We start from the raw sequence: 72,089 nt of genomic DNA on the forward strand, positions 1-72,089 counted from the left end.
CCTGCCAGTGTAGAAAATGCGGGTTCGATCCCTGGGTTGGGACTTCGCTGGAGTAGGTAATTGTAACCTACTTCATTATTCTTACCTGAAAAAAGTCCCATGAACAGAGGAGTTTGGCTGGTTATACTCCATGGAGTTTCAAAGTGTCAGACATGACTGAATAACTGAGTACAACGAAAATAAACTCTAAAATAAATAGTGGCATGATCTGAGAAGAACAGGTAACAAGATCTGCATCCAGTTTATCTGGACGAGAATAAGAGAAAACCAGAGAATCAAGGTGTTAGGTTAGAATAAATTAAAAATGGAGTCTTTAATTAATGAACAGTGATATGGATAAAGCAACTTATGGGGTAAAATCAGATCAGTTGTGTTTGTGATGCCTCTTAAACATAAAGGACACATATCTAGTTAGAATTTGGATACTCATTTTGGAGTTCAGCAAAGAGACTAGGGTTTGAGGTTTAAAATTGGGAATGATCAACACCTACATAATATTTAAGTCACAAGACTAGAAATTGCCAAAGGGACAACTATAGATAGAAAAGAGGAGAAATGTAAGACCTAAGAGCTCCTGAATCCTTTAAGTTTGAAAGTTTGGATGCGTATCCAGAATTAGCAAAGGAGAAAGGGAAAAACCAGTGAGACAAAAAGAAGACCCACCTTTAGAAGTCTACTGGCAAAAGTCTGCTAAGGAAGAAGTATTCAACTATGTCAAGAATTGTCAATACTTCATGTGTTGAGAGAACCACTGAATATAGTGGTGTGGTAGCTATTGCCAGAAACAGCTGAACATTGATTCTAGCCAGATTATAGCATTCCTTAAAGATAATCTGGCTTTTGTTCTCAGAACTTCTATTTCCTAAGTTGAAATGTGTGACATATTCTACTGTGACAAATATACTTCATATAGTCAGAATGAAATCCTCCATTTACAAAGATTTTCTTAGATTAAATGAAATACACACAAAGAGCATGTTAAATGAGGAGGGCAGAAAGAACAAAACAGGATACTTTGAAAGGCATCTTTATACTTACTAGCACTGAACATCAGTCTTATGGGCTTCATGGATGTCTGAAAAGGAGCTCAGGTTGTGGTTGACAATCTTCAGCAACTCATTGTGCACCTGAGAAGTGACTCCCATCCTCCATGTGGACTGGTAACTATGTCCTTACAACATCGGGTCCATTGTCTCACCTAAGAAATTCCTTGACACTTAACGCCCGTGTAAATAGCCTTCTGTTTGTAAAGTGAAACTTCCACCAGTATGATTGTCTGTTGTTGGCTATGTATCTTTGAAAGCAGAGGCATTTCTGAACACTGCCTTTAGGATGGCCACACAGTGATCACAAAATATCTCATTTGAATAATGAATCACAGACTCTAATAAAATCCTTTTAAAATTTCCTTTGGGCCAATAAACAAAGAATGGACCAAACAACTAATGAACAAAAACATTAAAAAAAAAAAGAAAAAAGAATAAAAAGTCAAGGACTGTCAGTGAGTGAGAATGTGGCTTTACATACGTAACTGAAGAGTTTGCTTCAGTGGAATTTGAAAAACCAAGCATGGAGGAATTTCCACACCAGAGTCTGAGGGTATCACTCTGCCAGTTATTTGATTAAAGACTTGAAATGAAATTTAACAGCTGTGTTTATATTAATTAGTACCTTAAATTCTATCATAAATTCATTTGACACTTGTCAGAATAACTTGTATAATCATACTTCAACATATGTAATTTTATATATAATTATAATACTTTCTTTTCCATTAAAATGTCTTATAGATGAAGAACAGAAATCTAGTTCATAATGTACAAATTAATATGTTTCCTTCTCTTCCTTCACTGTATCCAACTGAAACAATTGACAGGATATAGAACTATTTACAGAGTGTCATGCAAGTTAGGAGATGTTATTATGACAAATTAATCTAAGACACAGAAATCAGATTAATATGAAAGGATAAAGATATTGGGCATCTTTCAAAGATATACAAGCAAAAGTCAGGACAACAAAAAATCAAGATTCCACAGCAGAAGTTTTGAATATCTGTACAATCAGGTGCTAATAAATCTGGAAAAAAAACAATGGAATATAGGTCTTCAGTACAGTTATTAAATTACTCTGTCACAACTACTCCAGTTCCTGGTGTTCAGTCGCTTGACTTCAGTATTTGTTCTAACACTGAAGCCCAAAGCGAGATGACTGAAAATTCTGCCACAGCAGATGAAAGAGTGCCCCTAAGTGATGTGTGATTTCCTCGACCAGCGAACTCAAACCCAGGAAACAAGCTTCCCATATATTCAACAACAAAAACAAAAAATACTTCTTGGCCTCATACTTATCTTTAAGTCCTTCTTTCCAGTAGCCACAGAACTACAATTGGTACATATGTATGTACATATCCATTCACCTCTTACTCCATGCATGCATGTGTACATAGTCGCTTCAGTCGTGTCTGACTCTGTGTGACATTATAGACTGTAGCCCACCAGGCTCCTCTGTTCATGGGATTCTCCAGGCAAGCATACTGGAGTGGATAAACAGTCCCTTCTCCAGGGGATCTTTCTGACCCAGGGCTAGAACCTGGGCCTTCTGCTTTGCAGGCAGATTTCTTAACCTTCCAAACTACTAGGGAAAGAAACCCCAATAGTAAGAAAACAGGTCTAACAATTAATTAATTCAATTTCTAACTAAAATATAAACATTCAAAAAAAGTGAATGGGTAAATTTAAGACAAGTAATCAGATGACAAACAAAAATCTGTAGATGGTAAAAGAAAGATAGTGTTTAAGCTTAATAAAATGAAAATACAATTGGGATTAATGCTTAAAGATCAGATCAGTTCAGTTCAGTTCAGTCGCTCAGTCGTGTCCGATTCTTTGCGACCCCATGAACTGCAGCACACCAGGCCTCCCTGTCCATCACCAACTCCCGGAGTTCACTCAAACACACGTCCATCAAGTCAGTGATGCCATCCAGCCATCTCATCCTCTGTCGTCCCCTTCTCCTGCTGCCCCCAATCCCTCCCAGAATCAGAGTCTTTTCCAATGAGTCAGCCCTTCGCATGAGGTGGCCAAAGTACTGGAGTTTCAGCTTCAGCATCATTCCCTCCAAAGAAATCCCAGGGCTGATCTCCTTCAGAATGACTGGTTGGATCTCCTTGCAGTCCAAGGGACTCTCAAGAGTTTCCTCCAACACCACAGTTCAAAAGCATCAGTTCTTCAGCATTCAGCTTTCTTCACAGTCCAACTCTCACATCCATACATGACCACTGGAAAAACCATAGCCTTGACTGGACAGACCTTTGTTGCCAAAGGTCAATGTCTCTGCTTTTGAATATGCTATCTAGGTTAGTCATAACTTTCCTTCCAAGGAGTAAGGGTCTTTAATTTCATGGCTGCAGTCACCATCTGCAATGACTTTGGAGCCCCCAAAAACAAAGTCTGACACTGTTTTCACTGTTTCCCCATCTATACCCAATTAAATGATGGGACCAGGTGCCATGATCTTTTTTTGAACCTTAAGCCAACTTTTTCACTCTCCTCTTTCACTTTCATCAAGAGGCCTTTTAGTTCCTCTTCAAAGATAATTGAATTTAATTATTAAGTATTAGAAATTAAAAGAGAATATGTTAACAGATTTAGAGGTGATTAAACATAAGTAGAAGGAAATGGAGAAGGAAATGGCAACCCACTCCAGGGTTCTTGCCTGGAGAATCCCAGAGATGGGGGAGCCATGTGGGCTGCCATCTATGGGGTTGCATAGAGTAGGACACGACTGAAGCGACTTAGCAGCAAACATAAGTATATTTTATACATCACATTAACACTTGTTAGTAAATTTGAAAAAAAATTTGAAGCATGTAAATTTCAAAGAAAAAGTTCTTAAGTTACAGGATTTAACTCAAATAAACTTTAAATGAAAATAAAGTTACATTAGAAAAGAAGAAAAAGTTTCTAGTTTCAAGTGTTCCAAACAGAAAAATGGAAAATGCTGTATAATAACTTCTTTAAATACAGCTTGAAGTTTATATATATCAAGCACTATTGTTCTCACAAGAAAAACAGCAGATTCATTTCATTTATGCAAATATAGTTTGCAAATCCTTAATGGAGTATTAAGTGTGCCAAATACAATGGTAGATTAAAAATTAGTATAATATAAGTTGTTTCTTTAAAGGAACACAAAAGTGTTTCAGTTTAAGTAAATCAATACCATTCAATAACAACTAAAAGAAAGAACATTTGAATATTTCAATAGATACTAAATGTATTTGATCAGCTTTAATAAGTGATTATGATTCAATTATTGATAAGGAAAAAGTAGCATGTTTTCTTGATAAAGTTCATCTCTCAATATCAATTCCTAACATTATTATGAAGTGATAAAATTACTATTATTGTCAGGAAAAATATAGTAAAGTCTCTCATCATTGCTAATTTTTTGTATTTTTCTGCAGTTATTAAGCAACATATAAGACATTGAAAATCAGTATAGATGTTGAAAAGGCATAATCAATATTCACAGGTGAAGATTCAAGAGAATCTCTTTGATAAACAATTACTGAAATGAATACAAAAAGCCAGTACCTCTTCTGCGTTGTTTTTTCTCACTTATTAACCACTAGGTAAAGTGACTATGTATCTTCAGTATTCTACTGCTATATAACCAATTACTATAAATGTAGTGCGTGAAACACCATCCGTTTATGCTTTTAAAATTCTGTGGGTTAGAAGTCTCGGATGCCTGGTGGGTTTCTCTGTTCAGCGTATCATAAGATTGAAATTGAGGTTTAAGCTGAAGCTATAGTGCCCATCTGAAGCTTGTGGTTCTTTTAACTTAACTGGTTATTGGCCAAACTCAGTATTTTGTAACTACACGTAGAATGTCCCCTTTTCCTTGTTAACTATCAGTCAGGCCACTCTCTGCCCCTAAAGTATGTCCACATTCCTTCTCACTTGGCCTCTCCTATCATCAAACCTATATCAGTATTTGAGCCCTTCTCAACCTCCAAATCTATTTGATGTTTTCTCCTACTGCTAGTAAGAACTGTTAAAAAGATTTCTTCCATTAGATTTGGTCCACCAGGATAATATCTCTATTTTAAGATCAGCTGTGTCTGCCTACAATGTGGGAAACCCGGGTTTGATCCCTGGGTTGGGAAGATCCCCTGGAGAAGGAAATGGCAACCCACTCCAATATTCTTGCCTGGAGAATCCCATGGACAGAAGAGCCTGGTAGTCTACAGTCCATGGGGTCACAAAGGGTTGGACACGACTGAGTACCTAAACTATGTACTATGTATGTGATACAAAAAATGCCTTTCCCATACATATATGCGTGTGTGTTTTATGTGTGTGTGTGTATGTGTATGTGTGTAACTTTATAGAGACATATAGTCTCGTGTGGGGAAAGAAGATACAACTGTTAGGAAAACAAGATCTGAAGAGAAACTGCATGGCTCAGTCTCAGTCTCCCCTAAGAGATAAATTATTTGATTCATGTGCCTTTATTTTCTCACCTGAGTATGAGTGTGTGTTCATGCTCAGTAATGTCCAGCTCTATAGTAGACAGTTCATTTTTAAGATGTGCAATTGTATTTTAAATCACAATGTAATCTTTGGTCAATTGGCAAATATTTATTTTTTTAATTAAATATTAGAGAAAAATCAACTTTTTGAAAAGAAAAAAATCTGTACATCTGTTAGCAAAATACATTTTAAGCACCAAATGACATAATTCTAACACAGAAAAAGACAAAATCATCCATTTACTCACTCTATAACAGGAACTTCTGTAGGCTCTACAGGCAGATAAAATAGAAACACAATAGACAAAAATCTCTGAATGGAACCTAGTCATAGAATAAATGAAAGGATATGATTTACACTGTTCTGAGAGGACTCTGAGCCTGGCAATAATAATCACTGCTCTATGTATAAAGTGGCCTGCTAGTCATGATTTATTTTAATCGGAGAGCCTGATTTGGTGATTTAATTCCTAGGTATGTCAACTGCTGATCAAAATAGAGCATAAACTCTTCAAGAATAGCTGATTTACTTCGTATCTCCTATAGCATTTAACAAAGTAGCAGACAGTGGAGACTTACTCATATTATCTGAGTGCCTGAACAAAAGAATATGTGAGATAATTACTTTCAATAAATCATTCAAAAGCTATGAAGAAAGGGATACACTTTTAAATTTATTTGCCCTTTTCTTTTTAATCAATACTCACTGAACAAAGAAAATATAGAGAAGCACTTTTCTTTAAGTCGTAACTGTAATATGCAAAACAAATCTCTCTGACTGCAAGCATGTCAGAAAAATAATAAGGTGAAATAAAGTTTACATTCAGAAGAAAACTGAATTAGAAACAATTATATATCCAAGTTCTTAAAATGAGTAGCTGTTTTAAAGCAGGCAAATTCATATTGCCAATTTTAAATTAATGTATTTAAATTAAATATTTATATATACATTTTCGGGGGTTTGCATGATTATGTTTTTATATAATAACACCAATGTCGCTTTTATGGAATAAAGATAGTGTTATCTGAAAAGGAAGTGTTGGCTCTTAGGTTGACACTATATTAGCAGCTCCATGTTCATTTTCTCCTTTTAACTTTAAAATACATATGAAGAAACAGATGAAGTAGTTCTAGTAGAGCAAGGTCAAGCAGTTAGCCCCCAAATACCCACTTATGAAGTTTCTGAGTTGGCATTGAATGCAAATTTGTATTACTATAAATCCTATGCTCCTTAACTTATATTTTTCATAATTGGAAAAAGAAGAGAGGAGAGAGAAGGAGGGAGGAAAAGAAAGTACAATTATTAAAATATTTTAATTTCATTGAAATTAAATGTTATGATTAATGATTTAAATGTATCTTTTATTTTTATATCATAAACACGTTAAAAAATTTGATTGGAGCATAATCGGTTTACAGTGTGTTAGTTTCTGCTATATAATGAAGTGACTCAGCTACATGTATCCATGTATCTCTTCCCTCTTGGACCTCCCGCCCTCCTCCCCATCCTGCTTCTCTAGGTCATCACAGAGCATTGAGCTGAGCTTACTGTATCACAGCTATCATAGCTATCTATTTTACATGTGATAGTGTATTTATATCAACGCTACTCTCTCCATTTGTCCCACCCTCCCCTTAACTCCCTGGTGTCCCTAGGCACTTTTTAAAATATATGGCAATATATTAGGGCTTCTCTGGTGGCTCAGATGGTAAAGAATCTGCCTACCAACGTGGGAGACCTGGGTTCGACCCCTGGGTTGGGAACAATGTATTACACAGTTTAAAATGCTATTTGAATAATTTTATAAGGTCTGTATTTGTAATCTGTTGAATTCTTAGGGCTATGTTTGGGAGATTCATCTTTGCTGATGTGTCTAGTTGTATTTTTTTAATTCCTCTGGAGATGAGACTGTTTCAAATTTTGATGTTAGAAAATACAACTGCACTAAATATTGATGTCATGTGCCCTCTTGGACATAGCATGAGAGAGTCTCTCCAGGGTAAATAACTAAGGTAGACTTGCTGAGGAATAGGCTCTCAGGCTTCCCTGGTAACTCAGCTGGTAAAGAATCTGCCTGTAATGCAGGAGAGTGAGTGAAGTCACTCAGTTGTGTCTGACTCTTTGTGACCCCATGGACTGTAGCCTACAAGGCTCCTCTGTCCATGAGATTTTCCAGGCAAGGGTACTGGAGTGGGCTGCCATTTCCTTCTCCAGGTGATCTTCCCAACTCAGGGATCAAACCCAGGCCTCCCGCATTATAGGCAGACGCTTTACTATCTGAACCACCAGGGAAGTAATGTAATGCAGGAGACCCTGGTTCAATTCCTAGGTTGGGAAGATCCCCTGGGGGAGGGCATGACAACCTACACCAGTATTCTTGCCTGGAGAATCCCCATAGACTGAGGAGTCTGGCAAGCTACAGTCCAGGGGGTCACAATGAGTTGAACCTGATTGACCAACTAAGCATAGCACAGCACAGACTGTCTTTAATTTTGTGAGTCTATTAAAACTATTTTGGCAGATTTGCACTCCCACTAGCATGCAGACTATTTCTTTATCCCACATTCTCAGCATAAGTTCATATTATGTAACTCATTTTTTCCAATATGAGGTCACATAGACTTTTTGACATGTATTGATTTCTGCCATTTTCCATTTCTATAGGACTTTTCACGCACACCCAAAGGAGAGCATTCTATGTGGAGCTCTCCTTTCGCTGAGAAACAAAAATGAAACTTTTTGAAGGCAGGAAAGGTTAAAGTGAACCTTTCATTAAGTGAAAGGTTAAAAAAGGTCAACATATGAACCTATAATTTTACTGGAGGCAATCCTCTAAAGGAAGCCTATTATATAAACTTACAAAGGAACTAAAGAAGACATTCAGCTGTCTCTGCATTATTGGCTGGTGTCTGGGGAAAAGCACCATCTTGCTATCCGTTAACTTATGACACAAATTCTCATTGATTGTAATCTAATCTGCTAGCATATAATTAAGAATAAACTGAGGATTTTGTTTTTATGTAACTGGAAATCTGTCTTCTTAAAATTATTCTTTATATCCTCAGAGGTTTATTCACATCCCAAGGAAAAAAAATGCATTGAATTTGAGCCATCCAATACAAAGAACAATGACATTTTATATAATTTTATGATGATTTTTATGCTTATCTCCTATAGTCCTAGGCTCTTTTCAGCTGTGTGTGTGTGTGTGTGTGTGTGTGTGTGTGTGTGTGTGTGTGTGTGTGTGTTTGGCAGTTTAGATTAGCCAAAAGTTACTTCTGCCTGGAAAAAACACAATTTTTCTCAAATTACCTCTTTTCATCCCTCCTTAACTGGACACCTCCTACTCATTCTTTAGTCTCAGATTAAATAGAATTTCATTAGGAAACTCACTCTGATTGTCTCAGTTCAGTGAAGTTCCAGCCACAGTCCACTATATCTCACAGTGTGGTTAACTTTGGCTAACTATAAGCAGTTATTAAAAAGAAAAAAAAGATAAATAAAACATAGTACCTACATAGGTATGTGGCTTAAAAGGGAGCTGTATAGGGTTTCTGGAGAGCTGGCAATTTTGTCTTTTAATTTGGTGATGTTAAATGGATTTTAACTTAGCAATAATTTATTAAACTCTACAACTGTTTTATACATCCTGAAGATTGTTGATGTCATATTTCACAATAAATAGTTTTTGAAACTTAAAAAAAAGTTAATATAAATGAGTGACGAGTGAACTACTCATGATGTCAGTAGGTTATATCATTTTATTTATGATATGCTTGTCTAAGAGATCAGTAAACCATCAAAAATACCCATCATCCAGCCATACATTTCCTAGAAATGAATATTTAATATAAACTTGATTTCCCTTTGTATATTATGAGCAATTATGGATTCAATTTTTTTATGAAAATGCCAAAATATCTTATTTTAAATATATTTTCTTAATAAAAATAAAAATATTTTTCCTTTATGGAATAATGAAATGCAAGCCTTATGTTTATCAAACAGGTAAAAACAAGGAAGTAACATGTAACCAACACTCAAGCCCATCTGTTTCATAAAAAATTCACCTGCATTCTAAAAAAATGCCCATTTTAATTCATGTAATTTTAAAAATTTAATGATAATGAGCACATATGTGAACAACTTCCCTATGAGAAAGAAGTTCTTGAAAAACTGTTTCTGTAATGCTAGCATTTTTCCTATTTTGTTTTCTACCAACAGTTTTATTGACCCTTAGCTATTGCTGCTGCTGCTGCTGCTGCTGCTAAGCCACTTCAGTCCAGTCCGACTCTATGCGACCCCATAGACCAGCCCACCAGGCTCCCCCATCCCTGGGATTCTCCAGGCAAGAATACTGGAGTGGATTGCCATTTCCTTCTCCAAGGCATGAACATGAAAAGTGAAAGTGACCCTGTAAGGTGATAAAATAATACCAGTGTCTCTACAACATAAAGCAGGTCAATCACTGGCTTGGATTTTTTAGACTACATTATTAGATATTTCTGAGTAACCGTGATATGACCTACTGCTGTAAATTAAGATATCTCAAATTTAAAATACTGAGCTTCCTTAAAATGCAATATTAGAATACAAGTTAAGGTTAGGTAAATTCAAGGTGATTTGCAATGGTAAAGAAAAGTGTATTAGGAATTTAGGAATTTCCACATTGCATTATCTATATTGCATCACAAAAGAAGCCATTTAAGGGTGAAGAGTCTCTTTTATATTTCATCATACTCAAGTAAGCCCAGATAACTGACTGTCAAACAACACAACAAAAACAGCCTTCTCAATATAAATGGTCTATTGACAGTCTTAGAGCAACTAAATATGGTGCTTGAAAGCTATCAATACTTGCCAAAATCTTTACTTTTACCATAAAGGCAATCATTGTATCACTGATGTTAGAATTATTCTGAGGGAATTGTATATGCCCCTTTCACACATGAAATGCCTCAGTGACTGAATATTACTGATATTTACTTGTCAGTGGCTGGTATTTCATATGTGACTCTGAGAAGGACCACTTTTTATCTGGAAAGCAAAATGCTATAATGCATTGTCAGTAACAAAAAATCACTTGACTCAGCTTAGTAGGATATTTGATTAAGGTAGCCATGATTCCCAGTATTTGGTGTGTACATGAACTATATTTAAATTTTAATAAAATTAAAGTAGGAGAACTTGACAATTACTATTTTTCATTCATAATATTGCTCTAGAATTGTGTAGACAAAAACCTTGCCTGCTGTTCCATTTCTACAAGGATCAAGCCATTAGCCACTGTAGTTACCCATGGACAGTGCACCCTGGGAGAAGGCAATGGCAACCCACTCCAGTACTCTTGCCTGGAGAATTCCATGGATAGAGGAGCCTGGTAGGCTGTGGTCCATGGGGTCGGTAAGAGTCTCACACGACTGAGCGACTTCACTTTCACTTTTCATTTTCATGCACTGGAGAAGGAAATGGCAGCCCACTCCACTGTTCTTGCCTGGCGAATCCCAGGGACAGGGGAGCCTGGTGGGCTGCCATCTATGTGGTCACAGAGTCGGACACGACTGAAGAGACTTAGCAGCAGCAGCAGCAGCAGCAGCAGTGCACCCTGAGGGAATTCAGAATGGAAAAAACAGGAAGCATTCTGGGCTTTGAATAAACTGACCACTGGAGAGTTGAGATGCATATCTAGTGAAAATTTTCAAACCAGACTGTTTCATGTGCCCATACATAGAAAAACTATGGAATTATTAACCTGAGATGTCTGCACATTGTTATCAACAGCAAACTTCTGATTTTTGACTACATGGTTTTCCGGCAAAAATAAATAAATAAATAAATAAGCTCACACATATCCTAGCATCACCTTTATCTCTTCAGAGCAGATTCTCAGAACTACCTGAGAGTCTGTCTCCTAGATTATAGTGTCTAGTAAGATCTCCAAATAAAACTTAACTTGCAGGTTTTTCTTTTTGTATTTTTAAGTTGACAAATGCATTTCCCATATTTTTGTTGAGATTTGTGGAGGACTCTCAATTTACTAACAAAAACTTTTTGTTTTAAAATGTAAATGTGAAATGTACATTTCTATTATTTACTTAGAAATGATTTTTTAAAGGCAAATTAAAGAGAAAATGAGAACTTGACTTTTAGTTTGTGAAAACTAAAATACCAGATTATACTTAAGTGAATGTAATTCAAACATAGGCATCGTAATAGCACACACTCACACATGCCACTATAACAACACACAAGAAAGAAGCTTGATGTGGAATAAAATTATATATATTGAAAACGTATATTGACACCCTAACAGAAGAAAAATATTTTTCCTCAGAAACAGTTTATCACTTCAAACATTGAATTAATTAGTTGATTATTTATTTTTTAAGTAGATGTCTTCCTTTCATATTAGTGAGAGCATTAGGACAGTTTAGGTCTCCCTCCTCAATTTTTTAAAAAAACTTTTATTTTCAAATAATTTTACATTAGCAAGAAGTTGCCAAATGTATTTTCCATGAGTCTTCCATCTAGCTTTCTCTGTTGATAAGTGCTGATATAAGGATTCAAATGAGAAATTTTGTTCTTTTCCTTTTACGAAATTATGCATGAATTATTGAGATGGTTACAAAATTTGTTTCCAAACAGTTCAGTTCAGTTCAGTTCAGTCGCTCAGTCGTGTCCGACTCTTTGCGACCCCATGAATCGCAGCACACCAGGCCTCCCTGTCCATCACCAACTCCTAGAGTTCACTCAGACTCAGGTCGATCAAGTCCATGATGCCATCCAGCCATCTCATCCTCGGTTGTCCCCTTCTTCTCCTGCCCCCAATCCCTCCCAGCATCAAAGACTTTTCCAATGAGTCAAATATTCGCATGAGGTGGCCAAAGTACTGGAGTTTCAGCTTTAGCATCATTCCTTCCAAAGACATCCCAGGGCTGATCTCCTTCAGAATAGACTGGTTGGATCTCCTTGCAGTCCAAGGGACTCTCAAGAGTCTTCTCCAACACCACAGTTCAAAGGCATCAATTCTTCGGCGCTCAGCCTTCTTCACAGTCCATCTCTCACATCCATACATGACTACTGGAAAAACCATAGCCTTGACTAGACGGACCCTAGTAGATTACAAGATAAATTTTCTTTATTTCTCCAAGAAGAATCATTTAGAAATTATAATTCCAGACCAAGGGCTTTTGTACAGTGTTTATCCAGTTACTTTAATTTGCTGTCATGTGAATAGTTTTGGTAGAGTTATATACTTATTGTCTCTTTTTTTATCTAAATTTTCCCCAAAGTATTTCTTTGGTGAGCTAGGTAGTAGTTTACTACCTAAAATGACTGCCTTATATTCTGTTCCCATGAAGAAGTCTAGCTAGAGACACTCTGGAACAGATAAGAAAAATCCAATATAGAAGTGTGTCAATTAACTTATATTAAATATATATTTTTAAATCACAAGTCTTACACAACTGATTTACATTAAAAAAAAAAAACAAACTTAATTTTCCTTTGTGGGACATAAGGAAATACTCTGAACACCTTAGTAAAGAATTAATTCCAAATAGCTATATGTATCACTCACTTCAATGGCATTTTTTTTTCTTATTTTAATTTCAATTAAAAAGCATTTATGGACCATTATTTGTATTGTAGATACTATGCTACATTTGGCAGTGTAAAGCTAAATGACAATAACTTTACCAATTTGGAGCTTGTAATTATAAGGAGTGAGTTGGCCTCCAAGCACATATTTTGTCACAACAGTGAACTACATTAAATGACCTATATAATTGGAAAATGGTAGACATTATACTACTTTTCTACAGTTAAGATTATAAAATCAACACATCAGTAGTAAGAAAATGAATGTTACAAAGTCACCCTACATGACTGCATTGATAAAATGCAAGAATCCAATCAAGAATTATCAAATCTGACAATATAGAAAAAAAAAAAAAAAGACAGTTTTTCACTGTGCAAACCTTCTCAGTGCCCATTCTGGGGCAACTTAGAAGTCCATGTAACACAACCTAAGAATCATCTAACCCACACAGTCAGTATCTCTATTCTAATGAAAGTGAATGCATATAACATAACTAATACATTTTAATCATCCAGTATAATCAACACTCTGACTTTAATAATTTTAATATATGTTTTGAAATAACACCAGTTTCCAAACTAACAATATAAACTTTTAGGCTTCAATAGCTAAGCTACTTTTGGAAAATAACTTTTTAAAATTAACAGATATTATTTTTAGAGCAGTTTTATATTTCCAAGGAGTTGTCATACAAGCTTCTCTTGTCACAGTTTTCCCTTTTTGAAAACATTTTTCAGTAGTGTGATACATTTGTTAGATTTAATGAACCAATATTAATGCATTACTATTAACTGAAGTCCATAGTTTACATCATGGTTCACTCTTTGTGTTTTAAATTTCAGTGGATTTTGACAAATGCATTATGTCATGAATTCACATTAAAGTATCAAGCAGAGTAGACTCACTGCTATAAAAAATGCCCTGTGCTTTACCCATTCCTCATTCCCTACCCTGATTTTACATTATCTTTATAGTTTTGCATTTCCAAAAATATCATATCATTGAAATCATATAAAATGTAGCATTTTGAGACTGGCTTCTTTTGCTTATCAATAATCATTTAATACTCCTCCTATTACTGAATTGAATTCAGGTCCAGTTACTTGGTCCACAGCAAAACCAATTTACAGGTATCAGGTTGCAGTGAAGGAGAGTGTGGCATTTATTGTAGGGCACAATGCAAGGAGAATGGACAGCTCAGAAAACACAAACTCCCCAGTGGCTTTCAAGCAAGAAGGTTTTACAGTGTGTTAGGGAAAGGGTGGTTAAAATACTCTATCAGCTGGTGGACAATTTTATGATTGATTGGTGTTGAGCTAACATGTTGATATTGTGGCAATCTAGGTCATCAGTCTCTGGCAACAAGGAGCTTAGGCTCTGTGTGTGGTCAGCAGTTTCCAATTGGTGGGGCACTTGTTCCTGTAAAAACAGCTCAAGAATCTGAGATTGTTACCTGTATCCCTCAAGGAGGAACAAAGAGTTCTGTGAGTTTGTTTTATGGCTGATATTATTTAAGCTATTAATATCCCTTTTGCTTGCCTGTTTTTTCTTTGTTTCTAGTTTTCCTCTTCTCTAACCAAACACTAAGTTTCTCTGATGACTCAGTGATAAAGAATCTGCCTACCAATACAGGAGACTTGGGTTTGATCCCTGGGTCCAGAAGATCCTCTAAAGAAGGAAATTCAACCCACTCCAGTATTCTTGCCTGGGAAATCCATAAAACAGAGGAGCCTGGTGGATTACAGTTCATGGGGTTGCAAAAGAGTTGGACACGACTTAGTGACTAAACAACTACAACAACAGTCATTACCTACTTGAATTTGTACTTTAGAATACAGGACATGAAGACCTTGGAGATTATATATATATATAGCTTGGTTCCAAGAGGACCAGAGGGTCCTGGTCAGTTTTATCCCATGTCTTTTTGTAGCTTGACAGCTTTTTTTTTTTTTATAGCTGACTAATATTTTATTGTATAGATTTACAAATTTTTTCTCATCTTTCAGTTTTTAGCAATTATGAATCACGAACTACTAACCTTTTAATGCAAGTTTCTGTGTGAATATATATTTCAACTCATTTGTATTTGCTGAGTTATATGATAAGATTACATTTAGCTTTGTTAGAAACTACTACAGCATCTTTGAAAGTGGTCATATCATTTTGCACTCCTTCCAGGAATGAGTGATAATACTGTGACTTAATACTCATCAGAATCTGGTAATCTCAGTTTGAATTTTAGTCATTCTAATAGGCGTAGAATGAAGTCTCATTTTTTTTATTTTTAATTTCTTAATGATATATTATGGAGAACATTTTTTCAAAAGCTTCTTTGCTATTTTTACATCTTCTTGGTGAATCTCCTGGTCTATTTTTTAATTGGGTTGATTCTTATTATTAAATTTTTAAAGGTATTTTGTATATTGAGAATACAATGATAACAAATCAGAATTTTTTTTTAATTCTACTTTTCCATAACTGTTTTGGTTTTAATTTGTGTTTTCATGTTTCTACTTTCTCTTCTTAATATGTCAATTATACTTTCTTAAAATTAGCTATTTTGTCTGCAATATAGATTTACAACTAATTTAAATCCACTTTTAATTAACCCTATACTGTTTTACGGGTAGTGCAGATACCATAAAACAGTGCTCCCACTTCCTTGCTCCCAAGCCTTAAAAAATTTTTGTCATTCATTTTACTTATCCATAAGCTATGAAAATGCAACATATTGTTATTATTAATTTGAATAAACTGTTCTCTGTTAGATCAAATAAGACTAAGAAAAGTAAATGTTATATTCATTCTCCAACAATATCATTTTGTTTGTGTAAATCCAAAACTCTAGTTTATTACTTTTTTTCTCTCTGATAATTTATTTTTAATACTCATTGTAAGGTAAATCTATCGGTGACAAATTCATGCAGTATTTATTTGTCTGATGAAGTCTTTTTTATATTATTCATATATATATATATTTTTTTATTTTATTTTATTTTATTTTTTAATTTTAGTTTTTTATTTTTTAAATTTTAAAATCTTTAATTCTTACATGCATTCCCAAACATGAAATTTATTTTAATTGGAGGCTAATTACTTTACAATATTGTAGTGGGTTTTGCCATACATTGACATGAATCAGCCATGGGTGCACATGTGTCCCCCTTCCTGACCCCTCCCACCTCCCTCCCCATCCCATCCCTCAGAGTTGTCCCAGTGCACCGGCTTTGAGTGCCCTGCTTCATGCATTGAACTTGGACTGGTGATCTATTTCATATATGGTAATATACATGTTTCAATGCTATTCTCTCAAATCATCCCGCTCTTCCCTTTTCCCACAGAGTCCAATAGTCTGTTCTTTATATATGTGTCTCTTTTGCTGTATCATGTCTTTATTTCTCCTTTATTTTGAAGGATAATTTTGCAAGATATGCAATATGCTATTCCAGTTTGTTATTTTTTTCTATCAGTGCTTTAAATAATCCATCCCATTGTTTTTGTTGCAAGATTTTTGAAGAGAAGTCTGATATAGTTCTCATCCTTATTTCTCTATTGATGGAGCATCTTTGCCCATCTGCATTCAGTGTTTATTTCTTGTTCATGTTTGGTTTTCTGAAGTTTGAATCAGAAATTTCTAGGTAAAGTACTCCGAAGTCTGCTAGGGTTGCTGAATATTATTTCATATAATTTCTGTGATGGCATATGATATTCTAAAAGATGATGCTGTTAAAATGTGGCATTCAATATGCCAGCAAATATGGAAAACTCACTAGGAGCCACAGGTCTGAAAAAGGTCAGTTTTCATTCCAATACCAAAGAAAGTCAATGCCAAGGAATGTTCAAACTACCACACAATCACACTCATTTCATCTGCTATCAAAGTAATGCTCAAAACTCTCGAAACCAGGCCAAGTTCTGCCTTGTTCTCCAAGCCAGTTGTGGAACTGATAACTTCCAGAAGTTCCAGTTCAAGCTGGATTTAGAAAATGCAAAAATCAAATCAACATCCTCTAGATCATAGAAAAAGCAAGAGAATTCCTGAAAAGCATCTACTTCTGCTTCACTGACTATGCTAAATCCTTTGACTATGTGCAGCACAACAAACTGTGGAAAATTCTTAAAGAGATGGGAATATCAGACCACCTTACCTGCGTCCTGGGAAATCTGTATGCAGGTCAAGAAGCAACAGTTAGAACCAGACATGGAACCCTGGACAGGTTCAAAATTGGGAAAGGAGTACGTCAAGGCTGTATATTGTCATCCCGCTTATTTAACTTAATATGCAGAGTACATCATGTGAAATGCAAGGCTGGATGAAGCACAGTTGGAATCAAGATTTCCAGGAGGAATACCAATAACCTCACATATGCAGATGATACCACCCTTATGGCCGAAAGTGAAGAGGATCTAAAGAGCTTCTTGATGAAAGTGAAAGAGAAGAGTGAAAAAGCTGGCTTTAAACTCAACATTCAAAAAACAAAGATCATGGCGCCCAGCCCCATCACTTCATGTCAAATAGATGGAGAAAAGTGGAAATAGTGACAGACTTTATTTTCTTGGGCTCAAAAATCACTCCAGATGGTGACTACAGCCATGAAATTAAAAGACACTTGCTCCTTGGAAGGCAAACCTATGACAAACCTAGACAGCATATTAAAAAAAAGCAGAAACATTACTAACAAAGGTCCACATAGTCAAAGCTATGGTTTGTCTATTAGTCATGTATGAATGTGTGGGTTGGACTGACTGCCAAAGAATTTTGCTTTTGAGTTGTGGTGTTTGATTAGTCTCTTGAGAGACCTTTGGACTTCAAGAAGATCAACCCAGTCAATCTTAAAAGTCAACCCTGAATATTCATTGGAAGGACTGATGCTGAAGCTGAAGCTCTGATGCTTTGGCCACCTGGTGTGAAGAGCTGACTCATTAGAAAAGACCTGATGCTGGGAAAGAGTGAAGGCAGGAGGAGAAAGGAATGACAGAGAATGAAATTGTTGAATGGCATCACTGACTCAATGGACATGAGTTTAAGCAAGCTCCTGGAGATGGTAAAGAACAGGGAAGCCTAGTGTGCTGCTGTCCATGGGGCCGCAAATGAGTGACTGAACAACAAATACAATATGGCCCTTGACTTCAACATAATGTGATGTAAAAGAAATTTCATGGAATTATGAATCCATGCTCTATTTACTAGCCTCAGCTATGCCATTATTAATTCTACGAACTTAGATAAACTTTTTAACATATGCCTACTTTTTATATGCCTGTATAAAATCAATAGACTGATTTTGATACATCAGATTGTTCCCAAAGTTAAAATTATATAATTTTGCACATTTCCTTCAACACTTATAATTAGAAAATCTTCAATTTACTTGTGCCAATATAACATTCTGTTCTACTGTTTTTAGCATCCGCAGACAAGTTTCAGTTATATTTTAACTACATATAGATATTTTTCAGCATATGGCTATCTGACAGCAAAATGTCATTATCAAGTAATGTTTAAATCAGAGATTAATTTAATACATGCTATGTATAAAATGTTAAAAAATTTTTTTAGTATCTTACCTTTGGTGCCAGCCCAACAACAGAAAGTGTGAGGAGTCCCTCCTGGATGAAAGCCTTTGTGTGATTTTTCATGTTATATCATAGGCAATTGCAGACTCTTTACCTGCCAGATGCCTGGGGGAGATCTGCCCCCACCCTGGACTTGGTGTGCAGCCAATATGGGAAGGCTCTGGGAGATGCCGTGGAGGACTCAGACTCCCCTAGGGTCAAAATGTTGGTATACTTGTGGTCTTAGGTTCCTCATCCGAAGCCTTTTCTGGCTCCTCCCCAAAGTCTGTTTGTAGGATGGGGATACAGTGGGAAGGGGAAGACTTGAAAACATCTTTCCTTATTCTACCTCGTTACCCAGTACTTCTCCACTCCACTCCTAGCCTTCACTCTGCTTCCTCCCCTGACTTCAGTGCTGGAGGCTTTTTTGAGGCTTCCTCAATAGTGAGAGCCCTTCAGGTCTGTGCTGATCCACTTGTCTCTGAACAGTATGCCCTTCACGGAAGAAGTGGAATGTGGGGAGCTGGCGCTTCTCCAGTTTAGAACTTGCTTTACCACCACCATAAGAGAATCCAAAGCTTATTAATTCTTTCATGTTTGACTCTTTTTTTGGCTACTCTTACACCTGATAGCTCAGTACTCTCTGTCTCTGTCTCACTGCTGTCTCCCTGACTCTCAACAGCTCAGCTGAGCTTTGATAGCCTGGTGAGATGGGGTGAGTCTGTGGGACATCCATCTTACATATCCTATTTAGGCAAGTGTGGATAGGAAGAAGTCTATGATGCTTAGAAAATTCTCTCGTTATTTGTTTGTTTTCTATCAGATTAAATACATTATTTATTCCTTACTCTCTAAGGCTCTAGGTTGGAACACCAATGAAGTGGTAGAAAGGGACAGAAATAAACTCAGGCTCATTTGTTCTAATAACATGAAATACATCTTTAAGAAGAAAGGTCTTGGGAACATAAAAAATAAATTCATAATGATTGAAAACCAATGGAGGAAACAAATATTTCGAGTAGTGGTGTGATTTCAAATATTTCCATAATATAATAATTAATTGAATTCATACAATATAACCACAAAATAAATTACACAAGATTTTCTTCCATTCTGAATAGACTTTCATTTTCTCTGCTGAAACATTTCTGATGACATAGTGTAAAATATAGATTTAGATATGGACCTATATATTTGTTTGTTATTGATGAGGCTCTATAAATGTTTTAATATACTATATACATTATATTATATATAGTTTTAAATATATATATGTGCTACTTTCAAATATCAGCTTCCTGCCTCTTGAGCCAGATTACCAAAATCTTTTTTAAAAATTTATTTCTCTAAATCTCAAGAATTTATCACATATTTATATAACCCAATCTGACAGATTACTCATTTTTGCAATACTATATAAATGTTGTAATAACACCTATAATTCTTCTGAAATTTGCATTCTTCATTCAGTGTTGTACACAGAAGACAAATTCATGGTGACACATGAAGCTCAAGTTTATTTAGCTTCAGTTTTTTGTAATATTCCATTGGATGAACAATGTCTAAATTATTTTTTCTAGTATTCTGTATAGATTTGGGAATTAATGCCATGTAACTCCAGAAGATAAGGTCCTCGAGGTGTTTATGCATGTTTACTAATTGGAATGGTCAAGACTTTCTCCAGGGTATAAACCTGCTTGTATAAATCCTGGGTCATATACATAGAATGTATGCTTACTAATTTTTAAAGGTTAAGACCAATTATCTTCCAGCAACATAAGTTTAATGTACTACAGATTTTCCAGCACTGTGAGATCCCAGTGAGCCAAGTCTTTGTTAACACTTGCTATTGAAAAACATGAAATTGCTTTTTCTTTATTTTCTTTTGGCATGAAAGATTTTATGATTATGATTGTAATTTTTGGATTAGCAGTGTCACTTAGGAATCTTTTATGATTATTAATCATTCATAGTTCCTCTAATGTTTTACTTCTTTTGCTTGAATTGTGTCTTTTTCATGGTTGTGATGTTTTACTATAATCTAAGAATTTCTTTGCCTGTTGTAGATGTAACAAGTGTATTCTTTAGCTTGAAGAATTTTTTGTGTCTTTTCTTGATGAAACATAGTTAATTTTAATATAAAACTTAATCAATGGTGGTTTTACTTCCTTTTGATAAAAACATTACTTTTAATATGGTCAGAAAGATATACTCTTCTGTTTTCTTTTGAGTATTTTGAAGTTTTGTTGTTTAAAGTTCTTAATGCACTTGGAGTTAATTTTTCTTTCTGTGGTAGTCATGCTTTTAACTTTGGTTATACAGTACCAGTTTATTACTAAGTGACCCATTCTCAGAAATGATTTCAATTCAAAACATTTGAGCATTGTTTTTGGCATACAGTCCTGCTTTATAACAAAATGGTTTTGAAATTGTCACTCAGATATGTGATAAACTTTACAATTGATTATAGTTTTTAGAGTAAATAGAGCATGACAATAATTTAACTTTGCATATATTTAGGAATAATGTCTATCATATGCATTATTAAATACTATGCAGAAAATTGAAACATGTTTAGTCAAATTTAGATTCAGCAATGAGAAAATAAGATTCACTGCTATGCGAATTTTGATGTAAATGATTTACATATTTTGCAATATGTATGTGTATATGTCAGTAACCTCTCTCTCTCTCTCTCTCACACACACACACACACACATACACACACACACAGAGACTTATGGAAAAAATCCCTCTTTCAGTAATTCAAAATTCACATTTTATTATTAACGCACTCATCATTTTTTAGGAAAGAAATGTATAATATTGTTTGACTCAGTATTCCCTAAAATTATTATATCCTGGAGCATGGCTTATGATTGTTTCTTCTTTTCTTTTGTGCTATATAAATGTTCATATTCTGTGGAATATCTCTTGTTTAAAGGAATATGAGTTTAGGGACTAGTTTTTTAAATGTACATTATTATTGCTTTTAAAAAGATAGGCAAACCTAACCAAAGCTACAACACGGAATAACTAAAAAATGTAAGCAAAAAGGAGAAGCTTTTATCAAATAATGTAAAGTTAGAATGATCGTTAACGTGAACAAACCCATTGTGGTGAAAAACAGCAGGAGGGAAATGGGCCAGTAAAGTTTCACCATGAATTGAGTAGCTTCAGTTTTGGCAGATCTAGTGATATACAAGATCCAAAACTGTCCCTCTTTCAGAAACTGGTGGTGCAGAATGAAATGTCACACATTTCTGATTTCCACACTATGCTATTTGAATCTACGCACTGCATATTATTCTATATAGCACACAGTAAAAGCTCAGGATTATAGTAAAAACTCAGGAATGCCTGGTAAAATGACTTTTAATGAATCAAAATTATTCCTTGAGAAAAATATTCTACTCCATGCTATATTGTACAGTTTGAATCTTTTCACTTAGGCAAACAATATTAGACACTACTAGGTACAAATACTATTTTTCAAACTGTATTTTAAATAAAATATTTGGTCCCAGAGACAAAAACAAAATAGATTGTGAGGCTTGATTAAATGTCATACATATTAATGTATTACTTTGAACATCTCTAAAATAAAGCATCATGCCCTTGTTGACGGTAATCTAAGAAATCCTAATTCCCATCTTAAGTGTTCACACATTATGTAATTCACAATTTGTTACTTTTATTTTATTAACTTATTGAGTGATTAAAATTTTTATTTTTCCTTAGCATTATCTTAGGTTATTTTCAGTAAGATGAACAAAGCTTTTGAAAAGTAAATTTCAACATTAAAAGAATTCTTTCAATATCAGCAGAGAAAGAACCCTCTCTTTTTTTTAACTTTTTATTTTATATTGGAATACAGTTGATTAATAATGTATTAGTTTCAGGTGTAGAGAAAAGTGATTTAATTATACATATACTTGTTTCTGTTCTTTTGAAAATTCTTTTCCCATTTAGGTTGTTACATAGTATTTTGTCTGAAGACTTTCTTATATTTTGAATTCCAATCCATCAAGATGTTGCTGTTTTTTAGTTGCTCAGTCATGTGTGATTCTTTGTGACCCCATGAACCACAGCACACCAGGTTTCCCTGTCCTTCACTATCTCCTGGAGTTTGCTCAAACTCATGTCCATTGAGTCGATGATGCCATCCAATTATCTCATCCTTTGTTACCCCCTTTTCCTCCTCCCCTCAATGTTTCCCAGCATCAAGGGCTTTTCCAGTGAGTCAACTTTTCACATCATGTGGCAAAAATATTGGAACTTCAGCTTCAGGCTTCAGATCCAGTCCTTCCAACATTCAGGGTTGATTTCCTTTAGGATTAACTGGTTGATTACCTTGCTGTCTAAGGGACTCTCAAGAGTCTCCTCTTGCACAAAGTTCGAAAGTATCAGTTCTTCAACACTCAGCCTTCTTTATGGTCCAGATCTCACATGTGTACGTGACTACAGGAAAAACCTTAGTTTTGACTATACAGACCTTTGTCAGCAAAGTGATGTTTCTGCTTTTTAATACATTGCTAGGTTTGTCATAGTTCCCACCCCCCCCGCCACAAAGAGTAGGCATCTTTTAATTTCATGGGTGCAGTCACCATCTGCAGTGATTTGGGAGCCCAAGAAACTTAAGTTGGTCACCTTTTCCCATCTATTTGCCATGAAGTGATGGGATCAGATGCCATGATATTTAGTTTTTTGAATATTGAGTTTTAAGCCAGCTTTTTCATTCTTCTCTTTCACCTTCGTCAAGAGACTCTTTAGTTCCTCTTCGCTTTCTGCCATAATAGTGGTGTCATCTGTATATCTGAGGTTGTTGATATTTCTCACAGCAATCTTGATTCCAACTTGAGCTTCATCCAGTCCAGCATTTCACATGATGTACTCTACATAGAAGTTAAATAAGCAGGGTGACAATATACAGCCTTGAGGTACTCCTTTCCCAATTTGGAACCAATCTATTGTTCCATGTCCGGTTCTAAGTGTTGCTTCTTGACCTGCATGCAGGCTTCTTAGGAGGCAGGTACCATGAAGATACCTGACTATATCAAGTGTTCCTGCTAATGTTTCTTAGCAACTATTACATAAAGCCGGTCTGTTGGCTCTAAGAACGATTTCTTTGTGTTATATAGCTCATTAAATACCATATCCAAATTCCAACACTGACCCTAGATTGCAGAGTTAAAGTATTTTTATTGAGACCCCCTTTCCCCTAGTTTCTATATTATATCTACTCCAACTTATGTTATAAAAGCTCAATAAAGTGTATTGGGATATATTAAGCATTCATATGTTAATCCATTGCTTTTTATCTTTCTCTTTGTTCAATATTTCTTCTATTTGGGGGATTTTATTTTTTTCCTCACCATTTGTAAATTTGGCTAACTGAGATGAAAAACTCAAAATAAATGACTTTTATAAGCATCTGATTCTTATTAGAAGCAGGCAGTATAAGTCTCTTATTTTAAACCAGTGTTTCAGAAATCATGGTGTAATGACCACCTGTGTCTGGATCATCAAGGCCATCTGTTATGAATGTGAACTCCTAGGCTTCACCCAGTCTTGTTTCATTACAAGATAGATGATAAAAATAAAAAAATTAACAAGCTCTCTGGATGGCTCTGGTGCACAGTTATGGAGCTATTACTTTAAATGTTCTACATGGAATTGAGCAGAGATTGGTTACAGTGTACAGCAGATTTATTTCTTAAAATTTGTTCACCCTCATCATAGAACATATAAGAAACAGATGTTTCTAGTTTTCTTTTATTTTGGGGTTAAAAATATTATCCAAGACCTAGAAATTTATTGGCTGTATTCAGAATACAAGAGGAGTGATTTATACAGAAAAATTAAAACCTAAAACAAAAATCAGGTTCATGTGAAATCTTGAAGAATTGTGTTATAATCACTCTTGTCAAACAATTAAAGGGAGATAGAAAAAAAGCAGGTTGGAAAGTTAGAAAAGAGATCTTTTAAAAAATATTAATGAGATGGTTTTCAAAAGGAAGTTTTAACTAATTTTTGAGATTAAGTTAATTAATCTCAAAGGTATTATTACCTTTTGAAAAAGAGCCAAACCTAAGAATCAGCATTTAAATCTCCATTTTGTAAGTGTAAAAGCATGATCATTAACCCCACATCTCCAACAAAGAAAACATTTCATCTTACTCCCTCAGGATTAATTAGAAAACATTTTCTAAATTAATTAACTCTTAGATCCTTCTTTTCTGAGAAATTCCTATCTGAAACTTAGCAATTTAAGTGTTTTTACACTTTGCCACCCCCGTGTGTGTGTGTGTGTGTGTGTGTGCGTGCGTGTGCATCTGTGTCTGTGTGTGTGTATGTGAATTCAGTCATGTCTGACTCTTCTGACCCCATGGACTGTAGCCCACCAGGCTCCTCTGTCCATCGGATTTCCCAGGCAAGAATACTGGAATGGGTTGACATTTCTTTCTCCAGGGGATCTTTCTGACCCAAGGATCGAACCCATGTCTCCTGCATTGTCAGGTGGATTCTTTACCACTGAGCCCCCAGGGAATCCTACATATCATACCTTTTCCTGCACAAAGTAATTTTTCAGTAGTCTTTTTCATACATGTTCATAAAAAGATGATTGTTTTCTATAATCAAAAATAGCCCATTAACTTTGCACTATTATTTAGTCATTATGCCATTATTTTACATTCACTTGATACTTGATTTATAATCTTGTCATGGATGTTCACAATTATATATTCAACACGCACACTTTTGTGTTTTTTTTTTACTTTAAAAATGTTTTGGGGCATAATTGTGTTCAGTGGAAAAAGTTTTAAAAAGTTTGCTTTCAGTATATAGAAGCAGCACCTCAGAATGTAAATGCAAATATTATTACATTACTCAAGCTGTGTTTAGTGAAGCATTTTCAGAAAACATTATATGTTTGTAAAAATATAATAATCGAACATTATATACCTGGGTTATTAATGAAACACTAGATTTAGGATGGGGCTTATATTGTAGTTCAGCTGGTAAAGAATCCACCTGCAATATGGGAGACCTGGGTTCCATCCCTGGTTTGAGAAGATCCCTTGGAGAAGGGAAAGGCTACTTACTCCAGTATTCTGGCCTGGAGAATTTCATGGACTGTATAGTCCATGGGGCTGCAAATAGTCAGACACTACTGAGCAGCTTTCACTTTCACTTTCAGATTTAGGATAGTAGGATTATTTAATGGAGAGCTTTTCCATATCTTTTGTGTGTTTATAAGCATTATGAACTCTAGGAAGAGTACAGAGTATCCAGCATTCCTCACAATTATTGTGATAAAAGAGAACTCCTCTTGCCCCATAATCTTGACCTCCTCCTTTAGCACCTTTTAGTTTTCACATAAAACAAGTTTGGAGAACCCTTGTCTATTGCCACTATTCTATTCCATATTTTGCACATATTTTCTGATATCTGGAATGTTTTTTAAAATTTCTATTTTATTGAAATATAGTTAGTTTACAATTTGGTGTTAGTTTCTGGTGTACAGCAAAGTGATTCAGTTTTACATATATAACAGTTCACATTTGCTAATCCCAAACTCCCCATCACTCCCTCAGTGCCCTCCCACTGGGCAACAAGTCTGTTCTGTATGTCTGTGAGTGTGTTTCTCTTTTGTAGGAAAGTTCATTTGTGTCATGTTTCCGATTCCACATATGAGTGGTGTCATATGGCATTTGTTTTTCTGTTTCTTATTACTTTCCTCAGTATGGAAATCTCTAGGTCTATCCATGTGACTGCTAATGGCATTATTGCATTCATTTTTGTGGCTGAGTATTATTCAGTTGTGTATATGTTTCACAAGTTCTTTATCCACTAATCAATTGATGGGCATTTAGGTTGTTACCATGTCTTGACTATCATAAATCATGCTGTTGTGAACATCGGCGTGCAAGTACCTTTACAATTTATAATTTTAACTAGGTATATGCCTGGGAGAGGGATTGCTGGATCATATGTTAACTCTAACTTCCACACTGTTTTCCATAGTGGCTATACCAAGTTACATTCTCACCATCAGTACAGGAGGGTTCAATTTCCTCCACACCCTCTCCAACACTTTTTATTTGTAGACTTTTTAATGAAGGTCATCTGAATGGTGTGATATGGTAACCTGTTGTGGTTTTGATTGCCTTCCTCAAGTAATTAACAGTATTGAACATCTTTGCATGTTCCTATTGGCCATCTGTATGGCTTCTTAGGAGAAATTTCTATTTAGATCTTTGCCCATTTATTGACTGGATTGTTTTTCTTTTTGTTGTGGAGTTGTATGAGCTATTTGCATGTTTTGGAAATTAAGCACTTGTCCACAGTATTTGAAACTATTTTCTCCCATTTCATGGCATTTCTTCCCCTTTTATTTAGGGTTTCCTTTTCAGTGCAAAAGATTATGTTTGATTAAGTTCTATTTATTTATTTTTGCTTTTATATCTATCAGCTTTAGAGACTGCCCTAAAAAATATCAGTACAATTTATGTCAGAGATTATTTTGCCTATAATCTCTTCTATGAGTTTTCTGGTGTCATGTCTTAAATTTTAGTTTGTAAGCCACTTTGAGTTTATCTTTGTGTATGGTGTGAGAGTGTGTTCTAACTTCATTAATCTACATGTTGCTGTCTGAATTTTGCAAAACCATTTACGGAAAAGACTATTTCCCATTGTATCTACTTGCCTTCTTTGTTAAAGATTAACTGACCATAGGTATGTGGGTTTATTTCTGGGCCCTCTGTTGTGTCCCATTGATCCATACATTTGTTTTGTGTCAACACTGTGCTGTTTGGTCACTCTAGCTTTATGTGTTTGAAGTCTGAAGGGTTATACCTCCTGCTTTGTTCCTTTCCCTCAGGATTGCTTTAGTATCTTAGGATCTTTCATGGTTCCAATAAATTTTAGGGTTATATTTTCTAGTTCTGTAAAAAGTGTCATGGGTAATTTAATAGAGATCAATTAAATCTGTAGAGTGCTCTGGGTGGTAGTATGGCAATCTCAACAATATTAATTCTTCCAATCCAAGAGCATAGGATATCTTTTCATTTGTTTCAGTCACCTTCAGTTTCCTTTGAAAGTGAAAATAAAAGTGTTATTTGCTCAGTCATGTCCAACTCAACAGTACCAAGCCAGGCTCTTCTGTCAATGAAATTTTTCCAGGTAAGAATACTGGAGTGGGTTGCCATTTCCTTCCCAGGGGATCTTCCTGACCCAGGGATCAAACCTGGGTCTCCCACACTGCAGGCAGATTCGTTGCTGTTTGAGTCATCAGGGAAGCCCTCAGTTTCCGTTTTTAATATTTTATAGCTCTCAGCATATATGTCTTTCACTTCTTTGGTCATACTTATTCCTAAGTATTTTTTGATACAATTTTAAAAGTTGTTCTTTTTTTTTCCTTTTCCTTTTTCCTTTTTTTTTTTTTTTACGTTCCCTTTCCAATGTTTCATTTTCAGTGTAAATAAATATAACCAATTTCTGTCTGTTATTCTTGTACACTGCTACTTTGTTGAATTAACAGTTCTACTAATTTTGTGTGAAGTCTTTGAACTCTATATGTAGTACTATGTCCCATGCATGAAATGAGAATTTATTCTTCCCTTCCAATTTGGATGCATTTTATTTCTTTTTCTTGTCTGATTGCTGTGGATATGATTTATCATGTATGTTGAACAGAAGTGGTAAGAGTAGTTATCCCTGCTTCTGTTCCAGAGTCCAGTACTCGGTTTGCCATAAATAGCTTTTTTTTTTTTTTCCTGGTCATGCTGTGTAGCATGTGGAATCTTATTCCCCTTAACAGGGAGAAGGCACAGATCTCTACCCTGCTTCCTAAGTCATGTAGCTCCAGGGATCAGCTTGGGTTTCAGGCACACCTCCACTTCCAGAAGTGGCACTCACACACTTCCAGAACATCTAGAAGAAGCACCACGGCTGTTAGACACACTGAGAAAGGGGTTGTTCTGGCAGGGCCCACCATCCTCTCATGCGCCACTTTACTTCTGTGCTGGGCCCAGGCTTCTTCTGTGTATGCCCTTTGGTTCAGCCCCTCCAGGCTGTCTCCATGTAGCCGACGCCAGTCCTCTCAAGGTTTCCTCTGAAGCCCAGGTTTTAGCACCCGGCCCCTGCACACACAGTGGATGTGGGTGTTGGAAGGGTAGAGAGGTGGTATCAGCTGTCTGTGCAGGGCTCTCTGTGTTCTGCTGGCTACAGACCATCTGCTGTGTGTTCCTCTGAGCCTTTGAAGCTCTCTTTCTGTCCTGGCTGCCCTCTTCATGAGAGAAAGGGCTTCCCAAGGTAAGGGAACCTTTCCTCTTTCACAGCTCCTTCCCAGGGATGCAGGACATGCCCTGATTTTTTTTTTTTTTCTTTTGTCTTAATTCAGTTACATGGAGACCTTTCTTGCAGTTTTGGCTGTCTGAGATCTACCAGCATTCAGTAGATATTCTGTGAGGATTTTTCCACATGTAGATGGTCTTTTTGATCTATTTATGAATGGGGAGTGCAGGTTCCACATCTGTCTATTTCACCATCTTGATTGGAATGACTCATATTTTGTATTATGGTCTGAATGACTGTGTCTTTGAAAAATTCATATGTCAGAGTCATTATGTACAGTTTGATGGTGTTAGAAGAAGTGGCCTTTAGGAGGTGCTTAGGTCATGAGGATGGAACCCTTGTGAATATTACAAGAGAGATTCCACAGAACACCCTGGATCCTTCCATCCTGTGGGAATGCCAGAAGTCTTCAGTCCTGAAGAGGGTCCTTATCCAGTGTTGTTCGTACTCTGCTCTCAGACATTCAGCATCCGAGACAGGGAGCAGTATGTACCTGTTGGATTTTTTTCCCCATCAGTTTGTGATATTTTGTTATAGCAAGATGGACAAATTAAGATATTTTGATATCTGAAGTTGTCATTTTATTCATAATTCATTGATATGTGTTATCAGTGTAAGGTAAATGGCACACTTTCTTTATACAGATATTTTCATTTACTAACAAGCTAAATTCATGCTATCACTATTAAATTCTGATTTTATGCTCTCAAATTCTGTAAGATTAATTATCTATTTTATAAACATATTAACTATAAGTGCAATAATAATTACATTTCATGGCAAGCCCCATAGATTTTTAGATGTATCACAAGATATTCTCCATGATGTTCAGTAATCTAGAAATTTCCTTATGAGCCACATTCTTGAAGAGAATAAGCTGCATCCTAGTTTTTACAGAAAGATGTAGATTTAAATGCTAGTTTCTGCTGATGTCTAGATGATTGAATAATATTATTTACATTTAAAACTTTATTTGATTTAAAACTAGCTACAATCTTTTTTATTGCTAATATTAAAGCCTGATTAAAGTCTGATTAAATACATCACAATTGGTGACTTTAAAAGTAGCCTAAAATTGTATTCAGAAATAAAAATTTAAGAATATAATACAAGTAATAAATGGAAATAAATATGATTACACATTTATCCTTGATTTATTCAGAATATTTATATATTTTTTTATGGAGTTGATTTATCATTATTTATATTGGAGATCATTAATAGATTCTATTTGTAATACATGTACTAGACAAGGTAACACTACACAAGATAACAAGGTACTTAAGAATGTTTTTAAGTTTATTTTGTATTTTCATCATTTTGATTCAAACTCTCTGAAATTTTGGATACCTATGGAGTCCATGATTCATCTGTTAACTGATAATTTATATAATTTGTAAAAAGTGTAACAATATAAGCCTCTCCTGCAACATTTTTCATAAAAATAGAACAAACACTCCTAAATTATGTTAGAGTCACAAAAGATCCCAAATGGCCAAAGAAATCTTGAGAATGAAGAACAAAGCTTGAAGCATAAAACTCCCTGATTTTAAACTACATTATCAAAAGCAGAGATATTACTTTGCTGACCAAGGTCCGTCTAGTCAAGGCTATGGTTTTTCCAGTAGTCATGTACGGATGTGAGAGTTGGACTGTGAAGAAGGCTGAGCACCAAAGAATTGATGCTTTTGAGCTGTGGTGTTGGAGAAGACTCTTGAGAGTCCCTTGGACTGCAAGGAGATCTAACCAGTCCATTCTGAGGGAGATCAACCCTGGGATTTCTTTGGAAGGAATGATGCTAAAGCTGAAACTCCAGTACTTTGGCCACCTCATGCGAAGATTTGACTCATTGGAAAAGACTCTGATGCTGGGAGGGATTGGGGGCAGGAGGAGAAGGGGATGACAGAGGATGAGATGGCTGGATGGCATCACTGACTCCATGGATGTGAATCTGAGTGAACTCCGGGAGTTGGTGATGGACAGGGAGGCCTGGCGTGCTGCGATTCATGGGGTCGCAAAGAGTCCCGTACGACGGAACTGAACTGAACTGAACTGATAAGGCTATGGTTTAAAAAAAATAGTATTCTACTGGTATAGAAACAGATACACAGATCAATGGAACAGAATAAGAGCCCAGAAATAAACCCATGCATATGTGGTACATTAATTTAAGACAAAGGAAGCAAGAACATACAGTGGAGAAAGGACAGTCTCTTCAATAAATGGTGCCTGCACAAGAGGGAATCCACATGCCAATGAATAAATAAATATCACTATCTTATACCATATACCAAGCCAACTCAAAATGGTTAAAAAAAACCTGAATGTAAGACCAGAAACCATAAAATTCTAGAAATTTAACATCGCTCTTGGCAATATATTTTTGAATCTCATTCCAAAGCAACAGAAGCAAAAAATAAATAATACAGCATCAAACTAAGCAGGCTTCACAGGTAGCTCAGTAGTAAAGAATCTACCTGCCAGTGCAGGCCATGCAGGAGACATAGCTTCAGTCTTTGAGTTGGGAAGATCCCTGGAAGAGGACATAGCTACTTACTCCTATATTCTTGCCTGAAAAATTACACGGACGGAGGAGCCTGGTGGGTTACAGTCCATAGGATTGCAAAGAATCAGACACACCTGAAGCAACTTAACACATACATCAAACTAAAAACTTCTTCAAAACCAAGAAAGAAAACCTTCAAGAACAATAACAACAACAAAAAACCTCCTGAAAGGGATAGGAGACTTACAGATCATGTATCCAATAAGGAATTAATGTAAACTATATAAAGAATTTATGCAACTCAATATCCAAAAACAAACAATCTCATTTTTTAAAAAATGAGTAGAGGACATAAAAAGACATTTTCCCAAACAAGATACACAGATGGTCAAACAGGCACATAAAAAGATGCTCAATACTAATGATCCTCAGGGAAATGCAAGTCAAAACCTCAATGACTATAACCTGGCAACTCTCAGAAGGGATTATCAAAAAAGACAAACAGTGACAAGTGTTGGCCAAGAGGTGATGAAAAGGCAACACTTTCACACTTGTGGCGGGAATGTAAATTGGTGCAGCCACTGTGGAAAGTAGTATGGAGTTTTCTCACAAAAATAGGACTGCCATATGATCCAGCAATTTCACTCCTTGGTTTTTATCTGAAGAAAATAGAAGCACTAATTCAAAAAATATATGTATACCCTACTATATTTAAAATAAATAACCAGCCAACAAGGATCTTCTGTATAGCATAGGGAACTCTGTTCTATATTCTGTAATAACCTACATGGGAAAAGAATTTGAAACAGAATAGGTACATGTATATGTATAACTGAATCACTTTGCTGTACACCTGAAAGTAACACCACATGATTTATCAACTATGCTTCAATATAAAAACAAACTTAAAAATTGAAGAATGATATAGACATATACGAACTCTTCTGTTCGTTGCAAAATTATTTACAATAACCAAAATATGGAAACAATGTTAAGTGCCCATTGATAGAGGAATGGATAAATTGTAATACACACACTGATGTTGAAGTTGAAACTCCAATACTTTGGCCACCTGATGCGAAGAGCTGACTCTTTAGAAAAGACCCTGATGCTGGGAAAGATCGAGGGCAGGGGGAGAAGGGGACGACAAAGGATGAGATGGTTGGATGGCATCACCGACTCGATGGACATGGGTTTGGGTGGACTCTGGGAATTGGTGACGGACAGGGAGGCCTGGCATGCTGCGGTTCATGAGGTCACAGAGTCGGACACAACTGAGTGACTGAACTGAACTGAATTGAACACACACACACGCACACACACACAGACACATGCATACTACCCAGTCATGAAAAAATGATGAAGTATTGCCATTTTCAACAACATTTATGGATATTACGCTAAGTGAAATATCAGATGAAGTGAAGTGAAGTGAAATGTTAGTTGCTCAGTGGTGTCCAATTCTTTGCGACCCCATGGACTGTAACCTGCCAGTTCTCTGTCCATCGAAATCTCCAGACAAGAATACTGGAGTGATTTGCCATTCCCTTCTACAGTGGATCTTCCTGACCCAAGATTTGAACCTGGGTCTCCTACATTGCAGGCAGATACTTTACCAACTGATCCACTATAAAGATTAATACTGTATGATTTCATTTCCATGTAAAATACAAACACAAAATGAATAAGACAAAACTGATAGATACAAAGAACAGATTGTTCTTGATAGAGAAGTAGGAGGTTGAAGGTTGGGCAAATAGGTGAAGGGGGTCAATTTTATGGTGACAGATGGTAACAGAACTTCACACTGATATATTTCACAGTGTATGCAAATGTCAAATTACTTGTTATTATCTGAAACTATTAATAATAAAATGGTATATCTCTATGCTTTTGAAAAATTATAGCATATAAAATTATATATATATATAAATGTATAATCTTTATGTTAACCTAGCTAGCATATCTGAAGATTGAGATAATAAAAAATTAAGGGGACCATAAAGAAGTTCAGTCAGTCTAATATTAAGTGCATTTTATATATAGGCATAGTTACTATACGAGAACAGATAATAGCAAGCAATAAGACAAAAATATTTTGGTGCAATAGGAATTAAGTTTTAAAAATTCTTCCAAAGATCTTAAGGTAAGTATTAGGACAATTTTTCTTTTAAATCAGCCAAATACCTAAGATACATAATATTGCTCTGGATGTCAAATATGAAATTGTTAAATATTATTTATGTTTAATACATTTCAAAATTTTATAAATTGATTTTATTAAATAAAATAATGGCTTTTAGTATTATTTCCATAGTATGTATAAATATTAGAACTGGTCCAGTTCTCACATTCATACATGATTACTGGAAAAAAAACATAGCTTTGAGTATATGGGCCTTTGTCAGCAAAGTGATGTCTCTGCTTTTCAGTTTGCTATGTTTATCATAACTTTTCTTCCAAGGAACAAGCTTCTTTTAATTTCATGGCTGTAGTCACCATCTGCGGTGATTTTGGAGCCCAATAAAATAAAGCCTGTTACTTTTTCCATTTTTCCCCATCTATTTGTCATGAAGTGATGAGACTGGATACCATGAACTTAGTTTTTTTAATTTAAATATTTTTGTTGTTTGTTTTGCTTTTTATTTATCTTTTGAATTGCTTTACTTATTTTAATTGGAGGAAAATTGCTTTACAATATTGTGATGGTTTTTTCCATACATCTACATGAACTGGCCACAAGTATACATATACCCCCCATCCTGAGCCCTCCTTCCACCTTCCTCCCCACCCTATCCCTCTGAGTTGTTGCAGAGCACTGGCTTTGGGTATCCCTCTTCATGCATCAAACTTGCACTGGTCATCTATTCTACTTTAGGTAAAGTACATGTTCAATGCTATTCTCTCAAGTCATCCCACCCTCATCTTCTCCCACTGAGTCCAAAAGTCTGCTCTTTACATCTGTATCTCCTTTTCTGTGCTGAAAGTAGAATCAAGGGCAACATCTTTGTAAATTCCATATATATGTGTTAATACACAGGTTTTGTCTTTCTCTTCCTGACTTACTTCACCCTGCATAAAAGGCTCCAGGTTCATCCACCTCATTAGAACTGACTCAAATGCATTCCTTTTTATAAAGGAGTGATATTTCATGGTGTATATGTACCACAACTTCCTTATCCATTCACCTGCCAATTGACACCTAGGTTGCTTCCATGTCCTACCTATTATAAACAGTGCGGCAATGAACTTTGGGATACGTGTGTCTCTTTTGATTCCGGTTTCCTTGGGGGGTATGCCCAGCAGTGGGATTGCTGAGTTGTATGGCAGTTCTATTGCCACATTGTCTTGATGACTGTAGCTTTGCAGTATAGCCTGGAGTCAGGAATGTTGATTCCTCCAGTTCCATTCTTCTTACTGAAGATTGCTTTGGCTATTCGGGATGTTCCACACAAATTGCGCAATTATATGTCCAAGCTCTGTGAAAAAATACCATTGGTAGATTGATAGGGATTGTACTGAATTTATAGATCACTTTGGATAGCATACTCATTTTCACTATATTGATTCTTCCAATCCAAGGACCTGGTATATTTCTCCATTTATTTGTGTCATCTTTGATTTCTTTCATCAGGGTTTTATGGTTTTCTGTATACACATCTTTTGACTCTTTAGGCAAATTTATTCCTAAATATTTTATTCTTTTCATTGCAATGGTAAATGAGATTGTTTCCTTAGTTTCTCTAATTTTTCATTTTTAGTGTATAGGAATGTGAGGTATTTTAAAATTTGTATTAATTTGATATCCTGCAACTTTACTATATTCATTGATTAACTCTAATAATTTTCTGGTGGCATCTTTAAGATTTTCTAAAGAGGATTATGTCATCTGCAAGCAGTGAGAGTTTTGCTTCTTCCTTTCCAATCTAGATCTTTCTTTTTCTGTTTCTTCTCTGAAGCTGTGAGTAGGACGTCCAAAGCTATGTTGAATAGTAGTTGTGAGAGTGGGCATCTCTGACTTGTTCCTGATTTTAGAGTAAATGCTTTCAATTTTTCACCACTGAGGATAATGTTTACTGTGGGTTTGTCATACATGGCTTTATTATGTTGAGTTATGCTCCTTCTATGCTTCCTTTCTAGAGAGTTTTTTTAATCATAAATGGTATTGAATTTTGTCAAAGGCCTCCTCTGCATCTGTTGAAATAATCCTATGATTTTTATCTTTCAAATTCTTAATATGGTGTATCACATTGACTGATTTGCAAATATTGAAGAATCCTGCATCCCTGGATTAAAGCCCACATGATCATGGTGTATGTTCTTGTTAACATATTGTTGGATTCTATTTGCTAGAATTTTTTGAGGATTTTTATATCTATGTTCATTACTATTGGAGAAGGAAATGGCCATCCACTCCAGTGTTCTTGCCTGGAGAATCTCAGGGACGGGGGAGCCTGATGGGCTGCCGTCTATGGGGTCGCACAGAGTCGGACACAACTGAAGCAACTTAGCAGCAGCAGCAGCAGCAGCATGCTCATTACTGATACTAGCCCATAATTTTCTTTTTTTGTGACATCTTTGCCTAGTTTGGGTATCAGATATCAGTGGCCTCATAGAATAAGGTTGTAAGTTTTCTTTCCTCTGCAATTTTCTGGAAGAGTTTAAATAGGATAAGTGTTCAGTTCAGTTCAGTCACTCAGTCATGTCCAACTCTTTGTGACCCCATGAATCGCAGCACGCCAGGCCTCCCTGTCCATCACCAACTCCTGGACTTCACTCAGATTCACATCCATCGAGTCAGTGATGCCATCCAGCCATCTCATCCTCTGTCATCCCCTTCTCCTCCTGCCCTCAATCCCTCCCAGCATCAGAGTCTTTTCCAATGAGTCAGCTCTTCGCAAGAGGTGGCCAAAGTACTGGAGTTTCAGCTTTAGCATCATTCCTGTTAGTGCTTGTCTAAATTGTTGGTAAAATTCACCTATGAAGACACCTGGTCCAGGAATTTCCTTTGTGAAAGATTTTTTTTTTTTTAATTGCAGTTTAGATTTCGTGCTCTTGATTGGTCTGCTTAAATTTTCTATTTCTTCCTGGTTGAATTTTGAAAGGTTATATTTTGCTAAGAATTTGTCCATTTTTTTCAAGTTGTCCATTTTATTGGCATACAGTTGATCATAGTAGTCACTTACAATCATTTGTATTTTTGTGTGGTTGTAATTTCTCCATTTTCATTTCTCACTTTATTGATTTGAGTCTTCTCCTTTTTTTTCTTCATAAGTCTGGCTAATAGCTTTTCTATTTTGTTTATCTTCTCAAAGAAACAGCTTTTGATTTTATTAATCTTTGCTGTATTCTACTTCATTTCTTTTTTATTTATTTCTATTCTAATTTTTATGATTTCTTTCCTTCGACTAACTTTTGTTTTTTTTTGTTTTTCTTTTTCTAATTGCTCTAGGTGTAAAGTTATCTTGTTTATTTGATATCTCTCTTGTTTCTTGAGCTTTCTTTTACAGAATCCCATAGGTTTTGGATTGTCTGTTTTCATTATCATTTGTTTATATACATTTTTAAAAATCAATTTTTTATTTATTCTGTGATCTGTTGGCTATCAGGCGCATGCTGTTTAGCCTCCATATGTTGTGGTTTTTATAGTTCTTTTTTTTTTTTTTTCCTATAGCTGGGTGCCATTGCCTTCTCCAGATATCTAATCTTACAGCACTGTAATCAGAAAAGATGCTTGAAATGGTTTCAGTTTTTGAAAATTTACCAAGGCTATATTTGTGGCCCAGGAGGTAGTCTATCCTGAAAAATGTTCTATCTGCACTTGAGAAAAAGTTGAAATTCATTGTTTTGGGGTGAAATGCCTTGTAGATATCAATTAGGTCTAACTGGTCCAATGTATCATTTAAAGCTTGTGTTTCCTTGTTAATTTTCTGTCTGGATAATCTGTCCATTAGTGTGAGTGGAGTATTAAATTTCCCCACTATTATTGCATTACTGTCAATTTCCTCTTTAATAACTGTTAGCATTTGCATTATATATTAAGGCGCTCCTGTGTTGGGTGCACATATATTTATAATTATTGTATCTTTTACTTGGATTGATCCATTGATCATTATGGAGTGTCCTTCTTGGTTCTTATAACAATCTTTATTTTAAAGTCTGTTTTATCTGATATTAGCATTGCTTTGGGAGAAGGCAATGGCAACCCACTCCAGTACTCTTGCCTGGAAAATCCTATGGGCGGAGGAGCCTGGTAGGCTGCAGTCCATGGGGTCGCTAAGACATGACTGAGCAACTTCACTTTCACTTTTCACTTTCATGCATTGGAGAAGGAAATGGCAACCCACTCCAGTGTTCTTGCCTGGAGAATCCCAGGGACGGGGGAGCCTGGTGCGCTGCCTTCTATGGGGTCGCACAGAGTCGGACACGACTGAAGCAACTTAGCAGCAGCAGTAGTAGCAGTATTGCTTCTCCCATTTTCCTTTGTTCTCCATTTGCATGAAGTATCTTTTTCCAGTCCCTTACTTTCAGTCTGTATGTGTCCCTAGGTTTGAGGCGGGTCTCTTGTAGACAGCATATATAGGGGTCTTGTTTTTGTATCCATTCAGCCAGTCTTTTCTTTGTCTTTTGGTTAGAGCATTTAGCCCATTTACGTTAAAGGTAATTATTGATAAGTATGATCCTATTACCATTTACTTTATTGTTCTGGGTTTCTTTTTATATATCTTTTCTGCATTTCTTGTTTAGAGAAGATTCTTTAGCATTTGTTGGAGAGCTGGTTTGGTGGTGGTGAGTTCTCTCAGCTTTTGCTTGTCTGTAAAACTTCTGATTTATCCTTTGAATCTGAATGAGATCCTTGCTGGGTAGAGTAATCTTGAATATAGGTTTTTCCTTTTCATCACTTTAAATATATTCTGCCATTCCATTCTGACCTGCAGAGTTTCTGTTCGAAGATCAGCTGTTATTGTTATGGGAATTCCCTTGTATGTTATTTGTTGCTTTCCCTTGCTGATTTTAATATTTGCGTTTTATGTTTAACTTTTGTTAGTTTAATTTACTATGTATCCTGGTGTGTTTCATCTTAAGTTTATCCTGTTTGGGACTCTCTGTGCTTCTTGGTATTGGGTGGTGATTTCCTTCCCTATTTTAGGGATGTTTTCAGCTGTTATCTCCTCAAACATATTCTCATGTCCTTTTTTCTGTCTTCTGGGACACATTTGATTCAAATATTGGGGTGATTAATATTGTCTCAAAAGTCTTTGAAGCTGTTCTCGTTTCTTTTTATGCTATTTTTTGTTTGTTTGTATTTCCACTTTGCTTCATTTATTTCTACCATTCTATCTTCCAGCTCACATATTTTTCTTCCGCCACAATCTATTGGTTCCTTCCAAAGTGTTTTAAATCTCTTATTGCATTGTTAATTCAGTTCAGTTCATGTGCTCAGTCATGTCCTACTCTTTGCAACCCCATGAATTGCAACATGCCAGGCCTCCCTGTCCATCACCAATTCCCGGAGTTCACTCAGATTCACGTCCATTGAGTCAGTGATGCCATCCAGCCATCTCATCCTCTGTCGTCCCATTCTCCTCCTGCCCCCAATCCCTCCCAGCATCAAAGTCTTTTCCAATGAGTCAACTCTTCACATGAGGTGGCCAAAGTACTGGAGTTTCAGCTGTCACATCATTCCTTCCAAAGAACACCAAGAGCTGATCTCCTTCAGAATGGACTGGTTGGATCTCCTTGCAGTCCAAGGGACTCTCAAGAGTCTTCTCCAACACCACAGTTCAAAAGCATCAATTCTTCTGCACTCAGCTTTCTTCACAGTCCAACTGTCACATCCATACATGACCACAGGAAAAACCATAGCCTTGACTAGACAGACCTTTGTTGGAAAAGTAATGTCTCTGCTTCTCAATATGTTATTTAGTTTGGTCTTTACTTTTCTTCCAAAGAGTAAGTGTCTTTTAATTTCATGGCTGCAATCACCATCTGCAGTCATTTTGGAGCCCAGGAAAGTGAAGTCTGACACTGCTTCCACTGTTTCCCCCATCTATTTTCCATGAAGTGATGGGACCAGATGCCATGATCTTCATTTTCTGAATGTTGAACTTTAAGCCAACTTTTTCACTCTCTACTTTCACTTTCATCAAGAGGCTTTTTAGTTCCTCCTCACTTTCTTCCATAAGGGTGGTGTCATCTGCATATATGAGGTTATTGATATTCTTCCCAGCAATCTTGATTCCAGCTGTGCTTCTTCCTGCCCAGAGTTTCTCATGATGTACTATGCATAGAACTTAAATAAGCAGGGTGACAATGTACAGCCTGGACATACTCGTTTTCCTATTTGAAATCAGTCTGTTGTTCCATGTCCAGTTCTAACTGTTGCTTGCTGACCTGCATACAGGTTTCTCAAGAGGCAGGTCAGGTGGTCTGGTATTCCCATCTCTTTCAGAATTGTCCACAGTTTATTGTGATCCACACAGTCAAAGGCTTTGGCATAGTCAATAAAGTAGAAATAGATGTTTTTCTGGAACTCTCTTGCTTTTTCCATGATCCAGCAGATGTTGGCAATTTGATCTCTGGTTGTTTTACCTTTTCTAAAACCAGCTTGAACATCTGGAAGTTCACAGTTCACATATTGCTGAAGCCTGGCTTGGAAAATATTGAGCATTGTTTTACTAGTGTGTGAGATGAGCGCAATTGTGTGGTCATTTGAGCATTCTTTGGCAATGCCTTTCTTTGGGATTGGAATGAAAACTGACCTTTTCCAGTCCTGTGGCCACTGCTGAGTTTTCCAAATTTGCTGGCATATTGAGTGCAGCACTTTCACAGCATCATCTTTCAGGATTTGAAATAGCTCAACTGGAATTCCATCACCTCCACTAGCTTTGTTTGTAGTGCTGCTTTCTAAGGCCCACTTGACTTCACATTCCAAGATGTCTGGCTCTAGGTGAATGATCACACCATTGTGATCATCTGGGTCATGAAGCTCTTTTTGTACAGTTCTTCTGTGTACTCTAGCCACCTCTTCTTAATATCTACTGCTTCTTTTAGGCTCATACCATTTCTGTCCTTTATCGAGCTCATCTTTGCATGAAATATTCCCTTGGTATCTCTAATTTTCTTGAAGAGATCTCTAGTCTTTCCCATTCTGTTGTTTTCCTCTATTTTTTTGCATTGATCACTGAGGAAGGCTTTCTTATCTCTTCTTGCTATTCTTTGGAACTCTGCATTCAGATGCTTATATCTTTCCTTTTCTCCTTTGCTTTTCACTTCTCTTCTTTTCACAGCTATTTGTAAGGCCTCCCCAGACAGCCATTTTGCTGTTTTGCATTTTTTTCCATGGAGATGGTCTTCATCCCTGTCTCCTATGCAATGTCACAAACCTCATTCCGTAGTTCATCAGGCACTCTATCTATCAAGTCTAGGCCCTTAAATCTATTTCTCACTTCCATTGTATAATCATAAGGGATTAGATTTAGGTCATATCTAAATGGTCTAGTGGTTTTCCCTACTTTCTTCAATTTGAGTCTGAATTTGGCAATAAGGATTTCATGATCTGAGCCACAGTCAGCTCCTGGTCTTGTTTTTGTTGACTGTATAGTTTCTCCATCTTTGGCTGCAAAGAATATAATCAATCTGATTTGGGTGTTGACCATCTGATGATGCCCATGTGTAGAGTCTTCTCTTGTGTTGTTGGAAGAGAGTGTTTGCTATGACCAGTGCATTTTCTTGGCAAAACTCTATTAGTCTTTGCCCTGCTTCATTCTGCATTCCAAGGCCAAATTTGCCTGTCACTCCAGGTGTTTCTTGACTTCCTACTTTTGCATTCCAGTCCCCTATAATGAAAAGGATATCTTTTGGGGGTGTTAGTTCTAAAAGGTCTTGTAGGTCTTCATAAAACTGTTCAACTTCAGCTTCTTCAGCATTACTGGTTGGGGCATAGATTTGGATTACTGTGATATTGAATGGTTTGCCTTGGAAATGAACAGAGATCATTCTGTCGTTTTTGAGATTGCATCCAAGTACTGCATTTCAGACTCTTTTGTTGACCATGATGGCTACTCCATTCCTTCTGAGGGATTCCTGCCCGCAGTAGTAGATATAATGGTCATCTGAGTTAAATTCACCCATTCCAGTCCATTTTAGTTCGCTGATTCCTAGAATGTCGATGTTCACTCTTGCCATCTCTTGTTTGACCACTTCCAATTTGCCTTGATTCATATACCTGACATTCCAGGTTCCTACGCGATATTGCTTTTACAACATAAGACCTTGCTTCTATCACCAGTCACATCCACAACTGGGTATTGTTTTTGCTTTGGCTCCATCCCTTCATTCTTTCTGCAGTTTTTTCTCCACCAATCTCCAGTAACATATTGGGCACCTACTGACCTGGGGAGTTCCTCTTTCAGTATCCTATCATTTTGCCTTTTCATACTGTTCATGGGGTTCTCAAGGCAAGAATACGAAATTGGTTTGCCATTCCCTTCTCCAGTGGACCGCATTCTGTCAGACCTCTCCACCATGATCTGCCCATCTTGGGTGGCCCCACAGGGTATGGCTTAGTTTCATTGAGTTAGACAAGGCTGTGGTCCTAGTGTGATTAGATTGACTAGTTTTCTGTGAGTTTGGTTTCAGTGTGTCTGCCTTCTGATGCCCTCTTGCAACACCTCCCGTCTTACTTGGGTTTCTCTTACCTTGGACATGGGGTATATCTTCACAGATGCTCCAGCAAAGTGCAGCCACTGCTCCTTACTTTGGACGAGGGGTATCTCCTCACCACAGCCCTTCCTGACCTTGAACTTGGGATAGATCTTCTAGGCACTTCTGCGTCCACTCAGCCACTGCTGATTGACTATTCTTTATTTTTTCTAGGTTCTTGTTAAAGATTTCTTGCATCTTCTCAATGTCTCTAGTCTATTTATCTGTAACTCCATTTTGTTTTCAAGATTTTGAATCATCTTCACTATCATTATTCTGAATTATTTTTCAGGAAGGCTCCCTAACTCTTCTTTTGTTTGGTTTGGTGGGTTTTTATCATGTTCCTTCACCTGCTGCATATTTCTCTGCCTTTTCATTTTGTTTAGTTTGCAGTGTATGGGGGCCTCCTTTTTTGCAGAAGGGAGTTTCATATTTCCTCTTATTTGTGGAGCCTACTCCCTGTGGGTAGGGTTGGACGAGTGGCTTGTAAGGTTTCCTGGTTGAGTGACCTTGTGTCTATCTTCTGGTAATGGAGCTAGGTCTTGTCTGTCTCAAGGGAAATGCAGTGTCTAGTAGTGCCTTTTGGGTTGTCTACTGGTTTGGTATGGCTTTGGGCAGCTTGTCTTTTAATGCTCAGAGTTTTGTTCCTGTCTTGCTGGATGATTAGCATGTGGTGTCTTGCAGTGGAGCTTGCTGGCTCTTGGGTGAAGCTTGGTCTCAGAGTAGGTATGGAGGTTTAGGGTGGGCCCTCATCCATTAGTGTTCCCTGGGGTCAGGAGTTCTATGATGGTCCAAAGCTTGGTGTTGAGCCTCCTGCCTCTGGGTTTTTGTCCCCCTCTTACAGTAGCATCAAGTGCTTTCCAGTCACACAACACAGAGGACAAAACTCCTAGGTTAATGTTGAAACAATTCTCCACAGTCAGGAAAATCCAAAGAGATTCACAGAGTTATATAGAGAAGAGGGAGGAGGGAGATAGAGGTGACCAAGAGGAGGGAAAGGAGTCAAAAGGGAAGAGAGCAATCAAGCCAGTAATCAAATTCCTAAGTGAAAATGGATACTGAAATTTAGACTCTTCAAGGTACAAAATTAACAGCAAATATTAAAAAAGCAATAATTGAAAACCTAGAATATGGATTAGACTCTGAAAAGTACAATATTCAAAAAAAAAAAACATAAGATGCAAAAAAATTTTTTTAAAGTAAGTTGTTTTCTTTTTTTTTAAGAAAAGTAACTGTAGGTTATAGAAAATAAAAGTTAAAAGATTAAAAAGACCATATTAGGACAGTATGAGGGAAAAAAGAAAAAGAAGATGGGAAAGAAAGGGGAAAAAAGAGAAAAATAAGAATAAAGAATAAAAAGAAATTTAAAAAATAAAAATTGATAATAATAAAAACATAGCTAAGAATTTCTGTGGAACTGTTGTGGGCAGTATGGGGTCAGTTCAGTGTCAGATAATCCTTTGTTATAAAAGTCTACAGTTGCACTTCAAATGCACAGTCTCTGCTTAACTACAGGATTTTAATCTGTTGCACCTGTGACTTCTCTGGCAGTTTCCCCCTTCTTTTCTTTTCTTTGGTCAGCCTCCTCTGCTTGCAAGTCTCTTCAGGGTCTAATCTCCACCCTGACATGAGGGAGTGAAAGTGGCCACTTACTTGGGCTTACTTGCTCAGTTGTACTGTGGAGAGGGAGAGATACTGAAAACAAATACTGTTGAGATGTGTGGGGAGCACTCGCAGTGGATGGACCATACTGGGAGTTGCCATAGTCCAAGGAAGTGTGCAGGTCCCAGGTCCAAGCTGCTCAGGCTCACAGGTGCTCCATGAGTGCAGTCCCGGGTGAGCCATGTGTCTCCTCAGGGATGCTTGTCTCAGGCTGTGACACTCCTGGCCAATTTAAACCATCCAGGATCCCAGGGAAATATAGTTAGTAACTGGCAGCCTGCTGACAGCTTGGCAGGAGTTTCAACTCTGTGGCTGAGTTTGCAGTGGCCCCTTACCTTCAATCTCTGGCTGTTATGCATCTGCCTCTCTGCCTCCAGGGAGGGCTGTAAAGGGCAGACGGCTTGCTCTCCTTTGGTACTCACTAGGGCATGACTCTTTATTCTTTGAGCACGCCAGGGGTCAGAGTGCTATGTTTGAGCCTTCCCGCAGGAAAGGTCCTTTGTTTTCCTTTGTCTTTCTGGAATTCCCATGGTTTGGTTTGCTACGTCATGTTAGTCCCCTCAGAGTGTCCTCCGGACATTCAACCCTGGTCCTTACCCTGACTGACAATGCAACCCATGCCTCCTCACCCAGCCTCTACTCACTGGGGGTGGACATGAGCTTGTGAGCTGCTTCTCTGCTGGTAATTGCCATTCAGGGTGAATTCTGTGATTTTATTTTTCTTGTTATGCTGCCCTCTGAAATTCCAAAGTTCCCCACAACCCTGCCTGTGAGAGGGTTTCCTATTGCACGGAATCTTCTCCTTCACAACTCCCTCCCCAGGACTTGTCTCCACCTCTAAATCCTTTGTCTCTCTTTTCATCTTTATCTTTTATCCTACCTCATTTAATAGAGATTGGCTTGCCTTTCTGAGTATCTGGGGTCCTCTACCAGCATACAGAAGCTGTTTTGGGGAAGTTGCTTCATGTACAGATGATCCTCTGATGTATTTGTGGGGGAGAAAGTGGTCTCCCCATCCTTTCCTCCACCATCTTGGGACTGCCCCCAAAATGTTGAGTTTTAAACTAGCTTTTTCACTCTCCTCTTTCACCTTCATTAAGAGGCTCTTTAGTTCCTCTTCACTTTCATATTATATTATATTATTATGCATTTTTTTTCTGATGAAAAGGTTTTAGTATCCTACAATGAAATATATAATGCATAATGTGTCTTAAAAAATGTGCACACTTAAATCTACATTAGAAAGGCTTAGCAAGAAAATAAGGCTTGATTGGCAATTGCTCAAGGAAGTTCTAAAGGGTGTTTACCAGACCAGACCATAAGTTAATATGATGATCCCAGGGACCTGTGTACATACATATACACATGTGTGTGTGCACACATATTTGTGTCTATATATGCATATTCTTTATATATGAATATATAGAGAGAAAATATATTTTTTCTTTCTTCCTCATACCAAGATTATTAACAACTTTGTCATAATACTGGGTTAAAGATTGCTATTTTCTACTTAGATTTATAATCTTGTAACTCCATAGGTATTATTCAGTTCTACTTTTACATTTTGTAAAGCAATAATGACTAGTTATTGTCTGACATTTAGGAAACTTGATTATACTTCATGCTTTCAGATAAGCCAAAGGTATCCATTTCCCTAAGCTACAAAAATGGAGTACTGAATTGGCTTCCTTCAAATGCATTTAGTGCTCCTTATCTCTTAATGACAGTGATCATAAATAAAATCTAACCTTGTACTTCTGATTTTTTTTTTCCTTTTTGTTGCCTTTATACAGTATGTTAACAAAGTGTATTCTCCAAAGAAACTGAACCAATTGTTTGGGTGTATATGTGTGTACGTGTGTGTTTATGTAAAGAGAGAGAGGAAGAGAGAGATTGAGAGCAGAGAGATTTAATGTTTGGAAGTGACTCATGGAATGAGAGAGGTGAACAAGTCCCTAGATCTTCAGTGGGCAGTTGGGACCCACAAGAGCCCATGGTGTAATTTCAGTCCAATGGTCTGCTTGCTGGAGACCAGGAAGAGCAGATATTTCTGTTCCAGTCTGAAGGCAGGAAAAAAAAATGATGTTGCAGCTAGAAGTTAAGCAGAAGGAATTCCATCTTCCTCCTCTTGCCTTTTTGTTTTATTCAACTTTGGGATGGGCCCCATCCACATTAAGGAAGTCAGTCTGCCTTACTAGACTCTCCAACTCAAATATATTCCTTGTCCAGAATCACCCTCAGGGACACATCTAGGAAAACATTTGACCAAATTCTGGGTACCTATGGCCAGTTGATTTATAAAACTAACTACCACACAAAGTATTCTATTGACACCAAAAAATCTTTATCAAAAATCCAATACCTTTTTTAACCCATCCAAAAGAATTTGAAACACAAAACACAAAGGGGAAAAACATACACTGAAGCTGAGGAACAAAGAGAATAAAGAAGCAGTATATTCCAGGGCAGAAGCGGGAGTTATGTACTCAGAGAAGAGTGTGTGTGAACTTTAATATGAGGGGTCGCTACAAGGTTCTCTGATCCCCTTTTCTTTTTAGACCTTTGAATGGGTGGGGCTCTTTTTGATTAGGGGTGGAATATTCAGTATTCCAGTACTTTGGCCACCTCATGGGAAGAGTTGACTCATTGGAAAAGACTTTGATGTTGGGGGGGATTGGTGGCAGAAGAAGAAGGGGATGACCGAGGATGAGATGGCTGGATGGCATCGCTGGCTCGATGGACGTGAGTCTGAGTGAACTCTGGGGATTGGTGATGGACAGGGAGGCCTGGCGTGCTGCGATTCATGGGGTCGCAGAGAGTCGGACACGACTGAGCGACTAAACTAAACTAAATTCAGTATTCATCAAGTGGAGGGTTGAGGTGTGGCCTGGACTGCACCAGGTTGCATCAGCTCCCAGTCTTGCCTATTCATCTCCTGAAGTCACCGTGTGTGTGCTTAGTCAATTGGTCATGTCTGATTCTTTTGAGACCCCATGGACTGCAGCCCCCCAGGCTCCTCTGTCCATAGAATTTCCCAGGCAAAGTACTGAAGTGGGTTGTCATTTACTTCTCCAGGGGATATTCCTGACCCAGGGATTGAACCTGTGTCTCCTGCATCACAGGCAGATTCTTTACCTGTGGAACCATCAGGAAACCCAATATATACACTCTGTTTCCCCTTACTAGTCAAGTACCACACATGGAAGGCTGTACTGTTGCAGGAAGGGGACCCCTACCAGGATCTGAGAGAGGGCTCTTGTCTAACACTTGGAAATGAATTGTCTGAGGATACACATGTGCTGAAAAAGCAAAAACCTTTATAGGGTAGGGGCCCCCAGGCTGAGAGCAGCAGTGTAAGGGAATGCAGGAGGGATGTTCTGCCACATGTTTTGCAGCCTCAGCTTTTATGGTAAATCGGGTTAGTTTCCAGGTTTTCTCTGGCCAGTCATCTTGTTTGGCCATGTTTAGTCTGACTCAGGGTCCTTCCTGATGTCACGTGCCTCTCTCAGCCAAAATGGACTCTATCTTGAAGGAGTCTGGGAATCATAGAGTAGTACTGTGAGCTCTTGCTGAATTCTTCCAGTTGATTTTCAGTGGAAGTGCCAAGTTCCTTGTGTGGACCTCCTGTTGTGAGACAGCCCATTGTTGTTGTTCACTCCCTCAGTCATGTCACACTCTTCGCAAGCCCATGGAGTGCAGCATGCCAGACTTCCCCTTCTTTCTGGAAGAAAGAAACTCCCCTGGAGTTTGCTCAAACTCATGTCCATATAGTTGGTGGTGCCATCCAATCATTTCATCCTCTGTCATGCCCTTCATCTGCCCTCAGTCTTTCCCAGCCTCAGGGTCTTTTCCAATGAGTCAGCTCTTCACATCAAGCGGCCAAATTATTGGAGCTTCAACTTTAGCAACAGTCCTTCTAATGATTATTTTGTGTTGATTTCCTTTAGGATTGACTGATTTGATCCCCTTGCTGTCCAAGGGACTTGCATGAGTAATCTCCAGCCCCACAGTTCAAAAGCATAAATTTTTTGGTGCTCAGTCTTCTTTATGGTCCAACATCTGTACATGAATACTGTAAAAAAATCATAGCTTTGACTATACAGATTATTGTGGCAAAATGATGTCTCTGCTTTTTAATTTGCTGTCTAGGTTTGCAATAGCTTTTCTCCATGGAGCAAGCCTAGAATTAGCTTTGACTCTATGGACTTTTAAGGGCAAAGTGATGTCTCTGCTTTTTAATACGCTGTCTAAGTTTGTCATAGTTTTTCTTCCAAGGGCTAAAAGTCTTTTAATTTACAAGCAGTTATCACCTTGCCTGGATAAGGTGGGTGATTTTAGTCAGCAGTTCCCTCATAGTACAAGGTCATTAGCAACCTGTGCATTTTTTGGTGTGCGCCTGCTTCACAATTTTCGTGGTCCGAGTTTCTTGTTCAGATGCTATTAATACAAAGTGTTTGCTTAAGATGCCTTTCCTCTATCCATCATGGCCTCAATAAGTGCAAAAACAAGAAGGTGGCTTTGCCTTCTGACTAATGCCTATACTTGAGGATGATTTCCTTGGACCAACCTTGTCTTTTCTACCTCACTATTATAGTGTTTCTAATTTAATAGTAGGAAAATATAGAAAGAATTTATCCTTTTAGTTCATCTTGCCCTTATAGTGCAATAAATGTTTGTCTGTGATTTTTCCTTCAATTTTCTTGCGTCAATGTGTGCATTCTCCCTGGACTGTGTCAGACAAAGATAATTAAAGAACCTCAAAGCCTTAAGTGAACAATGTAATAACTCCTAAAATCATCTTGCAATCTGGAGAAACATGTTCTTTACTGATTCCCCTGCACTCTTCAGGATCATAGTTTCCAAGCATAGCCCAGTTGGTCTTGTCACTAACTTTTCTCCATGTCAGCCTTTCCCCACCAGCTTGCCCTGTCCTGTGAGAGCCTTTTCTTCTCATAAAACAAGCTACATCTCTCACTAGTCACTGAATAATGTACACTGACACCAGGCATACTTTACATGCAGCCTTAGTCACATTGCTCACAGCAGCAGGGGTTAGTGAAAAGATCATGAACTTTAGAAGTAGACAGGTCTAGGAGCCATACTCTGCTTCACAATTACTGTTTGAGTGTGATCTTTTGAAAGTGACTTAACTCTCAAACTTTACTTTCCTCACTTCCAAGATGGAGAGAAAAATGCTGCCTCGTAACTTTGTAATGAGAAAGAAATATTTGAAAAGGACACGGAATATCAGGCATATAGAAAAATCATTGTCTTCTTCTCCCCTTTTTCAGTATTTCCTTAAAATCCGTGCTGCTACATGACACATTACAGCTGTTACCAAATGTACTGGGTTAAAAGACATGGTGTTTACTATCAAAGAACTCACAGGCTAGTGAAGAGATAACATAAAAATAAATAACCATCCACAATATAAAAATGTCTATACCATAAATAAGACTATTGCATTATGCTTATTCAGGAAATGTGTGAAAATACTGGGAGGGTCAAAGGATGGTTTTTTGAGTTTTCCAATAGAGAGTGGGCCAGGAGGTTTTAGCATGTAGAGTCTATGACAGTCAAGGAGAGATGATGACAACACATAGGATCTTAGAAGGACTGAACTTTATTTTATTCAGAATGAACCTTGAGGAATCCAAAGAAAAACCCTGTCTTATAGAATTAAGAGGGGGCCTGCATATTCAAGGGCTTCCCTGGTCGCTCAGATGGTAAAAAATCTGCCTGCAGTTCACAAGACCCAGATTCAGTCCTTGGGTCTGGAAGATCCCCTGGATAAGGGAATGGCTACCCACTCCACTATTGTTGCCTGGAGAATTCTATGGACAGAGGAGCCTGGCTGGAGTCCATAGGGCAGCAAAATTTGGACATGACTGAGTGGCTAACACTTTGCCCCTGCAGCCCTCACTCCACTTTAGTTCATAAAGTGTCCAGAACTTCTTGTTTGGTCCTCTCCACAGTGAGATGCAACCCCCACATCTGCACTCCACCGTATCTCCACCAGACCCTAGATCAGTGAGCTCTTCTGGAGTGGGAGGGGTGAATGGATAAAATAGGCCAAGTTGGACTGGTTTTAGAATCTTGCTTATACCCTCATACTTTCCAATTAACTCTTTGATAGTTGACTTATTACTTTAGTAACTCCAGCACCTGACAATTCAGCACTCTTTCTCCCAAATCAACTGAGCTACTGACATAAACAAAAAATATTAGAGATAATAAACTTGTGAGTGCAGTAAAAATCTTTAATGTGTGTAAGTAAATACAAAGGAAGGAAACTGTAAATCATACTGAAAACATTTGAATGAATGTTTTCATTCATTTACCAATTGATATTATTATAATCTCAGTATTGATAAAAGTAACAATCCTTTCTAAATGAACCTAAAAATTCTATGCAGTCTCAATCAATATTCTAACCCTCTCCAAAGTTCAGTTGAATAGGGAGGGCTCAAATAAGGTTAAAGCAATTTCAAGAAAAATATAATGTTTCCCATAAGTGCAATCCATAAAATTTTCACTGATGCCTACTTATGGATTATGATGACCTATTTTGTATATTTATTGTTAAATACCTGTATGTTCTAAATTCCAGTGACAAAGTGTGCTTCATATTTTTACACAGGGATAAAAAGAAGCAATATTGCTTCCCTAGAGGATAATTGCCATCTTTTTTTAGAGTATAGTTGTTTATTCAGAATTCTTTTTACCAGAGTCTCAAATAGCATTTCTGTAAATCACACAAGCAGTGATAATTGATTTTCATAGTGATAAATTAGTTAATATGACATATTGAAGAACTTCTTGATCATCAAAGACACAAAATGATTAGATTAGTTTTAGTGTTAAGTATTAAACACCATGTATCTTTTGGGGGGTACAATATCTTATTCATAGAGATGTCCATGTCCCTCTTGCCTGGGAAAGGCCGATTAACCATCCATTGTATTAGCATATGTTGGATTGAAAGGGATCTTCTTTCTTTTTAATGGCTTCATCTGTGTCCTATTTTAAAAACATGGATCTGGATAGTAGCTGAATCCATCCTGATCATGTCCAGTATTAGGAAACCAGTATCCTTTGCACTGGTCTCCCCATGTATCTGCTTCCATGCCTCCTTACTTCCCAAAATATCTCTCAAAAATTTAGGATAATATTTCTAAAATAAATTTTAGTGTGGGGTCATGTTTTTTGTATCTCTTTAGTTCACTTTGATGAGAACTGTACATTAAAATTCTATACTATGATGCTTAAAATATGTAAAAATTGTTACTGTGCTTTGCAGAATTTATTGATTATAATTAAAGCAGTACAAAGTTATGAGATACTTTTAATTTTAGGGAGATTTTAAAAGATAAGGAGAGTAGTGAAAAAAAATTATAAGGGGTGATGGAAGGCAGAGACAGAGATGGAGTAAGTAGAGAAAATGGCTTATATTCTAGGATAATACAGAAACTTTAAGCAAAAATAGTAAAGAGACAGGGAGTTTACACAATGGACTTGCCTTTGGATAATTGCTTTAGTTTTTGTTTGAAATCCCCAGGGAAGCTGAGCTGGGTGAGTTAAATGAAGTTATCATATTAGAGATAAAAAGCTTAGTCTGCATATATTTAACATCGTTTACAAATGATTCAGATGGATTGTATGAAGCTAAAACAATTTCAAAGAATCAATGGACAGTAGGGATTATGTTTCATTGAAAGGGACACATGTTCTTTTTAAATACAGGAATGATAATTAGGAATTACTGGCGATGGGCAATTTTGTAACTATACTTTTTCTATGCAAATTGCATTTTAAATTGAAAATTTTCTCAAATATTTACTTGTTATTTTTGATCCTAATTGGTTTATTTCATTGTTTTAAAAAGGGAATTACATACTCTAAAATTGTGTTTTCTAAATAAGAAGCCAGCTTTGTGTTAAAAGCACTGACTCTGAAATCAGTCCACTTGAGCCGAATGCCTGGCTTTGCTGATTACCCACATTTATGAACCTTGAGCAAGTTATCAAATTTGTGTGCTTGGGGGTGGTGATCTTTATCATGGGATTAGTATTAGTACCTAGCTCAACAAGTTGTCATGAGGTTTAAATAGTCAACTGTGTTCAAAGTTTCCTTGGTCTCTCTTTTATATATTTATGGTTTGGCAAAATTTTAATCATGTGGATAATTTAAAGATGTATTGGTGATTGCTATGAAATTCATATAACTGTCATTTCCTTACTATACATTTGTTTCCTGAGTTGTTATTTTGTTTTTATATCACACCATCTTGCTTTTAGGGCTTCCCTGGTGACTCAGCGGTAAAGAATCCACTTGTGATGCAGGAGTTGCAAGAGATGCAGGTGTGATCCCTGGGTTGGGAAGATCCCCGGAGAGGAAGGCATGGTGACCTTATTCAGTATTCTTGCCTGGGGAATACCAGATAGAGGAGCCTGGCAGTCTACAGTCCACAGCATTGCAAAGAGTTAGACATGACTGAAGAGACTTAGCACACATGCATCTTGCATTTAGGATAGATTTGTGTTGCATACACTGATAATGACTGATAAACAATAGTTTTATTATTTATCACTGATAATACTTTCATTTCTTTTCGGTGTTTTCACAAAGTAAATATGAATATTAATTTCTGCTGTTAATATTTGTTATTTTACTTTTGGCTATGCCGAATCTTCACATTTCAGGTTTACTCTAGTTGTGAATGGGGGCCACTCTTTAGTTGTGGTGGCTTATTTTGCTGTGCAGCATGTGCTCTAGGACACTCAGGCTTCAGTATTTGCAGCAGAGTATTTGCAGCATGGGAGCTCAGTAACTGTGGCTCCTGGACTCTAAAGCCCAGGCTCAATATTTGCGGTCCATGGGCTTAGTCGCTCTTCAGCACTTGGAATCTTCCTAGACCAGGAATCAAATATGTCTCCTACATTGGCAGGTGGATTCTTCACCACTCAGCCACCTATCACCCTATCACTAATATTTAAGGCTGATATTTTGAATACATTTAAAAGTGGTTTATTTACCACATTCATATCAAAAATCATAGAATTTGATCAAAGCATATGAATGTTCAGTATCTTACTAGGTGTAATTATTTATACTATTTAAACAACTATAATTGAGACTGCATGTCTCCTATGTCTGACTCTCTGCTTTAGAGGAAATTAATCAGATGAATTAAATATTGCATGAATGCTACTATAAAGAAAAGCTATGCCTTCAGTCTTGGCAGGCTTGTAAATATATACATGTAGTTAGTTTTCATGCCTTTCCAACATTTAAACACATGATACCTTTCCAATCATGATACCTTTCCAATCATGATACCTTTATCTCAAGCACCCATGTTACTTATTTGATCTTTTAGGTATACTTCGTGTGTCAGGTATACTTCTGTGATGGCCCGCAATGACGGCTGTTTCCTAGGACTGACAAACTGTAAACTATCCCCTTAAATTGAGGTTGGAACTGATAGATAAAGACAGAAGTTGTTTCTCACTTCATGATTAGATTATAAATGTTATGAAGTCTGTCTTGCAACCAGATTCTATTAACCTTTCATCTAACAGCTTTGATGAAGCAGATTGTCACATTTGAGAGATCATGATATATGAAACCAAGGGTGGCCTCTGCCCAACCACCCGCCAGGAAGTAAATGCTGTCAACAACCACTAGGTGCACCTAGAAGAGGATCTTTCCCTATTTGAGCCTTCAGATGAGACTGCAGATCTAAGGCCTACGCTTAGGTTATGCCCATGGCTAACTTCCTGAATCACAGAAACTAAGAAATGATAAATGTATGTTGTTTTAAGTCATTAATTCTTGCATCAATTTGTAACACAGCAATAGACAATAATACACTGTGCCACACAAAGACAGCAACAACACTAATAATAATTTAAGGATAAGAATGAGAATATACTCCAGTGTCATTAAGTCAAGTGGTTTCCTTAGTGTGGAAAGGTACTTTGTAGTTTTGTTAGTACAAATTCAACTGCAATCATAAGGCATCAATATTGATTACTAATTATCTATGGAAGTAAACACAAATACATTTTCTATACATTATAAATTGTATAGAAGTCAAATATGTAGAAAAGATCATATTTTCATTTGGGGGAGTTTTTTTCACAAAATAATTTGGATTAGGCTTAAAACAATTAGTCAAAAGATTTGCTTAAGACACATGGTAATTTTCCTGTTATTTCACTTTGTATACACACGGGCAATTATCATATTCCAAGGACTTTCCCAGTCACACTTCTCAAATGTAATTATATAATCAAAATCACATATGAATACTGTTAAGCTCAGCCATGACCTAGTCACCGTAGTTGAGAACCAGAATAGCAACATCACTTTGAAGCTTTCTGACTGCTCCTCTTTATTATATCTCAATTGTAAATTTTATGGTTATCATCTCACTTTAAAAAGAGTTTGTGACACAGGTCTATAATCCTCAAATGTATTTTTCTCTGATGAATATGCATAAAATAATAAAAAGCCAGTTTATATGACTGGCCTACAAAAATTGACTGTATGGAAAATTAATGAGATACACTCTTCAGACATCACAGGTAAAATAAATATCTATATAATATTTATCACAGTCAGTATAGACATAATTTAATGTTTTATATCTGAGGGGAGATAAAGGAAAACTGTAGCTGCTTGTTCTGTTTTATTGCAATAAATTTCCAATTAAAATCTCCCAATCCTATGACTACAGTAAATCATGAAAGGAAACACCTAGAAAATACTTTAGAAATAATCATTAAGCATTTTAATGTGTCATATACCTTTAAAGGGATTCCTAGCTGGTTCAGTGGGTAAAGACTCCACCTGTAATGCAGGATACTCAGGAGACCCAGTGCAATCCCTGGGTCAGGAAGATCCCCTGGGAGAGGAAATCGCAACCCACTCCAGTATTCTTGCATGTAAAATCCCTTGAACAGAGGACCCTGGCAGGCTACAGGCCATAGGGTCACAAAGAGTCAGACAAGGCTGAAGCAACCGAGCAATAATATCTTTAAAATTATCAAGGTTTGCATTCTTTTGGATACGTCATATTTTCCTTGGTTACTGTTGTACTGGGAAACTTAGTGAAAAATTAATGTAACCTGGAGAAATAGTTGTTTCCATCTTGTAACAGGTCATATAAGAATAAAATTAAGCAGAGTAGGTTTGACTGACTGATGGAACTAGAACTAACAGAATATCACAGAAGTTACATGTCATTTACATGACTGAAAGGTATTATTTTAGTATCATTTGGGTTTTGCAGTTTTTAATATACGGCAATTGTATATTAGCTGCAATCACCTTTTTGGGGAGAGCAGATTGACAGTTTAAGAGAAACAAGCTGCATGCTGAAGCTTCAGTAGATACCATGTTTACATATCCATAAGAAAGATACAAAGCAGGAAACTAAATAGCATATATAACAACAGGATATACAGATATCTTGTTGCTCCCAGGTAGAATTTTGATGGTCTGAAGATAAGCATGGTCAAGAAAGAGAGGCCTGAGTGTGTGTTGTTAGCCTCTTGATGGAAGCCACCAGTACTAGGTTCTTTTCTCTTTAATATCTTCTTAATCATATAGCCCTTAGGCACACTGGCCTGAGCTCATTTTCTGAGTCAGCTGACCCTTATCTAGGCTATATACCAATTACTGGATCTTCAGGATAGGATGGGTGTATGTGTGCCTGCTCAGTCATGTCCAACTCTTCGTGACCACCAGACTCTTCTGTTCATGGGACTTTCCATGCAAAAATACTACTGTGGATTGCCATTTCCCCAACCCAAGGATCAAAGCCATGTCTTCTGCTTTGGCATAAAGATTTTTTTACCACTACAGTACCAGGGAGCCCCTTAGATACTTAATCTTGTAGGGAGTTCTTGGCCAGATTCTCTCTACTTGGACCTGGAAATTCCAAGTTTGTTTGGTTAATAAATTAAGAGAGACTGGCCAAGTGTCATGTCCTAAAAAATGTTGAAGAGAGAGAAACAGTCAAGGAACAAACTGTACAATCTTCTTCAGGTGTACAATCTTCCTTCCTATGTATACTTTGAAGTTATTATGTCACAAAACAATTTTAGAGACTAAAAGTTGGTCATTTTCCTTATAAAATGATTCAGGACGTAATAACTGATTCTACTGGTTTCTAGCTCCAGTCCTTTAGTTCTTACTATGTACCATTGGACCTTCATTTGACTTATTTTTGGCCATGCTGCACTACATGTGGGATCTTAGTTCCCTATCCAAGCATCAAACCCATACTCTGCTCTAGAAGTGTGGAATCATAACCACTGGACTGCCAGGGAAGTACCCTATTTGATTTTCTTTTTTTTTTAAATTTTTTTTATATTTTTACTTTATTTTACTTTACAATACTGTATTGGTTTTGCCATACATTGACATGAATCCACCACGGGTGTACATGCTTTCCCAAACATGAACCCCCCTCCCACCTCCCCTCCCCATAACATCTCTCTGGGTCATCACCGTGCACCAGCCCCAAGCATGCTGTATTCTGCATCAGACATAGACTGGCGATTCGATTCTTACATGATAGTATACACGTTACAATGCCATTCTCCCAAATCATCCCACCCTCTCCCTCTCCCTCTGAGTCCAAAAAGTCCGTTATACACATCTGGGTCTTTTTTGATTTTCTTTAAGGCATAGGGAAGAGGATGTGATAAAAACCAAGTGATGAAAGAGTTAATAAAGACTGTTAAATTAACTTGAAGTAATCCTGTTATGTGGTAGTCCAGAGAATGAAGAAACTGTATGGTAGATAAAGCTAGAGAAGTAGGCAGTAGTAAACCATGAAGGGCCTTGCATGTCAGAATACTGGAATATTTTTCTGTTATAAAAAGCCACTGTTGTTTTTTCTTCAGTCGCTAAGCCGTGTCTGACTCTATGTGACTCAATGGACAGCGGCATGCCAAACTCCTCTGTCCTTCACTGTCTCCCAGAGTTTGCTCAAATTCATGTCCATTGAGTCAGTGACACTATCTAACCATCTCATCTTCTGCTTACCTTTTTCCTGTTTTCTCTAATCTTTCGCAGCATCAGGGTCTTTTCCAATCCCATCAGGTGGTCAAAGTATTGGAGCTTCAGCTCAGCATCAGTCCTTCCAGTGAATATTCAGGGTTGATTTCCTTTGGAATTGACTGATTTGATCTTATAGTTCAAGTGACTCTCAGGAGTCTTCTTCAAATCCATAATTCGAAAACAATTCTTTGGCACTCAACCTTCTTTATGTTCCCACTCTCACATCCGTACATGACTACTGGAGAAACCATAGCTTTGACAATCAAAAAGCAATATCAGTGAAATTGTGGCTAGACTGCAGTAAATCTCTAAGGAAAATGATGAAGTGAAGGAAACTCAAAGAGTGAGGATATTAACCAGGAAAGCATTCACTGGACATCTCATTAATCTGCTTATTTATATAAAGTGTACATATAATCAACTTCATTGCAATCATGATCACATAATTATATACTTAACATGATACTTAAAAATAATGAACATAGCATTTAACCTTAATAGCATAGCAAGGCTTATAAAAAAATGATCAGGTGAATATTGACAGAATGTGAGAAGGGAAATCTACTAATTCCAGTTGTATTTCACAATGCATTGTCAAAAGAAAATAGATTTGCAAGCTAAGAAATAGAATACTGTCAAGAAAACTGAGGAATGTACTGAACTTATATTTTATCTCCACTTTATTGTATCTTTAAATATATTAAACTGTTTTCAGCTTGTGTATCCAAATATTATTAAATTTTTAATAGATCTCATCAAAGACACAGGCTAAGTTAAACTTCTTATCTTAATAGTGTATATTTCCTTATTCTTAAGAATGGTTTGTTTTTTAATTAAAGTCTGTGTTGTCTGATATTGGTCTGATATATTAATAATTGTTATATATCCAATCATACAATATCAGCTTTACAAAGAGTGTCACATTTCTGATTATTATTGCTATTCCATGCTGTATTTCAGCCATCTTATTTTGTGTGATTCATTAAGCCCCTTTTATGCTTATTCATCATATTTTCTTCATTTGTAGTAAGGTTTTCTTTCATTTTATTTGTCCAATTTATCTGTTTAAAAGTTACATCTTCTGACCAGTGCAAGTTTGATCCCTGAAGCAGGGCACTCAAAGCCAGTGCTCTGGGACAACCCAGAGGGATGGTGAGGGAGGTGGGAGGGGAGGTTCAGGACAGGGAGACACATGTGCACCCATGGGTGATTCATGTCAATATATGGCAATAACCACCACAACACTGTAAAGAAATTATCCTCCAAACAAAATAAAAAATTTAATTAAAAGTTAAATCTTCTAATTAAAGATTACCCTTGGAATTTTACTGTGCTATATTAACAGAATATAAGGAATTATAAAATGAATAAATACCTTATTTTTATCCTCACAAAAATCAGGGTTCTAGAATGCTCTGAATTCCCCCTCTCTAGGCTTGCATACAAATAAAGTAGCTTAATTTACTCCTAACTTTATTTAAATAACTATATTGTTCACTGTTCTACAGGAGAATTTGTGGTTTGTGAAGTTTCGTTTTATATGTATCCTGTCACTACCAAATTAAGTAAAAATCCACAGCTTTTCCCAGCTAGCAAAGACATCAAATTAACAAAGTATGTAAAATATTTGTAACAAGTACTTTTAATTAAAATTTAATAGATTGAGTGTACTTTAAAATTTAAAAAGAGCCAACATAAATAAAAGTGTCATAATAGATAAATTAATCATGACAAGAACATTAAAATGATATTCACAAAAATGTTTGGTAATGATTCTCAATATATCAATAATATTAAAAGCAGAAAGGGAAAGCAACAAGTAACATGCAAGTGAAACCCCATATGTTTAACAGCTGATCTTTCAGCAGAAACTCTGAAGGCCTGAAGGGAATAGCAGGATATATTTAAGGTATTGAAAGGGAAACCCCTGCAAGTAAGAATACTCTAACTATCAAGGATCTCATTCAAAATTGATGCAGAAATCAAAAGCTTTACAGACAAGCAAAAGTTAAGAGACTTTAGCACCACCAAATCAGCTTTGCAACAAATGATAATGGGACTTATATAGTCAGTAAATACAAGTGAAGAAAAAGATCTGCACAAACAAAACCCAAACAATTAAGAAAATGGCAATATTAACATACATATCAATAATTGCTTTAAATATAAATGGATTAAATGCTCCAAACCAAAAGACACAAACTGCCTGAATGGATATAAAAACAAGACCCATATATATGCTGTCTACAAGAAACCCACTTCAGACCTAAAGACATATATAGACTGAAAGTGAGAGGATAGGAAAATATATGCTATACAAATGGAAATCAAAAGAAAGCTGGAGAATCCTAGTATCAGACAAAACTGACCTTAAAATAAAGAAGATTGCAAGAGATAAGGAAGGACACTGCATAATCATCAAGGGATCAATCCAAGAGGAAGACATAACAATTGTAAATATCTATGCATCCAACATAGGAGCATCTCAATACATAAGACAAACATGAACAGATATAAAAGGAGAAATTGACAGTAACATAATAACAGTAAGATACTTTAATGCCCCACTTACAATGGACAGATCATCAAAACAGAAAATTAAAAAAAACATGAGTTTCAAATGATACACCATGCAAGAGAGATCTCATTGATATATTCAGGACATTCCATCCAAATTCAGAAGAATGCAACTTATTTTCAAGTGCAACATGCAACATTCTCCAGGATAGACTATCTCTTGGTTCACAAATCAAACCTCAGTAAATTTAAGAAAATTGAAATTGTATTAGGTATCTTTTCTGACCACAATGCTATGAGACTAGATATCAATTACAAGCAGATTAAAAAAAAAAAAAAAAACCACCTGCAAAAAACCACAAACACATGGAAACTAAATAATACATTTCTAAATAATGAACAGATTATGGAAGAAATCAAAAGGGAAATAAAAACAAAATTCCTAGAAACAAATAATAATGAAAAGATGACAATTAAAAACCTATGGGATACAGAAAAATCAGTTCTAAGAGGAAGTTTATAGCAATATGTTCCTACCTCAATAAACAATGAAACTATTGAATAGACAACATAACTTCACACTAAATCAAAAGGACAAAGAACAACAACAACAACAAATCATCAGAAAGAAAGAAATCATGATCAGAGCAGAAATAAGTGAAAAAAAATTAAAGAAACAATAGTAAAAATTAATGACTATTTAAAGATTAATTAATTCTCTTTTGATAATTAATTCTGTCTTGAGAAATCTGTATGCAGGTCAGGAAGCAACAGTTATAACTGGACATGAAACAAAGACTGGTCCCAAATCTGGAAAGGAATAGGTCAAGGCTGAATGTTGTCACCCTGTTTATATAACTTACATGCACAGTACCTAATGAAAATACAAAGGATTATAAGAGACTCATACGAGCAACTATTTGGCAATAAAATGGACAACCTGGAAGAAATGGACAAATTCTTAGAAAAGTTCAATCTTCCAAGACTGAACCAAGAAGATTTAAAAATTATAAACAACCAAATTACAAGCACTGAAATTAAAACTGATAAAAAAAATCTCCCCCAAAACAAAAGCTCAGGACCAAATAGCTTAACAAGTGAATTCTTCAGACATTTAGGGAAGAACTAATGCCTATCCTTTTAAAACTCTTACAAAAAATTACAGAGGAAGAAAAAATTCCAAACTCATTCTGCAAGGCCACCATTATCCTGACATCAAAAACAGAAAAGACATCACAAAAATAGAAAAGTATAGGTCAATATTACTAGTGAACATAGATGCAAAAATCCTCAACAAAATTCTAGCAGAGTTCAACAACATATTAAGAAGCTCATACACAATGATCAAGTTGTGTTTATTCCAGGGATGCAAGGATTCCTCAATATATGCAAATAAATCAATGTAATACACCATAGTAACAAATTGAAATATAAAAACCATATGGTAATCTCAGTAGATGCAGAAAAAACCTCTGAAAAAATTCAGAACCCAGTTATGATTAAAACTCTTCAAAATGTGGGCATAGAAAGAGCCTACCTCAACACAGTAAAGGTCTTATATGATAAACCCACAGCAATCATTATTCTCAATGGTGAAAAACCGAAAGCATTCCCTCTAAGATCAGGAACAAGATAAGGAGTCCACTCTCACCACTATTATTCAATACAGTTTTGGAAGTCCCAGATAAGGCAATCAGAGAAGAAAAAGAAATAAAATAAATTCAGATTGGAACAGAAGAAGTGAAGCTCTCAATGTTTGCAGATGACATGATATTATACATAGAAAATCCTAAAGAAAATATCAGAAAATTACTAGGCTAAACAGACGGGTTCCAAATAGGAAAATGAGTACATCAAGACTGTATATTGTCACCCTGCTTATTTAACTTGTATGCAGAACATCATAACAAACTCTGGGCTGGAGGAAGCACAAGCTGGAATCAAGATTGCCGGGAGAAATATCAATAACTTCAGATATGCAGATGACACCACCCTTATGGCAGAAAGTGAAGAACTAAAGGGCCTCTTGATGAAAGTGAAAGAGGAGAGTGAAAAGGTTGGCTTAAAGCTCAACATTCAGAAAACTAGGATCATGGCATCTGGTCCCACTACTTTATGGCAAATAGATGGGGAAGCAGTGGCTGACTTTATTTTTCTGGGCTCCAAAATCACTGTAGATGGTGATTGCAGCCATGAAATTAAAAGAGGTTTACTCCTTGGAAGGAAAGTTATGACCAACCTAGATAGCATATAAAAAGCAGAGACATTACTTTGCCAACAAAGTTCCATCTAGTCAAGTCTACGGTTTTTCCAGTGGTCATGTACACATGTGAGTTTGACTGTGAAGAAAGCTGAGCACTGAAGAATTGATGCTTTTGAACTGTGGTGTTGGAGAAGACTCTTGAGAGTCCCTTAGACTACGAGGAGATCCAACCAGTCCGTTCTAAAGGAGATCAGTCCTGGGTGTTCATTGGAAGGACTAATGCTAAAGCTGAAGCTCCAGTACTTTGTCCACCTCATGTGAAGAGTTGACTCATTGGAAAAGACTCTGATGCTGGGAGGGATTGGGGACAGGAGGAGAAGGGGACGACAGAGGAGATGGTTGGATGGCATCACCGACTCGATGGACATGAGTTAGAGTAAACTCCGGGAGCTGGTGATGGACAGGGAGGCTTGGCGTGCTGCTATTCATGGGGTCGCAAAGAGTCAGATACTACTGAGGAAGTGAACTGAATGGAACTGAACTGAAGGAGACAAAAGAACTGTATACAGAAAATTACAAGACACTGATGAAAGAAATCAAAGATGACATAAACAGATGAACAGATAGTCCATGTTCCTAGGTAGGAAGAATCAAAATTGTGAAAATGACAATGCTGCAAATGCAATCTACAGAGTCAGTGTGATCCCTATCAAGTTATCAATGGAATTTTTCACAGAACTAGAACCAAAAACTTCACAATTCATATGGAAACACAAAAGACCCCTAGCAGTCAAAGCAGCCTTGAGAAAAAAAGAATGGAGCCAGAGGAATCAACGTTCCTGTTTTCAGATTATACTACAATGCTACAGTCATCAAGACAGTATGGTACTGGCACAAAAACAGAAATATAAACCAATGGAACAAGGAGAAAGCCCAGAAATAATCCCACGCACCTATGAGTACCTTATTTTTGACAAAGGATACAAGAATATACAATGGGGCAAAGACACCTTCTTCAACAAATGGTGCTGGGAAACCTGGACAACTACATGTAAAAGAATGAAATTAAAACACTTCCTAACACCATACAGAGAAAGCAATGGCAACCCACTCTTGTACTCTTGCCTGGAAAATAACATGGGTGGAGGAGTATGGTAGGCTGCAGTCCATGGGGTCTCTAAGAGTAGGACCTGACTGAGCAACTTCACTTTCACCTTTTACTTTCATGCATTGGAGAAGGAAATGGCAAACCACTCCACTGTTCTTGCCTGGGGAATCCCAGGGACAGGGGGAGCCTGGTGGGCTGCCATCTATGGGGTTGCACAGAGTCAGACATGACTGAAGCAACTTAGCAATAGCAGCAGCAGCAGCAACAACACCATACAGAGAGATAAACTCAAAATGGATTAAAGACCTAAATGTAAGACCAGAATCTGTAAAACTCTTAGAGGAAAAACATAGGCAGAACATGTGATGAGCTAAATCAAAGCAAGATCCTCTATGAACCTCTTAGAGTAATGGAAATGAAAACAAAAATAAAAAGTGAGACCTAATTAAATTTAAAAGCTTTTTCACAGCAAAGGAAACTACAAGCAAGGTGAAAAGACAACCTTCAGAATGAGAGAAAATAATAGAAAATGAAACAACTGACAATGGATTATTTTCCAAAACAAACAAGCAGATCATACAAGTCAATACCAGAAAAACAAATAATCCAATCAAAAGTGGGAAACAGACCTAAACAGACATTTCTCTAAGTAAGACATACAGATGGCTAACAAACTTATGTGGCAATACTGAACATTGCTCATTATTAGAGAAATGCAAATCAAAATTACAGTGAGACATCACCTCACACTTGTCAGAATGGCCATCATCAAAATGTCTACAAACAATAAATGTTGGAGAGGCTGTAGAGAAAATGGAACCTTCTTGCACTATTCCTAGGAATGTACATTGATACAGCCACTAAAGATGTCATAGGGATTCCTTAAAAAACCAGGAGTAAAACCAAAACATGACCCAGCAATCCCACTCCTAGGCATATACCCCGAGGAAAACAATTGAAAAGGACACATGTACCCCAATGTTTACGGCAGCATTATTTGCAATAGCTAGAACATGGATACAACCTAGATGTCCATCGAGAGATGAATGGATAAAGAAACAGTGGTACATATACACAATGGAATATTACTCAGCCATGAAAAGGAATGTATTTGAGTCAGTTCTAATGAGGTGGATGAACTTAGAGCCTATTACACAAAGTGAAGTAAGTCAGAAAGAGAAAGATAAATATTGTATACTAATGCATATATATGGAATCTAGAAAGGTGGTACCGATGAATTTATTTTCAGGGCAGGAGAAACAGACATAGAAAACAGACTTATGGACATGGGGGAGAGGGGAAGGGAAGGTGAGATGTATGGAGAAACATGGAAACTTACATTGCCATATGTAAAATAGATAGCCAATGGGAATTTGCTGTATGACTCACAGAACTCAAACAGGGGTTCTGTACCAACATAGAGGGGTGGGTTCAGAAGGGAGATGGAAGGAATGTTCAAGAGAGAGGAGGCATGTGTATACCTCTGGCTGATTCATGTTGACTTTTGACAGAAAACAACAAAATTCTATAAAACAGTTATCCTTTAATTAAAAAATAAATTTTAAAAAATCTGAGAATATTCATTCCAAATAATGTGTTTGAGAATTATATACTCCCAGTCTAAACTTTCACAGTTTTTGTTTCTTTTTTATTTAACTTTTTCTATAACATTTATTGAAAAACAGAGACTTGTATATAGCAAAAGCCTTCTAACTTTGGCCAACTGCAGAAACATCATTCACTTTATGTCTTGACTCTCATTTCAGAGACGACCCATGTGCAGAGAAAGATCTCCATGCTTCCAAGACATTTTTTTTATGTTTACCGTAGGCTCTCTGTGATTTCTTGACTCCAAAGAAAGCCACCATCTGCGGAACATAAATATAACCCAGAGGCTTGAGTTGGCTTTTCACCAAATACTTAACAAAAACGTTCAGCTTGGGAGAAAGTCATTTAAAGATACCATATCTTAAACTATATCTTTAACTGACACTTCCAAATGTTGGTCCTGGAAGTTTATGATGATATTGCAACCCTCAGATCTTCCTACAGAGAAAGTAATTAAGAATTTAAGGAAGTGCTCACAAATCAGGTAATACACAGAAGACCTATAGCCTCAGTATCAAATGTTTCAACAAGAGTGTGATTTCTTCAGTCACACATCCCAAGTTGTTAGACACCAGAGAATATGTATCTTCTACAGTGTCAGGAAACACTAGCCGAGCTAAGGTTTCAATTTGTTGTACTTGAATTCAATTAGTTCTACTAATTCTCAAAATTAGTCTCAAAATAGTATTTCATTAGATATATTAGAACCTTTTGTTGGTAACCATAATGAGAGGAGAAAATTAAGACTTTACAAGTATTTTCAGTGTGTGCTCAGTTGCTCAGTCTAATCCAACTCTTTGTGCCCATATGGATTGTAGCCCACCAGGCTCCTCTGTCCATGGGATTTTCCAGGCTAGAATATTGCAGGGGTTATCATTTCCTTCTCTAAGGATTTTCCCGATTCAGGGATCAAACCCACGTCTCCAAAGGCAGATTCTTTACTACTGAGCCACCTGGGAAGGCCCATTTTTAGTGCATTTAGCCCCAAATTTTGGATTTTTAAGACATAAAAACGTACCCAACATCACTACATCTTTAATTTCCTTTATCGAATTAGCTTGAAAAACTTTGTTATGTTTGGGTATCAAAAACGTCCTTTGACATTTGAGGATTTATATACATATTTTAGAAATTAATTGCTGTCATAAAATCCCATACATTTTCAGAAGTCAGGTATATTGATTTATCAACACTTTATAAAGAAATACATTAAGGTATTTCCTATAGAAAAGATTTTTATTTCTAATATCATGTGCTACAGTAGGAAACTCACAGAAGTCCAAGTCAAACTAGGTAGCCTGAAACATAACATGTTAACAAATATCATGGGTGACTTTTAAGTGTATATATATACAGTAAATAGTGTAAAGGTATGACAGATTCCTAAAAATGATAGACAAAAAAATATATGAACAGCTCTGATGTTAAAAGGATGCATGAGCACTGGCTTTGGGTTCCCTGCATGTGTATGACTGTGACTGATGTAGAGCAGAAACCATTACAATATTGTAAAGTAATTATCTGCTGATTAAAAATAAAGTAAATAACCAAAAAGAGATACATGAAAATTGTCTCTGCTATTTCAGATTACTTGAAGGTATAAAAACAGTTTAGTAAGCATAAACTACAAATTATATAATATGAACACATGTTTAAAAAATTTTCAGAAGAGTCTAGCATGTAGTATATGCTATCTAAAATATTTCAAGTGCTATCATTATTTATACCCGATTAGATACACTATCCAGAAGACCTCATAGAAGCAATTTAAGCATAGTTTTACATTATAATATTGTTTTCTCTGACAGTGAGAAACCTGGTTATCATTTTCCATGAAATATTTACTGATTTTCAACACTGGTAAAAAAGGAGCTTATTTCTGAATTTTTAACCCATATTACTTGAACCACAAATTTACCAACCTGTCTTTAGATTTGTGTGGTTTTCTTATGTGTATTCTGTTATCTGATTTGTTTTGTCTTTAGTTTTATATTTGCAATTATAAAACTGATTTCCAAAGTGACTTAGATTAGTTTTTCCTTCTCCATCCCTTCTAGTGTGGTAATGTGATTCATTAAGCTTATATGTCACCATCTGTATTACTATTGACCCTTATTGACATTTTTTATTCAGATACAGTAAAATGAGTCAGCATATTAAAAAGCAGATACATTACTTTTTCAATAAAGGTCCGTCTAGTCAAGGCTATGGTTTTTCCAGTAGTCATGTATGGGTGTCAGATTTGGACTATAAAGAAAGCTGAGCACTGAAGAATTGATGCTTTTGAACTGTGGTGTTGGAGAAGACTCTTGAGAGTCCCTTGGACTGCAAGGAGATCCAACCAGTCCATCCTAAAGAGATCAGTCCTGGGTGTTCATTGGAAGGACTGATGTCGAAGCTGAAACTCCAATACTTTGGCCACCTGGTGTGCAGAGCTGACTCATTTGAGAAGACCCTGATGCTGGGGAAGATTGAGGGCAGGAAGAGAAGGGGACAACAGAGGATGAGATGGTTGGATGGCATCACCAACTCAATGGACATGAGTTTGAGCAAGCTCATGGAGATAGTGAAAGACAGGGAGACTTGGCGTGCTGCGGTTCATAGGGACGCAAAGAGTCGGACACAACTGAAAGACTGAACAGCAACAGTTTCATTGTTTCCTATTTAGAATATTTTATATCTAGAACAAATCTTAAAGCAGATGCAAATTCTGTCAGAATTTATATTGCTCTGCCTAATGAAATAGTTAATAGAATTTTAAAGTTTAATGGCCTTTGGAAGATCCATTAAGCCCTATCATTTACGAGTGAAAGTAGTATTGTTAAGAGGTGAATTTCACATTATAAAAGGAAGAAAAGTAAACCTTTTTTAAAAAAAATCTTGAAATGGCAAGTATATTTTTTGTTTGTTTTCCTCACTTTGTATATCAGTCTGTATCACAGTCTTTGGAATAAAATACAGATCATTATTATGCACTCAATACTATGAAGTCCTTACCTAGTGAACTAGGTATTTTGCTAGATATTTGGAATACTAAATTGAACAAAATTAACTCTTCTTGAGTTTCAGTCCAAAGATCAGTGTGTTGGGAATAAGCAGGCTTTATAATTAAATATATTATATAATCTAATACTTGGTCAGTTCAGTTCAGTGGCTCAGTCGTGTCTGACTCTTCGTGACCCCATGGACTACAGATTGCCAGGCCTCCCTGTCCATCACCAACTCCTGGAGATTACTCAAACTTATGTCCATTGAGTCGGTGATGCCATCCAACCATCTCAACCTCTGTCATCCCCTTCTTCTCCCGCCTTCAATCTTTCCCCAGCATCAGGGTCTTTTCAAATGAGTCAGCTCTTTGCATCAGGTGGCCAAAGTATTGGAGCTTCAGCCTCAGCATCAATCCTTCCAAAGAATATTCAGGACTGATTTCCTTTAGGATAGACTGGTTGGATATCCTTGCAGTCCAAGGGGCTCTCAAGACTCTTCTCCAACACCGCAGTTCAAAAGCATCCATTCTTCTGCACTCATCTTTCTTTATAGTCCAACTCTCACATCCATACATGTGAACAGTATGAACTGGCAAAAAGATAGGACACTGAAAGATGAACTCCCCAGGTCTGTAGGTGCCCAATATGCTACTGGAGATCAGTGAAGAAATAACTCCAGGAAGAATGAAGGGATGGAGCCAAAACAAAAACAACACATAATTGTGGATGTGACTGGTGATGGAAGGATAGCCATCATAGTCAACAAGAGAGTCTGAAATGCAGTACTTGGATGCAATCTCAAAAATGACAGAATGATCTCTGTTCATTACCAAGGCAAACCATTATGATCTCTGTTCATTACCAAGGCAAACCATTCAATATCACAGTAATCCAAGTCTATGCCCTGACCAGTAATGCTGAAGAAGCTGAAGTTGAACAGTTCTTTGAAGATCTACAAGACCTTCTAGAACTAATACCCCCCAAAAGATGCCCTTTTCATTATAGGGAGCTGGAATGCAAAAGTGGGAAGTCGAGAAACACCTGGAGTAACAGGCATATTCAGCCTTGAAGTACAGAATGAAACAGGGCAAAGGCTAATAGAACTTTGCCAAAAGAACGCATTGGTCATAGCAAACACCCTCTTCCAACAACACAAGAGAAGACTCTACATATGGACAATAACAGATACACACACCAAAATACATGATATTTTATATTAATTACATTGGCTTAATGCATTGAATTTTTTCTTCCTCATATAACTTACATGTCATCAAGGCAGGCCTATCAAAAACATGCATGTGAATTTTACAATGATTCAGTAGACATTTTGCAATATGGATACAAAAGAACATCAGCTGCATTATTACCAACTATAAAATTACAAAATCTAGATTGTTCCAATATTGTTTTCTTGTTCACAGACTTCTAACTAGCAGTGACATCTCCTTTTACAGTCTGAAATCTACTGGGTTTTCTTTGCCATTTCTAATATGACATGGTGTCCTATATATCTTATTTTTTATTTTTTGTGTGTCAATCTTAGCATCAGTATTTGTAGCTACATTTTCCCTTCATGAACTTGCTGCCATTTTAGACAGTTTAGCATTTTGCAACTAATGAAACAGGTGAGAAAATAGACCTTTTTTTTTAATATCAAAGAAAGAAAATACCCACTATTAATTTGCCCCTGAATCCCCTTTTAAATAAGCCACTTTTAAAGTTTAAATTTTATTTTATATTGAAATATAATTGATTTCAACATTGTGTTAGTTTCATGTGTACAGCAAAGTGATTCTGTGATTCACTGTACACACGAAACTAATCTATATGGGATACATATACATATATACATATATATATGTACACATATGTACATATGTGTATATATGTATATCCTTTCTTTTTCAAATTCTTTTCCCATATAGGTTATCATAGAACTTTGAATAGAGTTCCCTGTGCTATATTATAGGTCCTTATTGACTTTCTATTTTATGTGTGTGTGTGTGTTTGTGTATGTTCAGTCATGTCTAACTCTTTGCGACCCCGTGGACTATAGCCTTCCAGGCTCTTCTGGCTGTGGGATTTTCCAGGGCAGCAATGAGTTGCCATTCCCTTCTCCAGGGGATCTTTAAAACCCAGGAACTGAACCTGCATCTCCTGAATTGGCAGGCGGATTCTTTACCATTGCATCTCCTGGGAATCCCATTATAGTAGCTGTTGTCTGTGTTGTTTAGTTGCTAAATTGTGTCCAACTCTTTGCTACCCATCTGCAGCATGCCAGGCTTCCCTCTTCTTCACTATCTCCTGGAGTTTGGCAAACTCATATCCATTAAGTCGGTGATGCCATTCAACCATCTCATCCTCTGTCGCTCCCTTGTCTTCCTGCTCTCAATCTTTCCCAGCATTGGGGTCTTTTCATCAGGTGAGTCAGCTCTTAGCAACAGGTGGCCAAAGTATTGGGCATTCAGCAGCAAGCCTTCCAATGAATATTCAGGGTTGATTTTCTTGAGGATTGGCTGGTTTGATCTTTTGCTGTCCAAGGAACTCTACAAGTCCAAGAAATAGTACATTATAGTAGTATTCATACGTTAATCCCAAACTGCCGATTTATTCCTCCCCACCATCTTTCCCCTTCGGCAAACATAAAATTTTTTTTTGAAGTCTGTGAGTCTGTCATTTTTTGGTAAATAATTTCATTTGTATATTTTTTAGACACCATATGTAAGTAATATTATATGGTATTTGTCTTTGACATGCTTCACTTAGCATGATAATCTCTAGTTTCATCCATGTTGCTAAAATGGCATTATTCATTTCCTTTTTATCACTAATATTGTACTATATGTGTGTACCATATCTTCTTTATCCATTTCTCTATTGATCAACATTTAGGTTGCTTACACACCTTGGCTATTGTGAATAGTGCTGCAATGAACATTGAGGGGCATGCATCTTTTCCCCAGTTTTATGCCCAGGTTTGGGATTGCTAATCATATTGTAGTTTTATTTTTAATTTTTTAAGCAACTTTCATACTGTTCTCTATAGGGGTCACCAATTTACATTCCCACTAACAGTATAAGAGGGTTCCCTTTTCTCCACACCCTCTCAGCATTTATTGTTTGTAGACATTTTCATAATGCTCATTTTGACCAGTTTGAGGTGGTACTTCATTGTAGTTTTGATTTGTATTTCTCTAATAATTAGTGATGTTGAATATCTTTGCATGTGCCTTTTGGCCATCTACATATCTTCCTTGTAAAAATGTCTGTTGAGAGCTTCTGCCAATTTTTTGATGCTTTGCTTGTTTTCTTCTCCCACCTTAAGTTTTCCCACCATCAGGGTCTTTTCCAATGTCAGTTCTTCACATCAGTTGGCCAAATTATTGGAGTTTCAGCTTCAGCATCAGTCCTTCCAATGAACACCCAGGCCTGATCTCCTTTAGAATGGACTGGTTGGATCTCCTTGCAGTCCAAGGGACTCTCAAGAGAATTCTCCAACATCACAGTCGAAAAACAACAATTCTTTAGCACTCAGCTTTCTTTTTATTCCAACTCTCACATCCATACATGACCACTGGAAAAACCAAAGCTTTGACTAGATGGACCTTTGTTGGCAAAGTTATGTCTCTCCTTTTTAATATGTTATGTTGGTTATAGCTTTTCTCCAGTGGAACAGTGTCTTTTAATTTCATGGCTACAGTCACCATTTGCAGTGGTTTTGGAGCCCAGAAAAATAAAGTCTGACACTGTTTCCATTGTTTCCTCATCTATTTGCCATGACGTGATGGGACCAGATGCCATGATCTTAGTCTTCTGAATGTTGAGTTCTAGGCCAAATTTTTCAATTTCCTCTTTGACTTTCATCAAGAGGTTCCTTAGTTCTTCTTTGCTTTCTGCCATAAGTGTGGTATCATCTGCATATCTGAGGTTATTGATATTCTTCCCAGCAATCTTGATTCCAGCTTGTGCTTCATCTAGCCCAGCGTTTCTCATGATGTACTCTGCATATAAGTTAAATAAGCAGAGTGACAATATACTGCCTTGACGTACTCCTTTCCTGATTTGGAGCCAGTCTGTTGTTCCATGCCCAGTTCTAACTGTTGCTTGTTGACCTGCATACAGATTTCTCATGTAAGCATGTATGATACTGTATGATATGTATGAAAATTGATGAAAAATATATGAAGTGATATGTATGAGAAAGAATGACACTGGCACAAAATAGTAATACAGATCACTGGAACAGGATGGAAAGCCCAGAAATAAACCCACACACCTATGGTCATTTAACCCACAACAAAGGAGGCAAGAATATACAAAGGAGGAATGTGGAGCAGGGAAAACTAGACAGTTGCATGAAAAAGAAGCCCATTCGAACAGTCTCTAACACCATACACAGAAAAGTAAACTGAAAATGGATTAAAGACCTAAATGTCAATAGACAACTTTTTAATGTGTGGGCGTTCCCCTGTGTAAGGACTTCAGAATAAGTACTTGTAAACTGAACAATCTACCAAATAACTTTGTGAGCAAATCACACGTGAAGAGCATTAAAAATTTTAATGTTACTGTTTGTTTATTTTATGAGTCCCTTTTGGTAGTGGTGCATGCTATTTTTATTTGAAACTTTAATTACCTTTGCTTAATTTGCCAGCATA

Source organism: Ovis aries, chromosome 12, assembly GCF_016772045.2.
Source record: "Ovis aries strain OAR_USU_Benz2616 breed Rambouillet chromosome 12, ARS-UI_Ramb_v3.0, whole genome shotgun sequence".
NCBI lineage: Eukaryota > Metazoa > Chordata > Mammalia > Artiodactyla > Bovidae > Ovis > Ovis aries.